Genomic DNA, 72089 nt, shown 5'->3' with positions numbered 1-72089 from the left:
TCTGGGCCTCCGTTTCTCTTCTGTAAAACCAGAGGCTTGGTCTAGAATCAGTAGAATTCTGTGCATGTACTCAAGGGCTTTGGGATTGGAGATAGCTGAGAAGAGAGGTGCTACCCACCTCCTCTCCACCAGAGCTGATCCCTTCATGTGTTATAAGTAGGGCTCTGAACACTCAGTTGAATAAAAAAGTTTGAAAACCATCAGACTAGATGATCTCTAAGGCACCTTTCATTTTAGACATATTGTGAATCTGTGACCACCGGTAGCTTACCTTGGGTGAACTATCCCTTAGGTCAAGCAATTGTTGAGGGTTGGGGAAACTGTTTAACCCATTAATATCTATCAATGAATTTACAGAAATTATTTCATCCTATTTAGTAAAAAGCTGGGTCACGAAGAAACAGGATATAGGGTGGGAAAGTCTTGATTGGAAACCTAGGGAGAAAGTAGGGAAAAGATCAGAGGAGACTGAGTGCATGCTAAGGCCTTGCCCGAGGACAGCAGGCCTCAGTGGGGCAGCACACAGATGGTGACTGACATACAAGGGCCTCCAGAGAGAGCACTGGGCACAAACAGAGCCACAGGTGGCCCTCACACCTGCCATCTGACTCAGTCTTCAGAAGTGATAATATTCCAGCTGTAGAAACCAAGGTTTAGAGGCACTGAATGATGGTCCAATATCATTCAGATAATCAATTCCAGAGTCAGGATACCAGAACAAGGGGAGGAGAGATGCGCCAAATGGGTAAAGGAAGAGAAGACCAAGTTTCCTGACCCTCTTTCCCATTTTGTTCCAATTACCTGCTAAGCTCTGCAATCAGGCAGACACCTAATATTTGTCACCCTTCTACAGAAGGCTGGTGTTGGGAGAAAGGCAAAGAGGAAAGAGTCACTGTCTTTATCTTTAAGAAGTTTATGGCTGGTAAGACAGGCATGTAAATGTGGTAGCATTAGTGCTTTTCACCCAACATTTCTGTTCTCCGGCCAAATACATAGCAGGACTGTACTCTTCTGCTTCCTTGCAGTTGAGTGTGTCCATGCTTCTACCAATGACATTTGAGCTGAAGTGATGTGTGTCACTTCCAGATGGAAGCTTTGAAAGCCTGGGCTCAGTCCACTACTTTGTTTCTCAGGGCCACGACAACTGGCAACATGTCCCATGGAGACTTCTCCACTGGCCTAGGTCAGTGGTCAGCAAACCGCGGCTCTCGAGCCACATGCGGCTATTTGGCCCCTTGAGTGTGGCTCTTCCACAAAATACCATGTGCGGGCGCGCATGTACAGTGTGATTGAAACTTCGTGGCCTATGCGCAGAAGTCGGTTTTCGGCCTGGGTGAGTCTATTTTGAAGAAGTGGCGTTAGCCGAAACCGGTTTGGCTCAGTGGATGGAGCGTCGGTCTGCGGACTGCAGGGTCCCGGGTTCGATACCAGTCGAGGGTATGTACCTTGGTTGTGGGCACATCCCCAATAGGGGGCGTGCAGGAGGCAGCTGATCGATGTTTCTCTCTCATTGATGTTTCTAGCTCTCTATCCCTCTCCCTTCCTCTCTGTGAAAAACCAATAAAATGAAGAAGAAAGAAGAAAGAAGAAAGAAGAAAGAAGAAAGAAGAAAGAAGAAGAAGAAAGAAAGAAGAAGAAGAAGAAGAAGAAGAAGAAGAAGAAGAAGAAGAAGAAGAAGGAGAAGAAGAGGCATTAGAACACTCAAGGGGCCAGGAAGGCCAATTTGGAGCAGAGTCCCAGACAAACTGATAAGGACATGTCTCATAGGGAAGAAATAAATCTTGTTGTTTAAGCTACTGAGAATTTTGGAGTTGTTAGTTATCTCTGCATTACCTGGTCTATCCTGACTAGTATAGTAACTACCCACCATGACAGAAGGATTATGAAGGCAGAGGTTTATGTCAGTCATCACCCACATTGCCTAGAGTAGAAATTCTTTTAAAGAGAGTTGGTAATTTTTTTTCCTCATTTTGAAACCTAGCAAAATACATTTAACTTGCCTTTTATACTGTGGCCAGCAGGCTTCTATTATTTAGTTGAATAGTGTAAATGCTAATAAATCCCATCAATGTAATTTATCGTTAATTAAAACTTCTTTCAAAGTTCCTACAGTCTAGGCTTAGAAACAGAAATTTCTGGTATTTTTATTTTTATACCAATTTCTTAAACACCTATAATAAACTCCGAGGGAGTAGTGGGCATGTGGGGGAAAGGGAGGACCTCATGAAGCAGGAAAATGTAGAAGGCACTTCCCATTTTTCCTTTGCAGAGCCACTGCCAGTTTCTGACTTACCCCACCAATGGTCATACAATATGTTTAACCAGTTCTCAATTTCAGCCTTATCTTTCCATGACATTCAAAATACTACTGCATTACTCATTACAAATTGCAACTCTCTGCTTTGATTTTTGTCCCTCCCATGGAGAAATTCTCTACATCCTAACTCCCCTCTAAATGAAGCGTCATTGGAAGGTCACAGTCAGCTACCATTTGTGGGGGGCCAGGCTCTTTGCTTTGTGTGAATTTCTTCTCTGAACCTCATTACAACCCTGTGACATAGATATCCTTGATACAGATTTTACAAGTGAAAAAACCAACGATATTTTTAGGGGCAAGTAACTTATCCAAGTCCCACAGCTGATAATTGGTGGAACCAGGCAATCTGCCATCGAAACCACACACTTCACCCCCACAGTTCCCCAGTCTCCTGGTTATCTATCTCACTACTGAGGAATACTCCCTACAAAGTGGCTCAGGTATGTTAGCCTCAGTTCCCCATTCACGCCGCCGCAGGGTTTAGGAGCAATGAAGTGACCAGCAGCGCAGGGCCCTATGGGGCACAGACAGATGGCCAGACAGACCACAGAAGCCAGACGCCCCTGAGAACAGACTGTGCGGCTGGAGGCAGCCAGCCAGAGCTCATTGTCCCAGGGCCCTTCTGAAAGGAGGTCTTAAAATAGCATTTGATGATGTGGAGACACACAGGTATCTCATGTGACTGATCTCTGGAACTCCATGAACACCACACAAAATGCAGCGAGTCGGGAGGTTCAGATCTGGGCCTGGCTCTGTCGTTAACTTGCTTTGTGACTTTATTTTATAATAATAACAAATAGCACCCAGCAAGGAGCATTGACATTGGTGCCAAGTGCTATGCTCAGCATTTCATGTGCAAGCTCTCGTTTGATTTACTTTCCCCAAAAACTACAAAAAGTAGGCATTGTTATTATCCCACATTTCAGAGATGACAAATGACAAGTAAGTGATGTGTCCAAGAACACACAGCAAAGCTAGGATATATTCCAGCCATGTCCTTTCTCTAGGCCTCAGTTTATCTATCTGTACAAGAAGAAGGTTGGCTCTGATGAACTCAAAATCCATCTCAGCTCTAATATCCAGGATTTTCCACTCTGGTGCAAAGTTCTGTTTATACAGGCACAAATACCCACAGAAAGTAATATATTCAATCAACACCACCTTAAATCTGCAGGACACCATTTGTACCACTCTCCCCTTTGTCCAACTTTGTTAGAATTGGCCAGAATGGACCAAAGTCTGATCAACACAGATCCTCTTTTTCTGCAATCTCTAAATATTATTAGAGAGTGCTTAGCAAATCCACTGTGAGATCAGTCCCAACGACCGAGGTAATAACGAGAAAAAGATTGATGTTTCAATATATCCCAGTTTGTTGTAATAAAATAATGCAGCCCTTTCCTCGTCCTCATAGGCGGGTTTATAATGTGGAGAAGCAGTTTGGAATTAAGATCAACTTCATCCCCTTTCCATAGTCCTAAAATTACCACTGCCCTGGGGTCAGCCCACTGGTCCAAGTTCTAAATGTATTCATGATTTTAAATCAACATACCAAGAAACAACAGTCCCCAAATAATGAACTTTCTCTAGGACTTTAGGGTTGCCTTGGTTCTAAGCATCTAAAGCCAGATGTCCTCAAACTTCAGGGTGCAGCAGAATTACCTGGGGAACTTGCTAAATATGCCAAGTCCAGGGCCCAACCTCTGAGAATAACTTTGAGGTCCAGGGTGAAAACCCAGAATCTGTATTCTTAATCCCCTCTCTTGCCCAAAGCAAAGCTAATGCCCATAGTTTGTGGATCACACTTTGAGAAATGTATCCTGATCCTTGTACTAGATTCACTTACCCTCATTTCCTCAAGGGAGATATATACTTTTCTTGCCATTTGGCCAGACAGAAATTAATTAGGTCAATTTAAATGACCAATTCAATTGTGATTACTTTTTAACAAATCAGATTTTTTTAACATTTATTTTTCAATTAAAGTTGACACACAATATATTAGTTTCAGGTGTACAACATAGTGATTAACATTTACATACCTTGCAAAGTGACCACTCCAATAAGTCTAGTATCCATCTAGCACCATACATAGTTATTATAAACTAGAAGCCTGGCGCATGAAAATTCATGCACTGAAGGCGGGGATGGGGGGTATCCCTCAGCCCAGCCTGCCCCCTCTCACAGTCTAGGAGCCCTCAGGGGCAGGAGGCGACCTGGCAATCAGGGGAAGGTGACGCCCCCATCACACCTCTGCTGCTGCCACTACCGGCAGTGCAAGCCTCAGCCGGCCCTGGTTACCTGAGCCTAAGATGGCCCTGGGCAGCTGGGCAGCTGCCATCTGAGGCTTGCCTGCACCTTGGGCTGTCCCTGGGCGGCTGGGGAGCTGAAGGGACTGGGGAACTCCAGAGGCAGGCGGGCCCGGCCATGCCAGGCGCCTGCTGCCCCAGCGGGGCTAAGGAGACTGGGCACCACCATCTTGTGGCTGTGGGTGCCACCATCTTTGAGGACGTGGCAGTCAATTAGCATATTCCCTCTTTATTGGCTGTGGGTGCTGCCATCTTTGTGAGGGTGTGATGGTCAATTAGCATATTCCCTCTTTATTGAATAGGATTATTGGTTATATTCCCTACACTGCACTTTATATCCCTGTGATTATTTTTATAACTGGCAATTTTTACTTCTTAATCCTTTTCACCTTTTCAATTCAGATTTTTAATTGTGATACACCATTTATGCCCAATAAATGTTCACTTATGTTAAACAAAATCACTATTTGATTTCTTGCTGTACAGTGAATGGACAAGTTATTCACTGAATTGACACACTCTCCTGCCTGTTTTGGACCATTAGTCACTGTCTTCATGCCATTTCACATGGTTACTCAATAGTGCTTCACCCCATTCCCTTGAAAAAGTTCAATTTGAAAGTATCACCCTAGGGCGACCATGTAATTTATCATCTAAAATGGGACACTTGTGAGACTAAAAGGAGATGCCATTAATAATTTCGCTGGGACAACAGACATAAACCAAGCTGCCTGGGGGAACTGGGAGATATGGTCCTCCCTACTTTCACCAGTTAGAAAGGAGATCACCAGGAGGCCACCTACTTGCCCAAGACTCCCAGGTGACGGCTCTCCTCTGTGAAGATCCACAGTACCGGATCAGACACTGTGTTGCTTTTATCTCTCCATGGGACTTACAGCTGCCTTGACACCAAAATGCTTCTCACTGCTGCAAAGGCAAGGGCTGTGTCTCTCTTTTCATCTCTCTCACAGCTCCTGGCGCAGGGGCTCAGCAAGTGTGTCATCTGATGTACAGGTGATCTAGGTAGCAGAATTCACTGTTCATGTGCTTCCGTGGGGGTTCTCACCCAGCCTAGGGAGGCCTCATGTGGTAGGAAAACCCTTTGAACTACAGAGACAGAAAAATCAGGGTTTTTTCCCTAGCTGTGTGACCTAAGGGAAGTCACTTAACTTCTCTGAGCCTTAGATTTCTGTGCAATAGGGTTGGTAATATTAATCTCATAATGTTGTTAGGAAGATCAAATGAGATAATATATGTAAATCACCTAACAGGATCTTCTAAACAATGATAATTCCCTCCGACCCTCCTCTGCAACTCTAATCCTGCTGAGCAGAGAGAGATGGACTAGTAAAGGCCATCATTGCACTGCTGTAGGGGTACCGCAGCATAACACATCACCAAACCTAGCTGCATAAAATAACCATGTTGTTATACTCAGAGGCTGTGTGCCAGGAATTTGGAAAGGACACAATGGGGGCTATTTTTCTCTGCTCTGTGACACCTGGGTCTTCAGCAAGAAGGACCTGAGGGCATAGGTGATTCAACTTCTGGGGCCAAGAATCATATGGAGGCATTTTTCAATCACATTTCTGGTGGTTGATGCTGGCTGCCAACCAGAGGGCCTGTAAGTGGCCTGGGGTTCCTCACAGTGTGGAGACTCCCGACTTCCTAAATAGGGGTGTAGGGCTCCAAAGGCCAATGTCCCAAGAGAACTAGGAGGAAGCTGCATGGCTTTTAATGACAGAGCCTCGGAGGTTATATAATGCCATTTCCACCATAACCACAGGCCAGCCTGAGGAGGACATAGAGCCCATCTCTTGACAGGGGGAAAGTCAAGATCCCTAGGTCAGTGGTAGGCAAACTCATTAGTCAACAGAGCCAAATATCAACAGTACAACGATTGACATTTCTTTTGAGAGCCAAATTTTTTAAACTTAAACTTCTTCTAATGCCACTTCTTCAAAATAGACTCCCCCAGGCCGTGGTATTTTGTGGAAGAGCCACACTCAAGGGGCCAAAGAGCCGCATGTGGCTCACGAGCCACAGTTTGCCGACGATGGCCCTAGGTAATAAGATTTCGATGAATGGGAAAGCTTGATTTTGCCATTTATGGAAAATACAGTCTGCCACATTTACCGTGTAAGTGACCACATGATAAAGACAAATTAATTTTTTAAAAGAAAGAAGACGCCACCACACACACTTCAGAATCCCAAAATGCTCTGTGATTTCCTGAACTTCATAGACAACCTATGCTTTGGTTAAGCTGGCCAAGCCCTTGCCTTCAAGATACTAAGGGATGGCTTAGCAATGTGCAATTGTGCCCCTACTTTTAGAAAGTGTTTGTTGTGAAAAATCAATCCTTATCAAGCATAAGTTTTAGGAGATGAACATTCATATTTAGTGAGTTGTGTCAGGAGTTTATTTCTATAGCAAATAAAATATTAACCTGGAATTTATGGCCTCTCGTAAGCTGGTCTCTATTTACTGTGCCTATTTTATCTCCAGCTACACTGAATTACATGCCATTCCTGGAACCTGTATTTTTCCCCATGACACCTTTGCTTGGGCTATCTTTCACCTCCTGGAATGTTCTTCCATCTATGTCTATCAAAATCCTACCCATCCTTTCAATGTTATCTCCTCTCTGAAGACTTTCCTGGTTGCCCATGAAGGTAATCTCCCCTTCAGAACTTCTGGAGAACTTTATATCCCTCCTTTATTTATACCACATTCACCTTACATAAACTTTGTCATTTCCCAAGACCAACACTGAAACTTCACCTCATTCTTTCCCTCTGTCCTGACCCTCACCCTTAACTATAGCTAAGAAGTAAGCAAGATTAAAGTGTTTCACCAATTTGAGAAGTAACTGAGTTCTCAGTTGGGCAGAAAGTATTGGCATCAAGAAGTGGAAAGGAGTGTGAGAAGTGGTGAGGAGTCAAGGTACTAATGAGGAAGCAGAGATGAGTCAGGTGATTGCCCCTAGCCAATGATCTCTGTCCTCTGTCTCTCATGATTTCTTCCACTCTTACTACCCTGTGCTCTGTGACCCATGCATATACACACACAACTCAGCCACTTAAAAGCATTAGCAATCTTTATGAGGAGTGCTACATTTTTTCACTTTTAAATTATTATTTATCTCAGAAATGTAGAGGTCCATATTTATGTTTTTTACTATTTTCTTAATCCTCACCTGAGGATATGCTTATTGATTTTGAGAGAGGTGTGTGTGTGTGGGGGGGTGGGGGGGGAGAGAAACATCTATTGGTTGCCTCCCATATACACCCCGATCGGGGATTGAACCCACAACCTGAGCATGGGTCCTGACCAGGAATTGAACCTGAAACCTTTTGGTGTATGGGATGACACTCTAATGAACCACCTGGCCAGGGCGAGATTCTTTGTTTGATGAGAAAATTTGCCTACTTATTGATGCTTTCTTATTTGACAAAAAATTCTTCAATTCTTGGATTCTTATTCCTTCTTTGAACTGCAGCTATCTAACTTGCCATGGGCATTCCAGTGCCCAAATAATTATATTTTAAATCACTCTGATTTATACTTCAAGTTACCTTGTGTTTCTTTGGTCGGCAAACTGCGGCTCGCGAGCCATATGCGGCTCACGTGCCGCAGTTTGCCGCTCTGTTGACTAATGAGCTTGCCGAACACTGCTAGGGAAAAACACTTAAAAAACATTTTAATAATGTACTAATGTATTTAACCTGAAGTCAAAACTTCTGGGTAAGGGTAATGCCTTAGCAGTGGTCGGCAAACTCATTAGTCAACAGAGTGGCAAACCGCAGCTGGCGAGCCACAGGTTTGCCGACCACTGTACTAGACCAAAGGGTAGGTAAATTCGAGCAACTGATCTCCTACTCAATATAGCCATCTAAGGGGAGAAAAGCCTCCTCTTTATAATTTTAATATAATCTGAGGAAGAAAACTCTCATCAATTCAAGCACAAAAACTCTTACAATATTTGGCCTGACCTTCATTCAAAAGGTATTACTCTCCTTCATATCTCATTACTTGTTTCCTCTAATCTTCACTGTATTCATGACTTTTCAAATTCCACATCATAAATTTCAGCTAGTACTTACTAAAGCTCCTAAATCAGTTTAATTAATTACTGTTAAATGTCCATGATTTAAGCCACACATTCACTCTGTGAAACAGCACCCTCCAGAGTGGGAAATCACTGGGAGTCTGTCCTATCCCTATTTCCCCATCAGCTAAATGGTCTCCGCTTTTATGTTTGTTCCATTCTAAAATTCCAGCAACCGATTAATAGTTGACAATAATTACTACTGTACCAAAGATAACAGCACTACTTCAATATACTAAACTAGAGGCCCGTTGCACAAAGAGATTCGTGCAATAGGCCTTCCTTCCCTTGGCTTCCAGCACCCGTTTTCCTCCGGCACCCGGGACCCAGGCCTTCACTCCGGCCAGAGTCTGCCTTCTTCGTCTTTGCTGCAGACTCAGGCCGGAGTCTGCCATCTTCGCTGCAGACTGCCATCTTCATCTTCGCTGCAGACTCCAGAGTCTGCAGTCTTGTCTTCGCTCCGGTATTCCACTCCTGTAGATCCCTTCACCCCCTACCCTCCCTCCCTCTCATAGCAGGCGTCCTGCCCCGCCTGGCCACTCCACCATCTTTGGCCTTCTAATTTGCATACTCACTCTGATTGGCTGTGGGCGTAGCAGAGGTATGGTCAATTTACCTGTTTGTCTATTATTAGATAAGATACCATCAAGTGTCACCACTTAAGTAGACAGATTGTCTACTCTGCTGAATAGTCAAGAGTGGCTCAATCTACTAATTACCATGCATATGGGGACCTCGGCCTGTCTCAACATTAATCTTTCAAGAGATATCAAAGTGAGGCAAGCATGTAGTTCAGCCCTTAGTTTTATGTAATACAATTCATGTCTCATTTAACTATTCATTCAATATAACTATAAATATTTTTTGAGTACTTACTCTACCCAATCAAGGACACTATCTATATATATAAAAAGCTAACAAGGGAGCACCCATACGATTGTCAGCTGATTTCTCAACAGAAAAAAAGAAGGAAAAAAAAAGCTAATATGCAAAGTGTCCCCTTGGGACACTTTGACATGTGCTGACCACCAGGGGGCGGCACTGTACATGGTGGGCAACCAGCGGCAGGGCGCTGAGAGAGCAAGGGAAGGAGAAGCGGGAACCATGTGGTGGTGGCAGCGCACAGGTGGCAAGGGAAGGAGGAGGTGATAGGTGGGGAGGCGGGGAACCTGATGGCCCTGATCGCCAGCCAGGCCTAGAGACCCTACCTATGCACGAATTTAATGCACTGGGGCTCTAGTATCTATATATAAAAGGCTAAGTGACCATCTGACCATCCAACCATCTGGTACCTATGGCACCGGGGGGCAGATGCTCAATGCAGGAGCTGCAGTGACTTGGCAGTGGCAGTTCTTGGGTGATGCACCCCAGAACTAGAGAGGAGGGATCCTGAGTCCTTGCAGGGCCATGCAATTACACCTTCAGCCGTGGGTTATGTTGTTCTTGGGGCACTATAGGCAGCCCCAAATCTGGTTTATTGCACACTTGCGTTTGTGTTCCACACCCTGTAAGACAGCAACTTTGCAGAGTGCCTTCTCGTACTCTGGGACCCCTCGGGAGATGTCGGAGAGCCGGTTTCGGCTCGATCCTCACAGGCCAGACCGAGGGACCCCACCTTCCGGAGAGACTCTGCTCACTCCACAGATGCCCTTCGAGCCACAGCGCCACCCCAGGAATTCTAATTAATTTCCTTTCAATGTGCACGAATCCATACACCGGGCCACTAGTAATCCAATAATTTCCAATATTTAGATTTTACAGACTTGTAAATTTCCAAAAATATCTGATGGACTAACAAATGGTGCCATCTTTTCTTTTGCTGAGGAAGATCAAGACAGGAAGATCAGTGGATCTCCCAGTGAGAGAATGGAACAGAACTGGCTGATGGTGCAGGAGTGGCAGGTTAAAGGCAAATGCAAATAAATGGACAAATCTACAAGATGAGAAAAGTGCAAAAAGTAAGGAACATTCTCTGGTCTCAAAATTAATGTGATAAGAAGATCTGAAATGGCAATTCACGCACACCCTTAGCCAAGTTACTCAAGCTTTGAAGAGGGATACCATCAGAGTTGTAATAACTAAACAGATTCATTGCCCAGCTCCCTCCTTCCCACCAGATTCCCAGAGATGGGCCCACATTGCCCTGCCTAAGGCTTAGCCCCTGCCAGGGTCTGAAACCAACTATCTGTAGACAGGAAAATCTTGCCGAGTAATCCTGAGCCCATTCAAGTCAGCTCTAACTCTAGTTTTGATTACTGGGTCTGCACCGTCTAGCCCTGTGTCAGTTACTCTCTTCTTACATGATTCCTGATGCCTAGCCTTTGCTCCTTTCCCAATAGTCTGGGAGTCTCCAGATGAACATTATCCCCCTAAATCTCAGTCCTCATGCCTAGGCTGACACCTATAGCTAGTCATTCCCAGCACCAGCTCCCACCTCGATGAAACACGATTTGCTGCTTGCTTCCCTTCCTCCAGCTGGGAAACCCCTGCTAGGCTCTCTCTCTGACTTCCTGCCATCCTTTCTGTTTGCACCTAAAAGTATTGCCTATTATCTGGCTGCTGATGACACATCCCACCCACCTAAGAAAGCTGGCTCCAAAGGATCTGGCAACCCAACCCCAGAAATAGTGTGCAACATTTTGCATGCACATGTGCATGTGCATGTGCATGTGCGTGTGTATGTGTCTTGAAAGAGCCCTTAGCATTTCTCAACTTCTAAGAGTTCCTTCTACAGCTCTGAGAAGGCAAAAACCAAAACCAAAACCATTGCTCTAGGGCAGCGATTTTCAACTGGTGTGTCACAAGAATTGTTAAAACATTTAGTACCTATTTAATCAGGGGCACTGACCTCTCTTCCCTTAGACTGTCAAATAAAACAATGACAGCAGTCAACACAATAGTCGTCCAGTGTGAATAAATCGAAATTATAGCTATTTTATGTCAGATGAACAAAAGATTTTTTTTTATTTTTTTTTATTTTTATTTTTTGGTGTACTGCAGAATTTTAGAAATTAGTTTAGGTGTGCCATGAGATGAAAAAGGTTGAAAATCGCTGTTCTAGGGCCATTTTCCTGGCTGAGAAATCTGAATTGCATATTCCAGGCTGGTATTTATTCTTATTTTATTTTTTGTCCTCAGTCTTTAATGAGGACAAAGTATTTACCAAGGATCCTCAGTGTTTGGAGAAACCCAGATCCAAGTCCAGTTTTCCTGTTTCTTTTCCAGCTCACTTCTGGCTTATGGACCATCCTCCATCAAACTACTTTTATATTTCCCTCTGCTGGTCCTGCTACCACTGGCATTTCTGTTCTTAAACAAGACAATACAGTGCTTGGCACATCATAAGCCCTCAATAAAAACGTCAGCTAGTCATCTTATTTCTCAATCAAGTAGGGCCTCTTCGTTTAGGAAAGTGCACATTTCCATGCCTGGTCTCCCCTGAAAACATTATCGTTTTCCCCAGGGAAAGGTAAACTCCTCCAGGTGGGTCCTTAGTTTCCACAAGCCTCAGAGAGGCTCAGAGATGATACTTGTGGTGCTAAGCCACGAATGTGAAGAAGTGAGGGGCCGGAGGCCAATGCCTTAATAAAATGTGAGGTGGTATGTAAAGTTTATGGGGTAGGCACCCCCTTCATCCTAGGAGTCTTCCTTCATCCCTTCCTATTTCTCTCTGTCCTTATCACTTTCTTCACTAATTGCTGAAATATTAGCTGGTGAATGAGGAGCTTGTAACGGTGGAGTATGGGAATGCATTAGTACTCTCAAAGGGAACCTCAAGGTCTATGCTAAGATCAAGCTGACCCAGCATCCTACATGGCTATCTCCACCTCTGGAAACTAACTCCACTCGGTGGGTTTTGTCCCGGTTAGTGCCACCTGGGAAGCTCTAGCTTCCCATACTACCTCAGAAAGAGATAAGGCCTTAGATCTTTATCCTACTGTAAAAACCTTAATAATGTGACTTTTTTTAATCCACCTGAGGACATACAGAGAGAGAGAGAGAGAGAGAGAGAGAGAGAGAGAGAGAGAGAGAGACTTCTCCATACTCCCTAACTGGGGAATCAAAACTGCTACCTAGTTATGTGCAAACTGGTAAACTTTTGGTGCAATGGACAATGCTCAACCAACTGAGCCACTCTGGCCAGGCATGTGTGTATACTGGGTTATAGCTCAATAGAAAGAGTTCCTCTTACACTTTTTTTCCAATTTTTACTCAATTTCTTTTCTTATATATTCTCTCCCCTTCCTACATTGAATTAAGTCGACAGGGTACATATGTGGTCCAGATAGTTATTTTTGTGCACAAAATCTCAACTTGGAAATCTCAAAAAAAATTATTAAGCAAGTTACCATCATGGAAATTCTAATCATGAAGCAATTTCTACTAATTTCTGAAAATTTTTTAACCCCATGATGCAGTAACACATCTAACTTACTAAGTTTTTATATTTGATAACAACTGTGGCATTTAATATTTGCCATTATTCAAAATGGAAACTCCGTAATTCAATACAATCAAGTGAGTCTAATTTAAATAGCAGGGCCTTTTGGAAAACAGAGACTCACCTCTCAATGCAATGAACAAATATTTGCATTACCTATTTATATTAAAATATGCAGAAATTTCCCAAGCATTCAGCCAACTTATAAATTTTTATAACTTCTTTGAATTGTTAACATTTTTTTTAACACACTGCATTATTTCAGCTTTGTGAAGGGCTCAATAACAATCTTTCTGGTCAGGAAAAAGGAAAGGACATTAGAATAAAGAATGCAGAATAAATAAAAACAAAACAGTACAGCCCGTACATCCACTCACACAAAGACAACTTTCATGGTGAGCTATAAGCAATTATAATAACACAATGTCCTTCATGTTGATTTCAGCAGTGAAAAGAATTTCTCTAGTTATTGAAGACTTTCCTGGCCAAGTTTCAGAAAAAAAAATCTGATTCTATCCCAATCTGACTTCTGTGCAATGCGAGTCATGCACATTTTAAACGCTGATATATAATGCTGCCTTTCTTCTACGAACTGTTAACAGCTGTAGAAACTATTATAGCCGGCTTCAAAACATGTCTGTGTAGTCAGTGCTCTCCAGACACTTAGCAATCCCAAAGCTATTCCTGGACGCACTCGGATTGCAATGCGAACACAAAGTTTTGATTTATGTTGGTAATGAAACAACAAACTTCTGATCTTTCCTCTAAATGGCCATTCAGATTACATGAACAGCATGTGCTTCAGGGGAAAGTGGAGGGCAGAATTTGCAGAAACAAAAAGGAAGCAAGAAAATAAATGGAGGGGCCACCCACAGTTACCTTAAGGAAAACCCACAGTCGTCAGCATACAGCACTGTATTGGAGTGACCACAAAAAACACTTGTGCTTGAGGAGAAAGAAATAGCAGCAGAGGCTTTGGATTAAGGAGGTGACCCAGAGAGAGCATGTGCTGTAAGCAAAAACATGTGCAGAGCTGGTGATGGACATCAACGTACCCAAGGTGCCATCCTGGCTATGAGCAAAGATGCACAAAGGCCATGAGATTCTCATTTCAACCAGAAGTTCCACTTCACTGAATCATGACCAAAATCCCCTGAAACTGACAAACTCATGCAAGGGAATTTTTTAGTTGTAGCAATCCAACCGCCCCCAAAATCACAATGTCCATTGGCGATCTTCCTTAAGCTATTAAGTTCCTTTATTCCACATTTGCCATCTATAACTCAAATACATGGGGATGCTTCCCTAAAATGCATTGTCTCAAGCTAACCATTACAGGATGCTGCCCAATCCTGCATCTAAGTTGTTCATAAAGAAAGGAAATATTGCTATGTAACTAAAATTCAAATAATGCCCACTTCTGATGATTAGTGATATAGCACGAAGAAGTCACCATAGGATATATTCCATAATCTCTGTTTTCCAACTTAGAGACCAAGAAGGTGGTAAGTTTGTGCCTTCTTAAGTAATTTGCTTACTTCCTTCGCTGCTGGCTGAAATGAAGAAAAGCCACATTATTCATTCACATCTCATCACTAAATCCTTTCTACACCAAGCACAGAAATAGACACCAGAAGAGTAAGAAGCCCAGTCTCTGTCCTGAAGGAATTTCAAATCTAGTTGGGAACGAAACCATGAGTAGCTTTAGAAAAGCGTTAGAAAATCAAGTAGATCCTGCAGTGCTGAGGGTGTATAAGAATGGAATAATCTGAGTGAGATGGAGTTGAAGGGCTGTATATCGGGCTCTCTGAACCCAGAGGCAAAGTATAACAAAAATGTTGGGGGAAGAGAAGTGATGAGATAGCCATAGTATCTACATGAGATATTGTTCATTGCTTTTGTACCAGTCAATATGTATTAAGTTGCAAGTAATAGAATACCCAACTTGGTCATTTAAGCAATGGGGGCATTAAGTTACCTCACATAACCAGAAATTTGAAAGTAGTCAGTTCCAGGCTTGGTCCTGTGACTCAGGATCTCTTATCTTTCTATTCTACCATTTGCTAACGTGACAACTTTCTCCCCACGATGGCTCTCCCATGTTGTCAAGAGTGCTGCTATAGCAAATGACATCCCATTTACATTAACGGCAGGAAGAAAAGGGAAGGGAGGTCCCAGTAAGCTCTCTGCTAGCACTTGTCCCTTTTATCAAGAAAACAAAAGCTTTCCCAGAAGCCTCACCCCCAGAGGATTTCTACGTGTTGGCCAAGCGGTATCATATGGCTACCACTAACAGCAAGAAATGTGTGTATCTGCTAATGACACTACTTTGATAGGCTTGGATAATCTAGAGTTGGCCCCAGGAGTCAGTAAAATGCTGCCAGAAGAAATCAAGTTTCATTGGCAAGGAAGAAAAGAGTGAAAAGGTGAAAATGGCCGCTGAGTAGTCAGTGAATAGTGTCTTCAGTGTTCCCTTGCTTTTCTTTTCTATCTTGAAAAACTTACTTTCTTTTGACTATTACAGAGTAACAGAAATATGGCTTCTACTTTTCATGCATGAGTACGTCTTTCCTGTTTCCAGTGATGGTAAGGGATAAAACTAATCACTTTTCTCTTCCAGCGCCATGGAATAATTTTATTAAATGAGATAGGAGGTGTGCTATTCAAATATACAGTGCTTGTAATAGACAGTATTAGTTGCCCACCCTACAACCCTTTGCCCCACTTCTTCATTGTTAATTGAATCCTCATCTTGATCACTCTTCATATGACCTATACTCAGTGAAGATGCCCCTTCAAATGTCTAGGGGGTGAATCTTCATCTAATCCAATCATAGTAATTCTATTTCTCAAATCAGTCATTGTTTTAGGAATCAACATGCAACATAATTCTGGCCAATGATTTGTGAGCGGAAGTCTGCTAAGGATCTTCATAAAAAGTTTTCCTCCCTGATAAGAGGCAAATTGAGAAACTTTCTCTCAAAAAAAGTAAGTACTGACTGGGGCATCAGCAGCTATCTTGCAACCATGAGGAGATAAACCGAGGAAAAGGCCAACATGTTGAGAATAACGAAACAGAAACTGGGGTCTTGATATCATTGTGGAACCACTAAATTAAACAACACTGAAACTGCCTTTCTGCTAAGCTTTCATTTTGTGAGATAATAAATCCCTCCTTTTGTAAAAGACTTACAGTTTGTTTTCTATGAGTCCAAAGCACCCTCTCTGACATGATACTATCCTTATTAGCATATGTCCCAGGTTCTAAATTTTCGTTAATAAGCTCATTTCACCTGCAGCAGCATTGAGCTCCTATCAATTCCCAGTTATCTGGGGGACACTGTGTAGCTCTTTGATAGACTCAAGCTTATTTATCATCATGTTCCATGCCGCCACATCAGCCTTAGCAGAACCAGATATTCTGAAGTCCACGTGGTCATAAACGCCAACCTCAGTTGTGGTGAAAAAGGTTTTGAGGCTCTTTGGTTCACCAGTTAAAGAGTCTCTATTTCCCCTTAGCCACCTACAATCTGCCTACAGTGAGGTGTCTCATTGATTGTAAGAGGGGCCACATACACTGCTCCTATAGCCACAGGCAAAGGGGCATCAGGAACTTAAAAAAAAATAGAACTATGAAATCATTTGACAGAAAAGAGATTTGTCCTTAAAAAAATGGCTATGACTTTGGGTTTTTATTCTTATAAACTAAAATACAATATGTCTGTGCACAAATTATATGGAGAGATGAAATCACTGTGGACACACAAAAGTACTATATCCAGATACAGATGTTTTATAAATTGGAAGAAGAGCATTTTATTCTATTAAATGATTTATCATAAATTATCTTTTTATAGAAGATATTTAAAATGTTGTTAAAGGTCTAAAGTGTCAACTAAGACATGCTTGTTATATAATAAAATCTTTCGAAAGAAAATTATGTATCATTCTTTTTTTCTTCTAATATGTTTCCATTGATTAGAGAGAGAAAGGAAGGAGGAGGGAGAGAGAGAAACATTGATCGGTTGCCTCCCCAACTGGGGATTGAACCTGCAACCTGGGAATGTGCCCTGACCGGGAATCGAACTGGTGACTTTTCGGTGCACAGGACAACGCTCAACCAACTGAGCCATGCTGGCCAGGGCGTGTATCATTCTTAATAGCCAGGGCTCTCAGAGATAAAATCTCTCTCCTGATGGTCAATGAGTGTGCCTTCTCTGATACCCATTTCAGGATGCTTTAAAAATGCCCCCTCGCTTACTCCTTGCATGAGGACACTACCCTAAAAGAGCTCTAAATAAAAATACACTGCAGTTTTTGTCCAAGTTTATCATGCCTATGGAGCCTTAATAGGACTTATCACCAGAAGGACTTAGCCTGGACTCCTAACTGAATGGGGCAAAACACTTCATTTCTATCTTTAGAACATAGTTTTCTGTGCACTTCTAAAACTTGTTTCACATATTTACATTTCAAAACTGTTTTTTAATCAAAAAGCTTTTCAGACCAACTATGACTGTTAAAGATACCTAGAATCATGCAGCCAGGAGGGGACATGTTACCAATAGAGCTATTGGATCCAATCTGTTCAGTGCCATCTTTAGATCCATGGCTGAGGTCAGAACTGACAGTGGAAACCAGACCTGTTCCTCGATGTAACAACCCAGTGCTGTTTTCTGGACCAAATAAGAGAACCATCAGTGACAGTAGTTCAAGATGAATGGCGGAATGGAAAGCACCACAGCTGGTTTTTAAACATATAGAACAAAAGTTTTCAACCTAGAAAGGGGGCTAGATAGGTACTTCAGGAAGATATGCGTTTATCCTGAGGATGATGTTATTGGTTAAACATGTGGAGAACTCTTTTGTCATTTCCTTCAGAACCTTCAGCAAGTTCTTTAGAATATCCTCTACCATGGTGAATCTTTGTCAGTTAAATGTTTCTTTTGTTTTGGGGTGGGTGAGAGTTTAAGGGAAATAATGGGGAGGTTGAGGTAGTCGACAATCTTTTGATGGAAATCCAGTGAGTGAGGCTGGTTACTAAATTCTGTTAGTGATGTTTTACATTGCACACCCTATATCAGGAAAAGGACAGATCCATTAGGCAGAAAATCAGTAAGGCCATAATTGAACTCAACAACACACCCATCAACTGGATGTAACAAACATCTACAGACTACTTCATGCAACAACAGCAGAACACACATTCTTCTCAAGCTCACATGGAACATCTTCAAGATCGATCACATTCTGTGCCAATAAAAACAGCCTAAATCTAGGGTGACCTTGCCCAGAGAATGATGTTTCATTCCCGCCCCAGGTTTCATGAAAGAGCTCTCTCTACAGTCAGCTAGTCCAGGAAAGGTTGACTAGAACATGAGGAGAGCGGAAGGCTGTTAGTTCACATGCAGAAGAGAAAACTTAGAAGCTATAGGATGGTGAAGTGTCTTCAAATATTTGGAATGAGTCTTGAGAAAAGCAGAGAAGGTATGTTGCATGTCAAAGGAAGATCCCTGGCTGCAGATTAGAGGAAGGCGGTTTCATGAAGAACTTTTACCAACTGCACTATCCAGTCGAGGGATGGCCGCCTCGCTCATATCTGGCCAACAATGGGCACACCTGCTCTCCGAGGGCTACATGGAAGTCGGTGGCCATCAGTCAGGGAGCCCTGAGAGACAGGCCTGCAGCTGGAGTCAGAGGACAAACCAGATGATTGCCAAGAGCCCCTTCCTTAGTTAGTCCCCAAGTGGTGAGTCCTTGGGGTTTTGAGACTGATTTTCTCTTACAGCTCGTATACCATCCCTTGGGGTTCTTAAAAATAAATGGCCTTTTCTCCTGAAGATTGTTACCCATGAAATTCCCTCTAACATTTGTGAACTAAAATCTTTCCCAATTTCCACACTGCCTCATTCACTAATCCCCAGGCCTCTTTCTAAGATATTAGATAGCAGTTAACTTGGTCAGAGTGCCCACTTCAGGTATTGTTTCCCTATATTTGTCTCCTTCCTGTAATTGTCTCACTGTGGCTCCCTAGATTCTGAATCTCCTTAATGAGCTGCTGGGCTAAAATTGGCCCTTTGCCTGGCATGGGGTTTCCCCAGTCTAGAGGTGAGAAAAGACACATCACAACCTGTGGCACCGGGGAAGTCCCAAGGCCTCTGGAGAGAGCTGAACTATTTTATTTTAAATATTAAACAGAAGAGAAGCTTGACTAGTGGGTGTGAAAGAGAGGGGAATTTTCAGTTGTGAAATATTAACTAGATACTATTTTCACAATAAAAGATCATTTATCTTCATTGACTCACACATACACATCTCTTTGGTCAATCTGTTCTTTTTATCAACTGTCCAATATCCTGGCAGCACCTTCGGAAGAGCCAGGCCCAGGGATACTGGCATGACAGCTAGGTTATCTATTACCATCTGGACCGGGCAGAAAACTTGTGATGGCTTTTCTAAAATACTGAAGAAATCTTAGTTGCAGGCAATGTCTAACTATTTACCACACACCACAGGACTTGGACAAAGTTTTGAATAGCTTTCATACATTAACATTTCACTAACAGATGAAAGTGAACTTGGGAATAAATTTTCTCACTTTCTGTGGATTAAAATTTGACACCCCTCAAATCATCTAGGTATTTTTAATAATTCTTCATAGTAACATCCTCCTTTAAAAGACCGGAGAAGAAAAATCTGGAAGAGAGTCTATGTCTAGTGAAGACTATGTCAACTTACAGTCCAAGTGCACGGTGTAAGGAAACAGAAACAGCTTGCACAGGTCTATCGGCATGCCTTGTTCTATTGCACTTCGCTTTGTTTAACTTCACAGATAATACATTTTTCACAAACTGAAGGTTTGTGACAACCCCGCACTCAGCAAGTTTATTGGCGCCATGCTTTTCAACTGCATTTGCTTATTTTGTATCTCCATGTAACATTTTGGTAATTCTCACAATATTTCAAATTTTTCATCATTATTATATTTGTTATGGTGATTAGTGATCTTTGATACTACTACTATAATTGTTTGAGGATGCTACGAGCTGTGCCCATATTAGAGGGCAAACTAAATTAATAAATGTTGTGTGTTCTGACTGCTCCACCAACCTGCTGTTCCCCGTTTCTCTGCCTCTCCTCAGGAGTTCTTATTACCTGACGCACAACAATATTGAAATTAGGTCAACAAATAACCCTACAGTGGCCTCTAAGTATTCAGTGAAAGGAAGAGTCACATGTCTCTCACTTTAAATCAAAAGCTAGAAATGATTATGCTTAGCAAGAAAGGCATCGCAAAAGCCAAGACAAGCTGAAAGTTAGACCTCTTGCACCATTCAGTTAGCCAAGTTATAATTAAAATTTTAAAAGTTTTTGAAAGCAATTAAAAGTGCTACTCCAGTGAACATATGAATGATAAGAAAGTGAAACAGCCTTATTGCTGATATGGAGAAAGTCTTAGTGGTCTGGATAGAAGATCAAACCAGCCACAACATTCCCTTAATCCAGTGATGGGCAACCTTTTGAGCTTGGTGTGTCAAACTTCACCAAAAAACTGAGCATAACTCGGGTAGTGTGTCACTTTGAGGAAAAAACTAACTCCAAGACTCTAGTCGCAAATGTTTCATCCTCAGGAGCAGCAAATGTTTCATCCTCGGCATGCGGCCGCGTGTCATCAGAAATGGCTACGCGTGTCAGTGCTGACACGCGTGTCATAGGTTCGCTATCGCTGCCTTAACCCAAAGCCTAACCCAGAGCAAGCCCTAACTCTGTAATTCTCTGAAGGCTGAGAGAGGTGAAGAAGCTGCAGAAGACAAGTTGGAAGCTAGCAGAGATCAGTTCATGAGGTTTAGGGAAAAAGCCATCTCCATAACATAAAAGTGAAAGGTGAAGCAGCAAGTGCGGATGTAGAAGCTGCAGCTAATTATCCAGAAGACCTAGCTAATGTAATTAATGAAGATGGCTACACTGAACAATGGATTTTCAATGTAGACCCCAAAAAGACATATTGGAAAATGATGCCATCTAGGACTTTCATAGCTAAAGAGGAGAAGTCAATGCCTGGCTTCAAAGCTTCAAAGGACAGGCTAACTCTCTTGCTAGGGGCTAATGCAGCTGGTGATTTTAAGTTGAAGCCAATGCTCATTTTGAAAGGCATAGGTCCCTTAGAAATTATGCTAAATCTACTCTGGCTGTGCTCTATAAATGGAACAAAACCTGAATGACAGTACATCTATTTACATGGTTTACTGCATAGTTTAAGCCCACTGTTGAGACCTACCACCCACAAAAAAGAGTCAAAATATTTCTGCTCATTCACCATGCACCTGGTCACTCAAGTGTTCTAATGAAGATGTACAATATTGTTTTTATACCCATTCTGCAGCACATGGATCAAGGAGTAATTTTGAGTTTCAAGCCTTATTATGAAGAAATACATTTCAAAGGCAATAGCTGCCATAGATAGAGATTCCTCTGATGGATCTGGACAAAGTAAATTGAAAACCTGTAAAGAATTCACCATCCTAGATGCCATTAAAAACATTAGTGATTCATGTGAAGAGGTCAAAATATAAACATTAACAGGAACTTGGAAGAAGTTGATTCCAACCCTCATGGATGATTTTGAAGGGTTTCGAGACTTCAGTGGAGGAACTGCAGAGGTGGTAGAAATAGCAAGAGAACTAGAATTAGAAGTAGAGCCTAAACATGTAACTAAACTGCTACAATCTCATATAACTTTAATGGATGAGAAATTGCTTCTTATGGATGAGCAAACAAAGTGGTTTCCTGAGATAGAATCTACTCCTGGTAGAGGTGCTGTGAAGGTTGTTGAAACGACAGAAAAGGATTTAGAAGATTACATGAACTAGGTTGATTAAGCAGTGGCAGGGTCTGAGAGGACTGACTCCAATTTTGAAAGAAGTTCTGTGGGTAAAATGCCGTCAAACAGCATCTCATGCTACAGAGAAATCGTTCATGAAAGGAAGAGTCCATTGATGTGGCAAACTTCATTGTTGTCTTATTTTAAGAAATTGCCACAGCCACCCCAGCCTTCAGCAACCACCAGCCTGATCAGTCAGCAGCCGTTAACATCAAGGCAAGACCCTCCACACGCAAAAGATTATGACTCACTGAAGGCTCGGATGATTGCTAGTATTTTTTAGCAATAAAGTATTTTTTAATTAAGGCATGTACATTGATTTCTTAGACATAATGCTACTGCACACTTAATAAACTACAGTATGGAGTAAATATAACTTTTCTATGCACTGGGTAACCAAACAATTCATTTGCTTCACTATAGTGGTCTGGAACTGAACCCGCAGTATCTCCAAGATATGCCTGTACTCAATTGTTAACTAGCTAGGATGAAGAACCGGAAGTCTGTCACTTTTTCTAAAAACTAACAAAGGGAAGTTCTTGGTTAAAGAAACTAGCATGAGGAGATGGAGGAGACAGGAGGTCAAAGATGTTAATTCTAAGCATCTGGGTCCACAGCTAGGGGCTGAACTTTAAAGTCCAGGCAAGAAGAAAGGAGTAGGGTCCACACAGGTTAACACTCTTAAGAGCCTATAGCTTCCTTTGCTGCCCCATCCCCATTTGCAACATATATATAAATTGAGTCTACTGATAGCAATATATTTGTCTATCTTGGACTGCTTTTGTTCTTCCTAGACTATACGAAAGTGATGAAGGTTCTCTGGGAATGACACGCAGAGATGTTCAATAGAAAAAAATAGTAACACCAGGAAAAGACAGAGGGTCTAGACTCTAAAGGATAGGACGTGTGAATTATCAACACAAAATTATCTTGAGTACACATAAAAATGTATACCCAAAAACTAGTTTATTCAAGTCACCAAGCTTATTCCTGCATCTGCCAGGAATGTTTGACCCAGATCTTAACATGGCTGGCTCCTTCTTGACCTTCAGTCTAGTCCAGCTCAAATGCTACATTCACTGAGAGGATTTCTTTCCGTTTCCAGACTACAGTTACCTTCACTCTGTTATCCTTATCCCAGTACTAAGGTGTTTTGAAATGATCTTGTTCTTTGTTGTTGTTTTTTTCTATTATCTATTCCCCCTTCCAGAATGTAAGTTCCATGCAAACAGGAATCTTGCCCGTCTCATCACTATTATATACCTCGCCCATGGAAGAGTATCTAATACATGGAGTGGGTATTTAATACAGTTATTGAATGAATGAGAACCAAATCAATGGTGGAAAGTTCTGAGTTTCTGGCAACTCAGAATAGAATTTCTTGTTTTTTATGGATTTTTCTAACAAATTTTCTTGTGAAGAAAACTCCAGTCCCCAGTTATACCAGGTAAATGAAGCATGTAATTGGGAAAACCTGTTGTCATTGAGATTAAGCAATTTAAAGAATAAAAAATTCTAAGTACATGCTATTATTAAAGAACTAGAGGCCCGGTGCACAAAATTCATGCACGGGGTGTGTGTGTCCCTCAGCCCAGCCTGCACCCTCTCCAATCTGGGACCCCTCGAGGGATGTCCAACTGCCCGTTTAGGATCAGGCCTAAATGGGCAGTCGGACATCCCTCTCACAATCTAGGACTGCTGGCTCCCAACTGCTCGCCTGCCTGCCTTCCTGATTGCCCCTAACCGCTTCTGCCTGCCAGCCTGATCACCCGCTAACCACTCCCCTGCCATCCTGATTGATGCCTAACTGCTCCCCTGCCAGTCTGATTGCCCCTATCTGCCCTCCCCTGCAGGCCTGGTCACCCCCCCCAACTGCTCTCCCCTGCAGGCCTGGGTCCCCCCCCCCCCCCCCCCGCTGCAACTGCCCTTCCCTGCAGGCCCAGTCGCCCCCAACTTCCCTCCTCTGCCGGCCTGGTCACCCCTAACTGCCCTCCCCTGCAGGCTTGATTGCCCCCAACTGCCTTCCCTTGCAGGCCTGGTCCCTCCCAACTGCCCTCCCCTGCTGGCCATCTTGTGGTGGCCATCTTGTGTCCACATGGGGGCAGCCATCTTGTGTGTTGGAGTGAAGGTCAATTTGCATATTTTTCTTTTATTAGATAGGATTAGATAGGATAGAGGCCTGGTGCACGGGTGGGGGCCGGCTGGTTTGCCTGAAGGGTGTCCCGGATCAGGGTGAGGGTTCCCTTGGGGCATGGGGCGGCCTGGGCGAGGGGCCTGTGGTGGTTTGCAGGCCAGCCACGCCCCCAGCGACCCAAGCAGAGGCCCTGGTATCTGAGATTTATTTATCTTCTATAATTGAAACTTTGTAGCCTTGAACGGAGGCCAGGGCCAGCCAGGAAGCTTGGCTTCCTCCATCACCGGGAGCAACCCAAGCCTCCTGGTCTCTCCAGCTCTGTGGCTGCTGCCATTTTTGTTGAGATTTATTTATATTCTATAATTGAAACTTTGTAGCCTTGAGCGGAGGCCAGGGCTGGCCAGAGCAGCTAGGAAGCTTGGCTTCCTCCATTGCCGGGGAAACCCAAGCCTCCTGCTCACTCCGTGGCCGCAGCCATCTTGGTTGGGTTAATTTGCATACTCGCTCCTGGTTGGCTGGTGGGTGTGGCTGGTGGGCGTAGCAGAGGTATGGTCAATTTGCATGTTTCTTTTTTATTAGTGTAGATATGAACTACCAGACTATAAACCACAATCATAAAATAAAATTCTCTATTACTTACTGTTTCGGACTAATACACCATTACTTCATCTTTCTTCTGACCCCTCAGGGAGCTGCTACCCATAAGGACCACTTCTTTACTTCTTTTTATTTTATTTTATTTTATTTTTTCAATTATAGTTTACATTCAACATTATTTTGTATTAGTTTCAAGTATATAGCATAGTGGTTAATCATATTTACTGTTCCCCCCAATATTTCTAGCACCCACCTGGCACCATGCATAATTACTACAATATTATTGACTATATTCCCTATGCTATACTTCACATCCTCGTGACTATATTTTGTAAACAGCAATTTGTACTTGTTAATCTCTTCACCTTTTTCACCCAGCCCCAGCTTCCTCTCCGCTGGCAACCATCAGTCTCTTTATTTCAATAGCAACTTGGGAAGAGTAAAATCAGTAACTTTTAAGTCTACCAGGTGCTTTACGTTGCACTCTGAGCATCTTTTTCACCACCTTCACTGTGTGAAATGATTTCTCTTTTATCTGTCCCCTCCCCACGAAATCTAAGCAGGGTCCCAAAGCTACAACCAGACGCACCAGAAGATTGGTGCTTTATAAATGTATTGCCCCAACAACAGTATTTCTTGCCATACCAATACGATTTTAACATGCTCAGAGTCACCTGCTAAAGTGTGAAAATTCTGCAGTTAATAGAAATTCCAGAAAGACTTTTCTTCACACACAAAATAGACATTGCTGTATGAACTGCACTTTCTAAAATAAATAATCAGAAGCCGGTGCCAAAGGGCCAAAATAAAAATAGTTGCATCCACCAGGCTTCCTAAATTATTTATGAGAGACTAAGTCATACAGTGGGACTACAGCTAAATGGAAAATTCATTTTCATGAATCCTGTTCATTTAGGCAGATAAATCTCTGTTTTAGCTTTAGAGCAGGAAAATTGCACCATTAACTAAAGACCACTTTATACATTTAAAAAAAAACGTGTCTGCTGGGGGCTGGGCTGCCTGTCCCTGGTTTCTAGCGACAGTGCAGAGCTGTAGGCTTCCCCACGCAGGAGAACAGACATCTGTGCCAGAGAGAACACACACGCTGACCGACCTTATCAGGGGGAGAGGCCATAAAAGAGGAGACGCTTGTGAGGAAGTTCAGGCAGCATTACCAGAGGCTGGAGAGAATTCCATTAAGTAAGGCAGACTCTGTGACCCTCTGGGCTACAGAAAACACACTCGGCCAAACAGAAAAGCATGCGACTCCTCAGCAGATGCACGAGTGGGGAGAGAGGGGCTGAGCCTTTGCTCTGTGTTTTTCCACCTGGAATCCTCTGCTCAATCCCTTCCATCAAGTTCTCCCGATTCTTTCGTGGAGACCCGGGCCAAGCTGCACATCCTCAGAAAAGCTTTTTCTAATGCACCTTGTGGAGAGCTGACTTTGATGTATCGTGTGAGCCCCCACTCCTCTTGATGAATGGGTGCTGTACAAATCCCCATACCCTGCTTCTGTCCTCATTCTGGCCCCCTGTGTCCTGTCTTAGCTACATTATAATCTCCCCACTGTCAGGGATGTACGTGCCTACTACCTCCCCACAGAGTTCAGTACAGTGCTTTCACAACATGGTTATTAATGAAAGCAGGCAGAATGACTCAGCCAATTATATTCTCATAGGGAAGCTCAGTGTGGGGAGCTACTGAGGGCATTTATGAAAATATCCTGGAACTGGCTTCGGCATGCTAGCCATCAGATCTTCAGGATTCCCTGTTTTAGAAAGTTCCTTTTAATGGAGCATTATTGTAATCACTAGAAATTTTTTTGTTAATTGAATATAAGCTGGAACATCTACTTATGAGAGATATTAAATTTCAAAAGTAGGGCCATCTCTTAAGGTACCCATTGAGTGGTGCTGAGAGGTCCATCTTGCAGGCCTGAAACTGACGTGTTAGACAGCAATGGAGGAAAAGCAGTCTCCACACTGCTCAGGCCTCCTCTGTCCGCATGGATGTTAGGTTTAGATGTCAGGTAATGTAGGCAATACTTCCCTAAACTTTTAGATTTCATTTACCCGTAACTTTTGAAAAGCAACTTTGGATACCCAGCATTCAGAGTTACAAAGGAAGTACATTAAAAAAAAAAAAACAAAAAACAACAACTACTATACAATCTACTAGAGTCTTTGCTGCTTTAACAACAACAAAAGGGATGTAAATATACAGGGAGTAGTGGAAAAAAACAAACTCTGAAACATGGCAAAAGCAATGCAGGCTGACCCATTAAAAATTCTGGTCTAAAGGATTTTTCTAGTGCTTTCTGTCTCTCTTTTATCATTCCTTTTCCCACACATGGTGCTTGCTTCCCATTCACCAACTCTCAATTCCCGATGTAATTTTTCCTAAGTCCTTCTCCTAAAGGACCTTGTCATAAAAAAAAAGTAGGTATATGTTAATAACATGCTAGTTTTCAGCTGAAAACTGAAAGGGATGCTCCTTTCAGGAATATTTACATTTTAAAAGGAAAATAAACTCTTAGAGTGCAAACTTCCAATGCTACAGAGGGCCATCTGGGAGAGTCAAGTGGAATTGAGAGCAGGCATGTTCTCCCAGTGCCCGCAAACCACTCCAAACTGGAAGCCAGCAAGTCTCTGATTCTTTTATTTCTATTAAGACTTCGCTTACTAGAGTATTTAGACATCAAAATTTAACACACTTCACTTTATGTTCAAATTATTTTAAAGGAAGAAATTGTCATGGTCTTATTCTATATTATTAAAAACCAGGAGTGATTTTTGTGCCCCAACCTGGGGACTTCTGTCAATATCTGGAGATATTTATTGTTGTCACAATGGGGCGGGAAGGACGACAGTTGGTGCTGCTGTCATCTAGTCCATAGAAGCTGGGAATGTTGCTAAGCATCCTACAAGGCACAGGACAGCCCCCACAGTAAATAATTAGCCAATCAAAATGTCAGCAGTGCCGAAGCTGAGAAACCCTGCCTTCTATGAACTGACTGCTATAAAGTCAATAAATATTTGGATGATATAAACACTAATGGCAATGAAATTACTGTGCCCGTAGTAAGAATACAAATCACCGTAACTTGGAAGGACTTACACTATTTGCTTAATATTACTGGAACATCTTTATTCTGGCTCTGAATTCTTTAAATCACTTTTTCAAAACAGTCAATTGAATAAAATAAAGAGGCTGTATATAGTTCACATACGTTATGCTAGAAATGAGAGTTTTAATTAAAATTGGCATTTCTGAAACTCTAATTGCTAGTAATTACTGAGGGGAAAAAAGAAATACAAACATATTTCCAAGATCAGCCAGATGGGAAGTCTCAAGATAAGAAATTATAAGCCAATGTTCATATTCTAATCAGAATAAAATTTTGTTTATACATCTTTAGTTCTGCTTAAATAGTAAGCAGTACATTAGTTAAACGTAAACTGCTATTGACTGGCTAATTAATTTTCTAACAAATCTTATTAGATTAATAAGTACAGCATTTTTATAAGAACACTCTGTATGTTAAGGATTCTATAAAATCTACTGGAATCACTAGTTTCTGATATGGCAAATGATATCTCTTTGTAGATGGATAATCTGCCTGCAGAAACATAAAATATCCATTTTTCAAAACCCATTTCTGACTGATATATAATGAAGTACTTCTGTTTACATGCCCAGAACCAGAGCAACACAAATGTCTTCCTGACATCAACTCATAGGAACATAACCATGAGACTGAAAACTGTCTCCAAACAGGAAAAGACAGCCAAGTAAGGGCTTTGACCTACTGAAATTTATCTCAAGCCCTTCCAGACATAAGAATCTTCACGCCACAAATAAGGCTGTTTTTGAGGGTTTTGCTTTTGGTAGATTGATGGAACTGTTTCCTTTTATTCAAGTCTGCTCCAAGCCACTGAGAAAGAACTTCAAATTGAGGTACATTTCTTGCAAGTTGCCTGGGTTTGACAAATAAAATAATCATCAAAATCAAGGAGTGTGCACTGCTTTTTAAAGCCTGTTTGTTTGACATAATATAGCAGCGGGATGTCTAGGCAATAAATGGCATTACTTAACATAATCACTTAATGTTGTGTAACCAACGTCAGGTCTCATTGCTTTATCACTGGCAAAGAGTTTTATGATAATAAAGTTGATTGTTAGTGTGAACACATAAATTGCTCAGTAGTTAGAGTTGTTAACAAAAGCAAAGGAACACAGAAAAGAAAAAACAGGCTTGAGCAGCCCAAATTCATTGCTAATTGTTTGTGCATTTATTATAGGCTGACCAGGGCTAATTATCTAATTAAACTAAAGCTCTGCTGCTTTAGAGGAATTTCTCTGAGCTGTGATGTTGGTTGTCAATTACCTCAGCAGGTCCTGTTGAAATGTGTAGTTAACTCAAAGCATGTTTTGCTTTTCTCAACAGTAATATATGGCACTCTTGTTGCATGGCAATTTATGCTTAGAATGGGGGAAAAAAGCTTTTCCTTCAAAAACTAATGTGGAAACTTAATAATAATGGTAAACAAGAGCTCTTGCTCATTTTATTCAATGATTTATATTCAGGAAATGTCAATATAATCTGCTTTAGGTAGAAACATCACAGACAAAAGAGAAATGAAGTATCATTATATGCCTGTTACTGATTGTTCTCAAATGTTGTTTTTAAAAATACATTTTAAAAGTGTTGTTTATGATGCTCTGCAGTATTTTACAGTATTAAATTATATTACGTACTTAATTTCATGTAATTACAATTTTTAAACTCACAGATTTTTTAAGCTGGAAGGAAAGTAGTAGACAAGAGAATTGAGGTTCCAAGAAGTGAAATGACTTACCCAAAGTCACACAGCAGGTTGTTGGAACCAAGACTAGAACTGGAAACCTCTCAAGTGGATTGATTCCTGCTGTTCCACTTTCAACCTGTACTGTCATTCATCACACTTTCTCTAAAATGCTATCTATAACACAGCATCGAGCTGGACAAGATGTTGAGTTTGTCTGGAGGTTTTTCCAAAAGAAGGCTTTAATTAGTAGTATTTCACTTCTCCAGGGAACACATGTAATACTGTCCCTATTTATTCCAAGGCAGTCAAATGCCCCAGGATATATTCTGAGGTATAAAGTCAAGAGAGCAGGTTTAAAAAAAAAAAAAAGGTATTATTTGCCTTGTCCATCTAAAAAAGGAAAACTTCATGGGGGGTTTTATTAATCAGAGTGATCAAGCAATTAAATTGCATCCTATGTTTTGTTCCTAGGGAATCTGATCCTCAATTGGTAGACCATTAAACATCAAGCAATATTTTCTAAGCATCCCTTGATGAAGACATTTCCCGAGAAAGCAGAATTTCATTCTGAAGAGTTTTGCCCATCTTCACTCCCTGGGATCCTAGGATACAGTGTCTGTTCTCTGCAAGAACTCAGAACTCTGGGACCTTACCCTGCCCTGCTCCCAGTCATTTTCAGGCAAACACCAGCAATGAACATACAGTTCTTTTCTGACAAGCTAAAGAAGATGATTTTCCCTTTCACTACCTATTAAAGATGAACATCAACTTGTGATTCAAATCCATTAATTAAAATAAACATAAAGTAAAAGCCTCTTTCCGCCAAGAGGAAAAGGACAGATGGGGAAGTGGAGGAGGTGGAGATAGCTGATGTCTTCTGAGAGGAAAAAAAAAAGAAAAACAAGAAGCATGAAATTGGGGGGTAAGTTAATTAAAAGAGGTGAAGGGTGCTTGGATTTAATTTATAGTTCAGAACTATTTTGGATATCTTAATAATTGCGCTACTTAAAGAAAAGGAAAACCTCTAACATCAAGTTGGTAGGGGAGTGTCATCATCTTAAATCACCTCTCAAAACGGTAATGCCTGGCCTTTGGCAGTGCTTCAGACTGAGCATAGCAAAGCCTCTCTTCATTATTGATTTGTGAAAGCTACACCAATTTTTCCCTTTTCAACCTCCCGATATGTTCTCCTAATTTTTAATTTCTTCCTCCCTTGTTTCCCATTGCCTGAAATAAGACACTGGCAAGGAAGAGAAAAAAGGAATCAACATAAGTCCTTTTCATCCCAACCCTACATGCACTGGTCTATGGAGTCACAGTTAAAAAACAATGTCTACAGCTTATATCACACAACACAACCTCTGCCATTTATTGGTGCAATGTGTACATCTAAAGTCTAACCTGAACACTAACAATTCCTGACCTTAGCATATTTACCTGAACAGCTCATACACCACACCAAGTTCAATCAGAGTAGAGGGGAGCAGAGTTACTTTATAACATCTTAGTGGCCCTAGACCCGTGGTCGGCAAACTGCGGCTCGAGAGCCACATGCGGCTCTTTGGCCCCTTGAGTGTGGCTCTTCCACAAAATACCACGGCCTGGGCGAGTCTATTTGGAAGAAGTGGCGTTAGAAGAAGTTTAACTTTAAAAAATTTGGCTCTCAAAAGAAATTTCAATCGTGGTACTATTGATATTTGGCTCTGTTGACTAATGAGTTTGCCGACCACTGACCTAGACAGAAATGAGAGATAAATGATATAAGAGAAAACTCATGTTTGGTTTTGTCTGAATGGTCCTTAGAATTGTCTCCATCATCCGCACTGGGCTAATGAGATGCCTGCGAGGAATCTTCGAGACTGTCTCCCTGAACCATAAAGAAGCCGACATCTAGTGAAGTCAAGTGATTTGCTCAAAAACACACAGCTCGTTAGTGGCAAAGCCAAGCCAGGCTCTTCTGCCTTCACAAGTATTTATTTTATTCTTACAACTTGACCTTCATTCATAAGAATGGATAAGAAATATATGCTAACATTTGGTAAAATTGAAAAGAAAGCCACAATATAAACCCAAAATATTTCAAATTAAGTACAAGTCTAAAAATAGGAATTTTTTAACCAATTTATTTGCCATCTTCTTTACTAACATAAAAGGCAGATACAGGAGTAAGGTGGCAAGAGCTATTAGTAAAAAACCTTCCTACCCACTTAAAAACAAACCAAAGCTCTGCAGGCAAGGAACCCTGAGCATTTGAAAATGTCAGTACTCTTGCACTCTTTTGACTGGGTCCCAGTGTGATCGAAAGGGATGGACAAAATAAATTCTGAAGAAAGATTTGAGAAAAAGTCAGATGGTAAGCTCTCTTGTGAATTAAGGAAAATAGATCCTCATAAAGAGGAGGCCAGGGGAAGGGGGTGAAAGACAAAATACAAGCCTAGTTCCCAAAGAATGAAGAGATCATATAAATGAGCAGGTGGGAGTTAATAAAAAATATATGCTGGGGGCTCTTCCAGTTCTTTTTAATTCCTGGTTAATTAAGCAACTATAAAAAACTCTCAGCTTTACTCATGCTTCTGTGTGCTTCCCCCATTCCTAAATTTAATAGTTAGACGTGGGCAGGAGGTAAGATGTAAGCTGTATCAGTCTTACCTATCACCACATAGCTGTCAACTCGTGAAAAAGAAAATGTGGAGAGAAAATACTTTAAGAAATAGATTGGCAAAGAAATAGCTCATCAGCAAGTCCTGTCAGCTCTACCTACCTACAAAATAGATTCCTAATCTTTACACTAGTTCTCTTGTCTTTCCTCTGCATTACTGCCTCCAATCAGGGTAACTTTGCTGTTACACTCCCCACAATCTCTGAAAAAAAAAAAGTATAACAGATCAAGTCATTCTACTGCCCAAAGCTCTCCAAAAGCTTCTTGCCACACTTATAATAAGATCCAACTCCCTACAATGATGCTAAATTCCCTATTACTCCCTACCCATGACTCCCCACCCCACCCAACTTTATCTCCCTCCCAGAACTCTGAAGGTCACTATGTTCTCTAACAGGCCTTCATTCTGGTCCCCAGTTATACCAAGCTCCTTTGCACCTGGTTAAAATCATGGCATCCAATACTCTAACAACCTTAGGGCGGCTTCCAGGACTTGGAGTGTTCTGACTTCAGATATTTCCATGGCTGACTCCTTAATATTCAGGAGCAGCTCAAATGTCATCACTGACAACCCAATTTAAAGTAACACTACACACACATACCACCATCCTATCATCCTGTTTTGTTTTCATAAATTCACTACTGTCTGAAGTTATGTTCTTCATTTATTTGTACTGTGTAACAACCTCACCCCCCAAATACACAACCTCACCCCCCAAATACACACACACACACACACACACACACATGTACACACACTTGTTCACTATTACTTCTCTTTGGTCTGTTCACTGTTTTGAATTTCTTTTGGTCTTCATTCTGCTTATTGCAACACTGAAGAAAACAAAATAAGAAGCATAAAAAGAAAGATGTTAATGGTAATAGAAACCCACTTAGCCTATGCTACTGGTGGTGGGACAGAAGGCCAAGTAAAGTGGTTCTTAAGGGCAAAGCCCTTAGAATTGATCTCATCCATTAGTGAAGCTCTAAAGGGCAGCATCAAAAGGAATTATGGAGGTAGCCTGTCTGTGTCCTAAAAAAAAAAAAAAAAAAAAGAACCACATGCCCTATGAATACTCAGCAGTTCTTAAAAACTTTAACATGCAAAAGATTCAGAGGCAGTAGGTTTCCACACGATCTGGGAATCTGCACTTTCAACAAACATCCCCAGGTGATTCTGATACAGGAAGTTTTTGGAAACTTTGTACTCTTTGGCTGAACAAGGAATAGCAAAGGCCTGAGGGATGGCATTATCAGGAAGATGGTTTAACCAATAAAAATCTTTTTTCATCTCTACCTTGAAACTGATTCTCAAGACAAGTCAAACTCCATTTTAATTCTTGCTGAACAGTATTTAAATTCATAGGTCTTTACAGCTTTTAACCATTTTTAAACTATAACAATAGCTACTATTATAGGACAAGTACAATGTTCTGCACGCTATTATCAGTGTTTTACACATATATCATATTATCCCATTTTAATAGATGAGTTTCAGTTAAATAAGTACAGACAACTATTAAAATGTGACAGCTTCAGAAATCAAACACATCTGTATGTTACTAAGGGCTGTATTCTATGGAGTCTATACCTCCACTAATTACAGAAGTAAAACCAATAAATAAAAATCCAGATTTGTAAATGAAGGGAGGGGATTTTTCTCTTAAATATTCCTCACTTTTTAGAAAAATATTGCCTGGGATTTCATTACATGGTGAACTTTAACAATACATTTAAATACCTTAAAAATGGCATGGCAACCTCTGAAAATGAATTAATCTCAAAAATCCTTTTCTAAAACAAATAGTCACCCTGTCAATCAAAATCACCAAATATTAAAAACTGATTCACTATTTAAAGATCTAATATTGGGTCTAGACTGATAATCAAGAATCATTCAGGGAACAGCTTAAAAATAAAAATTCTATGTTCGCTCCAGTTCTGAATCAGAATCCCTGTGATGTGATTTCCAAATCTTCACTTTTTTAAAAAATATATTTTTTATTGATTTCACAGAGGAAGGCAGAAGTAAAGAGAGATAGAAACATCAATGATAAGAAAGAATCATTGACAGCTGCCTCCTGAAAGCCCCCCACTGGGGATGGAGCCCACAACCCAGGCATGTGCCCTCACCGGAAATCCAACCGTGATCTCCTGGTTCATAAGTCTACGCTCAACCTCTGAGCTACACTAGCAGGGCCCAAATATTTACTTTTATAAAGCTCCCCATGGGCTTCTGATAAATAACCAGGGCTTAGAACGACTCTTACCCCAACCCCAGCATTCTACAAGTGAATAAAGTAAGATCTAAAAGGGTAGGGTCTGCCTAAAGACATAAAGTAGCACTGTAAGACAGAAAAACAATATCCTCCACATTTGGTGCTTTTAACACCAATTCATGCTACTGGTTTTGGTAAAACTGTATGCTCTGCTGTTTATGCGCTGCAATTTATCCTCCTGCAACTTACTCCTTCATCTGCAAACTGGGAATAATAGTGCTTGCTGTGAGGATTAAACAGTTTAACATCCATAAGGAAATGCACTTAACACAGAGCTAGCATACCCTGAGTGTGCATTATTTAGATTACATAGCTCCCTATAAAAAGCATGCCATTTTTAACTGAAAAGGATTTGCTGAACCACTCCAATTACAAAATGAACAAGAAGCTTATGTTTAACTTTGGAAGTCCAAAAGGATTTTGAACTCAGAGTTAAGAGCTTGCCTGATGGTCACAGGATGCGCCATAACCATCTTCTAGTGCATTAATCTCTGTATGGCGACCAGCAATCTGTATTTTTTAAAGCTTCCTCCCTCACCCCCGCCCCGCCAAAACCAGGTGCTTCTCCGGCAAACAAAGGTTTGATAAACATTAGTGTACAGAACCCGTGACCACAGCAAAGGGCCTCTGGAGATCCGCCCCCCCCCCCCAAAAAAAAAAAAAAAAAAAAAACACGACTGTGCTCTGTAACCAGAAGAGGAGCGTCATCAGACCCTGATGCAAACAACAGCTGGGGACAGCTGTGCAGAGTAGTCACTGTGACCACTAGGGACGGCCTCGACCCTCTCATCTCCTAAGAAACTTAAAAAATTAGGAAAGTGCCCTCCCATAATTTCCGCAGCCCGCAGTGCTGCCTAGGAGGCCACGAGGTGCTAAAGTTAACCCAGCGGCTTCCTTCCCAGGAAGGAGGCCAGAGAAAAGCGACGCTGGATGGCTGACCAAGACTTGAGCGGCGTCAAAAGGTTATCGACCCTCTGGGCCTGTTCCTCGGGATGGCCAAAAAGCCGCCACCAAGCTGCAAGCCACCTGCCGGAAGTGCGTCACCCCAGCTTGAGGGGCTGCCGGGAGTTGTAGTTAACTGGCTACTTCTCTTGCGCCCAATTCGCCTTTTTTTTCAAATACTCAAAACACCTTGGACCTGGAAGGAAAGTCGCGTTATGACCAACAAAACTAATCCTCCTTTTTTCCAGCTGACAGAGGAACTCACTCGGAGCCCATGCGGACTACCGAACTACAAGTCCCAGCATGCTGTGCAAGGCGCTCGAAGCGCCTGTCCACCATCATAGGTACGGGCCGCATCAATGGAGCCTCGGGCTTAAGGCAAAGCCCGCCACGGTCCGCCAGGCCGGTACCTGCTCCTGGATCGCGAGTGCCGGGCAAGGCCCGGGCGCGTGCGCGCTCGGAGGGGGCGTGAGGCAGGAGCGCCCGATCGTTGCAAGCGCGTGGTTGCAGAGGTTAGCGGCCGCGGTGCCCCGCGCGCCCTACGAGCCGGTAGTTGCGGGGCCTCCCGCCCCGGGTGCGCGCAGCCGTGGCGGCCGCAGGTGACCGCAAGGGGCGGAGGAAAGGAGGGGGCCGGCCTCGGCACTCGGAGGAACCGCCGAGCCTGCCCCGAGACAACATGGCCTCCCTGATCCAGCGGATCGCCCGCCAGGCGTGCCTCACCTTCCGAGGCCGCGGGGGCGGCCGCAGCGCTTCCGACCGCGGCGCGGTGCCAGGCCCTGAGGCGCCGATGCCGCAGGGCTTCCCGGAGAACCTGAGCAAGCTGAAGAGCCTGCTCACCCAGGTCCGCGCAGAGGACCTGAATATCGCCCCGCGCAAGGCCACGCTGCAGCCGCTGCCACCCAACCTGCCACCCGTTACCTACATGCACATCTACGAGACGGACGGCTTCAGCCTCGGCGTGTTCCTGCTCAAGAGCGGCACGTCCATCCCGCTGCACGACCACCCGGGCATGCACGGCATGCTCAAGGTGCTCTACGGCACCGTGCGCATCAGCTGCATGGACAAGCTGGAGGCGGGCGGGCAGCGACAGCGGGCCCCGCCGCCAGAGCAGCAGTTCGAGCCGCCGCTGCAGCCCCGCGAGCGGGACGCCGCCCGGCCTGGCGTGCTCCGCTCGCGGGCCGAGTACACCGAGGCCAGCGGCCCCTGCATCCTCACGCCACACCGGGACAACCTGCACCAGATCGATGCTGTGGACGGGCCCGCTGCCTTCCTGGACATCCTGGCCCCGCCCTACGACCCCGACGACGGCCGGGACTGCCACTATTACCGGGTGCTGGAACCCGTCAGGGCCCAGGAGGCCCCCGGATCGACCTGTGACCTGCCCCGAGAGGTGTGGCTCCTTGAGACCCCGCAGGCCGATGACTTCTGGTGCGAGGGGGAGCCCTATCCAGGTCCCAAGGTTGTCCCTTGAAGCCGCAGGCGCCCCGGAGCGGGGAGCTGAAGACATGCCTACTCAGATCTGGGCCTGGCTGCCAGCAAACCCACCACAAGGGCTCTCTCCCTACCCCCAGGCCACCTGGGCATTGGATCTGCTGGAGTGGGCTGGAGTGCTTGCTTCCTCGGGAGCCTTGGGAAGCGCGGGCGACTGGACTGCAGCCACCGGGCACGGTTATGGGGGCGGGGGAGGCGAGGTTGTTTCCTGGCTTTGTCACTGCCACCAGGGTTTTGATTTGGGGGGGGGAGGGGAGCAGGGGGCTATCTGAAGCGCTTCCATCCTAAAGCCATAATGAAAAATAGTCTTCTTTTGTTCCCATTCCTTACAAAATACACGGAAAGGTTTTCTCCCCCCATCGCCTTGGCCTTGGGTAAATAGGGCTTGTTTTCCACTTATGTCCTTATGCCCTTTGCTCCTTGTTACAGTTTTATTGACTGCATGACCCAGTGCTTTGAATGGTTTTTAGTTCAAGTCATTGGTCAAAAACGAGGTTTAGAGAGATGAGCTACTTTTTAAGTGAGCTGCCCTGCCTGATTAATTCGTTGTGAAAATGAAATCATTTTTCCAGAGTTGGGGGGAATCATCCCCAGAACATAACTATGCATGTAGAGGACAAGATTGTCTTTCCTCCCCTTGCCCAGTAGCCACATCTGGTTTACTCCGGCAGCATCTGCTAAGAAATGCACACCTGCATTTCTCAGTGACAAATTGCCACATAGAGTTTATCTTCCCTGTGAGTCCCCAGATCTGTGAGTTGAGCAGATTTATTGTTGCAGATTCACCTTTAATGCAAAAACTATATTACCCTCAAGGGACTTTCTTTGTCATAGTATAAGGTGGAAGGGTAATTCTGTATTTTCTAACCAGAAGATTCAGAGGTACTGAATCAGTATGCTTCCAAACAACTGAATGTAAAACACCCCTGTCCCTATTTACTTCCAGTATTTTCCTGCAAAAGTAGAGGAAAATGTTGACGAGTGTTTCAGATTCCCTCACACCTAATGTTCCTGAGAGCTGGTGGTTACAGCTGTGCTGTTGGTGGCCCTGTTCTCAGAACCCTCTCCCTCCAGCAGGAGAGAGCCCAGAGCTTGCTTCATCTAGTGTGGTTTTCTGTAGGGAGAGAGACAAGGCACTGGTGACCCAGGCTCCCCAATTGAGAATTAATTATTCTGCTGGCCATTTTGGGGCACTAGAAATCCCCACTCCCAGCCTCTTGAACAGTTGTGCTATCTGTAACTAGTTTTATTTTTGTCCTTTTAATAGTCTGAGCAACTTGACCTTGTTTACAAACACATTGACACCATTTGCTTCCGGCCATGAAGCACTATTGTTTCCCCCTTTTTACTATTTATAGGATTCCTTTTTTCACAAACTTAATAACAAATTGTAGAAATAAACACATTAAAATTTGCCCAGTTGTTGTCTAAGCCCTCTTGATTGACTTGCCCAAGTGGCCGTCCACTTCTAATATCTGTAATAAAGGGAGATTTGCTATTGGTGGAAAGTGTGGACCCTGTAGGAAAACAGTATGTGCCTTTGCCTTTTTATGCATACTGGGTTACAGAGGCCCAGAGTGAAGGGATATTTGTTCCCAATTTTTTAAATAGAATGAAAAAGCAAATTCTCAATGAATTATTATTATTTACCAAAAAAAGATGCTTATTCAAAGCGACATGCCACTATGTTATAAATCCTGACACAGGCATAACACCAAGAATATTCTCCAGAGTTACTAACATTGTTTTATGGTAGCTTCACATTCTGGTGTAGTTTAATAATAACTTGTAGTTTAATGTAACTGCAGTTTGAAGCAGTTCTTCATGCATTCAGTTTGAAAATAACTTCTAGATATGCAAACAATTTTCTTAGAAAACTTCACCAAATGGGTGTTTTTCATAGCACAGTATGAATGTGTTTGGTTAACGATCACATACCTACCTGTTTTGAATTATATTGTAGCAAAAAGTTAAGATTAACTTATTAAGATTGTGTATAGTAATGTGTATGTTATCATACAACCTGGAGTACATTAAATTAACCATTCTGGCAATAGCACAATAATAAAGGAGAAAAGTTTTTCCAAACTTCTTTATGAGAAGTCTTAAAGTTCTCAAGTATAAGCAAGTTGAATGAAAAAAAACTAAGGTGCTTTTCAAAAGAATAACTGAAATTGTTGCAGGCCAGAACAGCAATATGATATCTCTAATTTAGTTCAAGAGGAACAGTGAAACTTTTGGTTCACTAATAAATTATGAATAAATTAATGGTGAACACAAAATGTAACCTGTTTCAATGAGCCACTAAGAAAAGACTATTATTACAAAGACAAATGTGCAGAAAAACCTTGCACTTTTCTGCATAAACGGTTAGTCATGAGTGACTTCATATGCTGCTATTGTGTTTCCATGTATTCCTGCAATATAGACTGTTTTAGTAACAACTGTGGGAAAAAGTTGTCTTCCCTACAAAGATTAATGAGCACAATGATACTAGTCACTTAACTTTTCTGTTGCATAACATTCAATAATTGCCTCTCATGAGTAAGAAGTTGTCTAATACTTCTAAAGCTTTTTAATTTTCTGGTTATATCAATGGCCACTTATATCAATGGAGAGTATTATCTACCTACTACTTTATGAGAATTGATTTTTTTATTAAGCCTGATTTGCATGGATTGTTTATACCAATTGCTGTTTATTAATGAAAATGGTGAGCCTGATTTTAAAGTAACATGTGTTTGTCAACAGGAGTGGGTTTCTGACCTCTTAACATTAATATCCTTTAACTTCTCCCAAAGTTTTCACCTTGTATTCCTCCTTTTACATTGTCCACTTATAGGTACCTCAGTCTTGGCATCCCAGGAGGACTCTGTCATCACTCATCTTTTCCAAATGACTTTGAATCTCGTGCTATGGCTCTATAGCTTGATGAAGAAGCAATATATCTCTAATCCAGGGCTCTGCCCATTGCTATTGAACTCTAACATGAGGATAGTAACACTCATGTAACTCTCCTGGTCTGAATTCGGGACCTCTGATCCCTTTAGTGCAATGAGGCCTCTACTATCAAAGAGGGAAATCCTTTGTTAAGCCCCATATAAATACTGAATCTTCAGATCCAGAGATGTTTACATTTCTGGATTAAAATCAGTGTACTTAACGGAAAATAAAGGCATGTTTGAAATTGTTTGTAGGTAAGTCTTACTTGATTATTGCAAAATAGAGAAGGAAAGTATTACTTGCTACAAATGACATTTTTACTAACTGTTAAAGGTTCATGGTCTATACTGTAAGATGATGTACCATCAACTGGTGGCCTGCAGAGTCTAAAGTTTAAAATTTCCTTGAGAGTGAGCTTTGAAACAGTTGATTGAAAACATAATCTGAAACTATTTAATGTTTAATCATACTATTTTGCTGCAACAGAAAATGTTTTCTTTTTAACCTAAGGAAAAATAAAATTGTGCAAGGAAACAAAAGTATTTTTACCCACAAAGGAAAGAATCTTTGGATTTAAGTATTTTCTTGTCTTTCCTTTTACTGTAAAATTTGTTTAATTGTTTAGAGTGGAGGCACTTTAGGCACTTACGATGATGCTGACCATTCTTTCTCACACACACACACACACACACACACACACACACATTGTATTGAACTGTTAAAATAGCACTACAGTCATTTTTAATATATACGTAACAGTTTGGTTAATTTAATTAGCATTTAGGATATTGAAGTTAAATAGCCTTGTTTATGAATAATTGAAAACCTTATTTAGGTTTAATAGATCTATTTTTAATGTTTACTGAACCATCTCTGGTGCATTATGATCTTTAAGGAATTACTCTCCAGAAGTTTATTTTTAATAAGAATTCCCAGTAGCAGCTGAAGCATCAATAATATTATTCAATAAAGCAATAAGAAGGAACCAACTTAGCTTTATATGCTTTATTTCTTGAGCAAAATAAAAAATGAGATACCAGTGAGAACTACTGACTGTGTCAAGCCAAAAGTAAAATCCAATTAAAGATTGACCTAACATGTTGAAATCAAGGAGTAAAAGTCATAAGGTGGACTCAAAAAACACCTTACAGTATATTACTCCACTTTACCAAGCCCATGTCAGTGTAAAAGTGATTATGTAACCGGTTTGACTATCATAAAATTTTATTTCATCTTACTTTTTTTAGAAAAGCTTTTTTAGTCTTGCAAACTTTATATTCTCTTGACTGAAGTTGCTCTAAAATTAAAATTTGGCAAGACAATCAGATCTTATAAAACTTAGGTGTGCTATATATTAACATAATGAAATTTTGGTAGGAAGGAAATCTTCATTAAACACAATTATCAAAATGTGGCATAGTTTTGTACATGTTAAACAAAATTGGCCACGCAAGGATTGGCCAACCTAGGAAATAGAAACCTAAGAATAACGCCAGTCACTAGAAAATCGGACACTGAAGTTTAGAAACTTCTGTTTAGTAGTTATAGAAAGAGGTATTGTACATCTTTGAAATTTGGACAGGGAAGAAATAAGAAAAGGGTTAATTACTTCCACATATTAGAACTCAAATTCTAGTGCTAGTAAGGACGCAAAGTAGCTTCCGGGAGTAGCTATTGCTCTCTGCTAAAGTACAGGCCATCAATTATCAGCCAGGACAAACAGGTCAGGGTTTTCAGGCAGTGTAGCTGAATAGTGGTCACTCCAATGTGTTGTGTTACACTTGTATAAGGATCCAGAAGCAGTGGGTGAAGTTAAGTATTTAGGCCCAATTTTAGAGAAAAGTAAGTTCATAAAAGAATTTTTTTTTTTTTGGTGGCTTTATATTTTATAATCACTGCAAAAGGCTTGCAGTAAAATGAACCCCATAATGTTCTCTTGCAAACCATCATCCAGTACCATGGAGAACAATATTTGCCTATTTAATTCAAATTCTCTTTGAAATTTTAGGGTTGGTGTACACCTACCTTATCTAATGAGCCTGGGTATTTTGGTAATCTCTAGACCCACCAAACCTATGGCAGATGAATGATCCTTCCCAATAGGGATAATCAGGGAGAAATGTGTCCTGGGGTAATTCCTTTGGCGACCCATTAACACTCTCATCAGCAGTGTCTGAATGCATTTTTGATCTGAAGAGGTGATAGCGCTTTTCAAAAAGCTTTCTGTGGTCACGAGACTAATCCAGGAACCTGAAAGTCATTCCCAGCTTGACCACGCCACCACACTTTCCACAAAGCCACCTTTCGCCTGAGAGCCTGCCCCTGGTCAGGGTTCTGAAAGCAGTTGCAAGTGTGCAGTCTCTGAGTGGGCACTTGTTTGTAAGTATTTATTTTCCGGAGCCCACTCAGGAGTGGTGAGAAGCTATAGGCTGTTATAGAGGACGGAACAATGAGTCAAAAGAACGCCTCCCCACTTTTACACTAATGTAATGGGGAAATCCCCTGAACACTCGCGTTTGATTATGAATGAAGATTGCTTTGGGGTGAGAGGGCTGGTATTGAAAGGCTAGTAAAGAAAACTTGGATATCCTGGCTTGGTCAGAGCACTAAAAATCACTAGATGACTATTGAATTCCCATCCAGCAAATCCTTCAGAAATGATTTCTAGAGCAAAAATATTGTTGAAAAGTATTTATTTACACTATAGTTATAAACCATCCATTATCTGAACTTCAGTTAGTGGTTTTGTGTTAGAATAAATCATTTATGTTTCCACGACTATTAAAAGCTAATAACCAAACAAGTCAGTTCAGCAACATTATTTACATTCTTAACTGCAATTTGACTACAAAGGTAACACTTTTAAGTCACAAAACAGAGCATACAAAAATATACTTTCTAAAAAAAAAATTCCAAATATTAATAGGCAGATATATACAGCCATACTAAACCCAGGGAGTGATTTTTTTTTTCATAGTAAGGCAACCCATTTACATGCAGACCCTGTAACATTGTCTACATCACACAAGGCACCAAGAACACTTCCAACACAATTGCATGCATCCTAGTTCCAGAGAATATATGTACATTCCTTTTAAATAAGTTAACCTCTGACTCATTTCAAGAGGTCATAAATGCTTTACTTTTTTCTTCCCAAAGGTTCAGAACTTGGAGAACAGTGCACATCAAAAATACACAAAATCTGAGTGGATATACACTGCAAAAATAATCTTTACGTTTCTCAAACAATTCAAAAAGGAGCAGGTATTGCTATGTCCCTCCCATCACATTGCACTTCTGTTCTCTGAGTTTATAATACATATTGCTTAAAGGGTTGAGAGGACTAGACACACTTTGATTCACTGTTCTAGGGCCACACAATGCAGCATAAAGACCATGCTTTGCTCGTTGTACAGCGTCCCCCAAATCAATCCCAAGCCATAAAGTGCATGTCAGTTTTGCTTCTGTCTTTGCTGTCCCCACCTGAAGGAATCAGCATCTCCCAACCTACTGTAGAAAACAAACGTCTCAGATCAACTCTGACATTCAGAGTCAAAAACCTGTAATTGGTCAACGTAAGAGAGGGGGAGCAAAACCTAGCCAAAAAACCCTTTAAAGCAGGGTCAGGCCTCAGCCCTCCAGGCCAGGGGCTCCCACCAAACCGCCTTCCGAACCTCTCCATGACCTTAGGGTGACAGTCAACGCACCAGAGAAAGACTAAGGTGGGCTAACGTTTAGGAAGGACCTGCTTCTAAATGGAAAGGGGGCAGTGCTGGCCTCCACCAAGGCCCTTTGCCCAAAGAAGGGAGAGGGGGGCAGGGGAGGGTGGTAGTGTTTGGTGTGCAGCTCCAGTGGACCAAGGGCCTCTGGGACATCAAGAAGCTGTCAGCCTGAGTCTGGTCTCAAGGTGTCCTGGTCCTAGAGGAGCACGTGGCCAGGGACCCTCCTCCCATAGTGCTGCTGTTGCTGCTGCACAGGGGCACTCCGGCCTGCGTGCCCCCAGTGCACGAGGCCGTGGAAGCAGCTGGCACCGACGAGGAGGGAGCACTGCTTTTGCGCTCCTTCTGTCTCAGGTGGATCTTGGTGTGGCGCTTCCTCTCATCGCTCCTGGCAAACTTGCGGCCACAGTAGTCACAGGCAAAGGGCTTCTCGCCAGTGTGCGTGCGGATGTGGGTGGTGAGGTGGTCACTGCGGCTGAAGTTGCGCATGCAAATCCGACACTGGAAGGGCTTGTGCCCCGTATGGATGCGGATGTGCCGCGTCAGCTCGTCGGATCGGGAAAAGCGCCGGTCACAGCCTTCTGCTGGGCACGGGTAGGGCCTCTCGTGCACTGGCGTCTTGCTAGGCCTGTTGGGGTACTTGCGAGGCCTCAGAATGGGCCGCAGGGGCAGATGGTGAGGGTTATACGCGGCAGCAGCGACTGCGGCCGAGCTGCTGCCAGGCAGCCGGGGTCCCTCGCTGCCTCCACTGGCCCCTGGCCCTGTGGCGCCAACACTGGGGCCCCCCAGAGTAAAGTTGCGGATAGTGGAGAGTGGAGTGAGCGGAGGGGGGACTCGCAGGGAGTCCAGGGGACAGGGAAAGGGCTTGCGGTCTGGGCCAGCTGTACCGTGTAGGTCTCTCTGGCACTGCGATGGGAAAAATCCAGGGTAGTCTGGGATCATGGGGAAGAGACCTGGGTCCGTGGTTGGCTTGGGGGATGGGTAGGAAGGAGGCGGTGGGTAGCCCAGAGAGGAGGAGGTGGAGGTGGTGCTTGGGGACAGGAACGCTGAGGGGTCCTGGTAGAGTTCCCCGGCACAGCCAGAATAAGGAGGAGGTGGCGGCGGTGGAGAGTAGAGGTGGTCCAGGTCAGGCTGGGTCTGGGACATGGTGCACACACCCAGCGGTCCGGTGGCCAGTGGGTTGGGGGAGGCAGAGGTGACACTGGAGGAGGCTGTAGTCGAAGCTGGGGAGGTGACCCCTTGAAGGATGCCGGCACTCACAATATTGATGATGCCTTCTGGGTAGCAACTGGCACCAGCGTACTGGGGGTCAATGGAGAACTTGCCCATGTAAGTGAAGGTCTGGTTTCGGGGTGCCGAGACGGGAGCAAAGCTGCTGTGATATGGGAGATCCAAGGACCTCTTCTCTCCAGTCATGTCAATGTTGATCATGCCATCTGGGGAGAAGGAAGAATGGAGGTGGAGCAGTGAGCATGCAGCCAAGAATCCCTTCTCACCCCCTCTCACCCGGGTCCATATGATCTTAGCACTTTAGAGTTGGGTAGGGAAATTGCTACCCAGAGACCCACCGTGGCAGTCAGTACAGTCCGGGACTCAAACTACCTCCAGGAAAGCAGGATGGGCTACTCTCAATCTCCCCCCCCCCACACACACACACACACACAGCCATCTGTGGCTCTAGTCCACAATAAAAACACCCAATAACAGCAACAACAACATTAAAAAGTCCTCATCTGCCTGAAACGCCTCTCCCTCTCCTTTGCCCGGGGATCCCACGGCTGCGGCGCCGGGCAGACACCACCCAGACAACAGATCCCAGCCAGTGCCGCAAAGTTGCAAGCCCTAGAGGGGAGCCCAAGAAAGGGGTCCGTGGTTTCCCGGCTGCTCCCCATCTCTGGTGCCTCCCCTCCCTCCCTTTCTTGCTGCGCTTCTGCAGAAGGCTGCCGGAGGGAACCCGGCGCCGCGGTGGAAGGAGTTCATAGGTTTCCTTTCCCTTCCAACCTTGCCCCACACCCGCACGTCCCCGGCCCAGCCCAGGGCCCGTGGCGGGGTTTCGAGAAAGGCGCGGGGGCCCGCGGGACACCACTTTTCTCCGCATCGCCGCGAAAACCGGCGGCACGGGTGTCTCCGCAGGGCCTCGCTGGAAGCCACTTCCCGCCGTGTCCCGCCCTCCTCCTCCTCCGCCCCCTCCTCCCAGCCTCGCCAGCCCCCTCAACTTCGCGGGCGGCGCACAGGTGGGGGCGCTCCTTGAGGCCGCACCGGTAGCGCGTTCCGAGACTTCCCCCGGGTCTGCTCTGCCTGGGAGCGAGCGGCGGACGCTTTCCTCTGGACCTTCGCCGCCGCTCGGCTCTCCAGACGCGCAGCTCTCCTCCGGAGCCCCGAACTTTCTCGTCATTTTGCCCCTACCCGGGGAGAGGGGAGGCCGGGATGCCGCCGGCCGACTGGCCAGCACGAGTCCCAAAGTCTGGCGGGGCACCTCTTCCACGCTCACTCCTGAGCCCCCTGGGAGCTGGGCGCGCGCGGCGCACGCAAGCCGGCTCGCTTAGCGACCCGGTCCATCTGCCCGCGCGCCCAGCTCCAGCATCCGGATCCCCACTCCCCTGGGTTTCTCCTGCACCCAGTTCCAGTCTTCAGAGACAGTTCTGTCAACACCGACCCCCTCCCGCCCCAGCCCCTCTCCTCCAAGTCCTGCACACGCACCGCACCCCACCCACAACCCCCCGAGTTGCGTGGGTCCCGGTCCGCGAAGGGAACACGCGGCTTACCTCCGGCCACTCCGTTCATCTGGTCAAAGGGGCCTCCCAGTTCGGCATTGGGGAAGATCGTCACCGACGTGGCGAGGTCCTCCACCGGGTAGATGTTGTCAGACAGCTGGTGCACAAAACCACTGAGAGTTACTGGGATTTTGTCTAAGGCCTTGGCGGTCATCATTTGCTCCTCGCGCAACCTGGAGACCCAACTCCCTCGCTACCTGGTGTGTCAGAGAAGCCGTTTTGGAGAGGGGTTGGACTGGAGCCTAGGTTGGTATCTCCTTTGGCCCTCCACACTTAAAAGCAACCACCAAAAAAAAAAAAAAAGGAAGAAGAAGGAAAAAAATCCAGTAGAAATAAAACTAGCAAACAAGTTGCTGTATTTTTACGAAAGAAGAAAAATGGCTATTTGCCACTGACTCTCTCCTGCGTTCCGGCTGGGAAGCCAGGAGTTGCGGGTGTAGTGTTATTATAACAGTGTGTCCCCTCGCCGAGCTATTAATCAATTGCTGCTCTCTCGGTTAGACGGAAAGTGTTGCTCTAAGTATTTATGGGCAGGTCCTCAATGCCCGTGACGTCGCTGCCCATATATGGACTGAGGAAAAGGGCCGGGCCAGGCGGCTTTTGTCGTCACATGGCTCATTTGCATACGGGCTCGGCGGCGCGGGCTCCGCCGGGCTCGCGACTCCTGACTCGAAGCCCGCGGGCATCCGTGGGGGTCTGGGGCGCGCGGCCGGAGCCGCGGCTCGGGTGCGAGACGGAGGGCCTGGCGGGGAGGGGGCGCACGGTGGGTCCAACTCAGGCCACTAGGGGAGAGCGAGCGGGTTCGGGCAGCGGCGCGGCCTCCCCGGGCGGGGAGGAATTCCGGTTCTCCGGGACTTTCCAAAAAAGGCGAAGATCCGGTGCCGGCGACTCCGCCTCCCCAGCCCTTGTTTGGGAGCCATTCCGGAAAATTAAACTTCGGAAAGAAACCGAGCGAAGCCGAGACACTACAGTCAAACCCCTACTCACTTTCTTGGCAGCTCAAAACCGCAAGCACAAGGAGGCAGCGAAGAAGAAGAAGAAGAAGAAAGAAAAAAAAGCTTCATGCATTCACGGAAGCTGACTGCTTTTTTCTGAATTACTTGGTGGAAAGAAGTAGCTGATGATAAGAGTGAATGCGGTATTGCTTTTTTGGAAAGTCTGTTCTATTTATACTGGAGCGAAAACGGAACAGGTTTTGGGTTGTTTGTTTGTTTAAGTATTCTGGGCACCTTGGGGCCGGGGGGGGGGGGGGAGGAGGGAGGGAGGGTAAACCCTAGGAGGAGCAGAATAACTTGGAGCTTGGAGAGAGATCCTCTGCCGGAGACCACCCCCCTTCCTCTGCCCGCGCTCTCCCCGCCCCCCTTCAGCTGCTGCGCGGAGCGGGCGCCCTTCCCGGCGCGTCTGGGCGGTCGGCTGTGTGGGGGCGTCCAGATGGAGGCCTGGACATTCACCCTGCCCCGCCGCACAGACACACACACATTCACTCTCACTCTCGCACACGCTCCACTTCCGATGCACACACTCCCGCCCCCGCTGCCTTCTTCACACACCCACTTGCACACCTGACGCTACACACCTCCCTGCTGACAGCGAGCCGGTGCGCCTGCCCGGCCAATGGAGTGCCCAGCCGGCGGAGCGGGGGCCCGGGCTTGCTTGCTGGGCAGAGCGCTCTTGGAAGACACCCATCCTCACCTTGCTGCCTCACCCCCTGCCACGGCAGCCCCCGACCCCGACACTCCGGGGGTGCGCCCTGTGGGCACATCCCCTACTCCAGAATACACATATTAGAAGGCATAGTATTCCCTTTCCTCGTCCTGGATGATGAGCTCAGAGACGTCCTGAACGCAAACAGCATCCCCAATGCCATGAGCCACTATCACCCACACGCGTTTCTCTTTGAGATAAAAATAAAAGAAACACCTGACCCCAATGTAAACCTTTCTGTTTAGTTCTCACAGCAATTTTTTTTTTTTTTTGAAACTTTTCAGAGATACAGATAGCGGCGGGTTTATGGCTCGCTGCACGCACGGCTCCTACCTGCCGGAGCACCCCGGCCCGCCCCGTGAGCGCTCCGGGCCCCACGCCCCGCGGGACGCTTGTCCCAAGTGCCCAAGCCTGGCGCATCGCCGCCTGCCTGGCCCCTTCCCGCCCCAAAGCGGCCAACGTCTGGGATAAAGCGCGGGGGCAGCCTCCAGGGCCCGTCCCTTTCCTGCCCGCGGTCCGGGACCGCACCACCCTCGTGGGGCTCGGGCGGGCGAGAGCCAGGGCGCCACGCCGTGGAAGAAGAAGGGCGCTGCAGGCGGCTCTCCCGCCGCTCACCTGCCGCGACCGCGCCGCAGCCGCGGGAAGCCGGCTCCCGCCCGGCCCCGCGTAGGTCAGAGCCTCCGGGAGGCCGGGAGCGGCCTGGGCTCCTCCACCGGAGCGCCGTCTCTCCCCCTGCCCGCAGCGAAATCTGTTCTCCGGTGGCCGGCATGTTCCTTACTTCAAACGCCCAGAGAGAAAAGTTTCTCGCTTGTTCTGCGCGCTCTTTTCCAATTGGAGATTTTTTAAAAATAAAATGGAAGGAAATCGCATCCTCGTAGGTACCCCGCCCTTGGCAAAAACGTGCAAAGCCCCGTTTCTAAATAAAGAAAGAAGTAAAGAAAACTGCGCTCTTACCACGTGCGCCAGCCCGTTCCGCCTTCGATCTGGCCGGTCCCGCGGCCCCCGCGCTGACCACCGGCAAGACGACGCCTCGGAGGGGAGCCCGACTCGCATCTCCAGCCCTGAGTTCGAAAAAAGGGGGGGGGGGGGTTCGACCGAGTTATGCAAATGTGGGTCGTGGCAGCGGGGTTCGGGTTACGGCCCCCGCCAGCCTCCGAGGTGAGGCACCCACCGGTGGCTAGCGCGGGCGCGGCGACAGCTAGCGCTTCGCTCCTCTGCATGCACGTGGGCGGGCGGGCGGGCTAGTCGCCGGGGCCGCCCCGCTACGGGCGCTGCCGCCAACCCCGCCGGTGGCCACCAAGCGCCGCCCCGAGGGGGAGCTCCTGGACGCCCCGAAAGCCGGGTGAGCTAGGCGCACAGGGCAGGACGCAGGCGGGGGGCGGCTCTGGCCAGGGGGAGCCGCGCGGTTTGGGGCGGCTACCCATCCGGAAGCAGGAGGCCGAGTGGGGGGTCAAACGGGGGAGGGGAGGGAGTCCCACGGAGGAGAGGCGGGCTTGCCTGGTTCGTAGGAAAAGCAAGTTATAGTAAATGGGAGTGACTGACCCTCTGGAATTATTCGGAGCTTTCCAACAACTCCCTAAGAGCCGCACCGCGCCAAGCCCGCGGTATGCCGGGAGTTGGCTGGGAGCAGAGGCAAGCAACAGCAGCAGAGAGGCTATGCGGGCTCCTGGGAGGGCGCCTGGGGCCAGTCCTGGGAGGCCTTCCCTGAATCTCCACTGGAAACGGGTCAGTAGATACCTCCTGCTACCTTCTTCTTTCTTTTTTTTTTAATTTTTTTTTTTTTTTTTTTTTTTTTTTAGAGTGTAATGGAACAAAACGTAGGCATACTCATTTCAAGCCAGCCACTCTATGGATAGGTAATAAATTCAGAAAGCTAAAGTGACTTGCCTAAAGTCACGCAGCTAGTAAGTGGTGGTGTCCAAATTTGCAACCAAGTCTTCTGACTCCAAGTACACTGCTCTGGTCGCTATGTCCTTCCCTCAGGAAAACCCAGTTCTGGAAATGCAACCGTTCCTTGAGGATTGGAAGCCTGGGTCAGCCTACTAGGGAAGAAACAGGCCTCCTTCTCCAACTTCGTCTCTTTTCTCTGGCATTTCTGAGGAGAGGAAAGCTGAGGTCAGGGCTTTCAAGAGGCAAGGGACAAGGGACTGACATGGACACACACACACACACACACACACACAGGGAGAATTCGAATTCTTGGGCTCTTCACGTATGTATGGACAGAGTGACCAGGTTGGCACAAAGCCAGCCTACTAATAGGCCCAACCCCCAACAGTATCCTTCCTGGAGGGAAGAAAAAGTGAGAAAAGAAATCGGTGAGACAGATTTAAAAAAAAAAAAAAAGTGAGACAGATAAGAACTCCAAAGGTGTTTACAGAGCAAGATACTGTGCTGGAAAGGGGTGGGGGAAGGAAAGAGGAATGTGGCAGTTGAATACCGAGATGTAATGTACCATGGTCTCTACATTTAGGAACTTGAACTTATTTTGATCAAAAACTGAACAAATAAATGCCATTCTTTAAAATAGAGTTGTCAAAATGACCGAGTAAATGGGGTGCTCCAAGATGTATCAGGGTTATTAAAAGAGGAGCAAATTGATGCCAGGTTCTGGTTTGCTTTGTCCTGATTCCAGACGCAGAAAGTAAAAGAGGAAGGAAGCATAGGAGCCCTTTAGAAGATTTCCCCCTGAGAGTGGGGGGTTAGATGGGGGCGAGGAGCAGGGGAAACAGCCTGAGGGTCCTGGCTGGCCCTCAGAGTCCCCTCTGTGAGTGGTTTTCAGCGTTCTCTCCACTTCCACCCCCCACAGACACTGAGAATCACAATCAGCCATGAGGCATGCTACAAATCATTTGTATAACACTTGCATTTTGATTTATTAAGAAACATTTTGAACATCATTATAGACTATTTCTTTTATGTCATTTTCACTCACTTTCATTTTAATACTGCTACTCGAGTGGGAAACAGAGGAGTGTCAGAATTGCCCTTAAATGTGGACACACACACAGGGTGTGGATCTGAACACGAATGGTGTAGAACATAAACATCCCAAATCTTCCATCCCACTAAATCCTTCTTAAAGGTGCCCGTGTGCTGAGAAAACTGATCAATGGTTCTCTACATTTAGCACCTCACTATGAGTCTGGTAACCCCAGTAAAGCCTGAGAGAAGCATTGCATCACACCTGTCAAGTGTACAACCAAAGTCTTGTTTCATTGCACAAATAATCTGGTCAAGAGGAAATAAGACCCTGTGATCTTATTTTGTAGCAGCAGCAGCAACACTAGCCTAAGCAGAGAGTGCTCAGGTTCCCTTTGGGGTGAACTATCACGAAGTCAGCAGATATCTCTTCAGCATATACTGTGTCAAGCACTATGCCCAACCCTGGGAATACAATGGTGCCTAATACCAGGCCTGGTTCCTGACCCCATGGAGCTTGTAGTCAATCACACAAATACACAATTGCAAGTAATGGCAATGTATGACCACAAGGAAGGAAAAGGACAAAACCCAATCGAATCTAAAAAGTTGAGGAACACTTCTCTAAGTAGACAGAGATCTGAAGGATGTGCAAGGATTGAGGGGATGTTGGTGGATAGGGCATTCCAGGGATAAAGAGCTGGCATGGAAAGGTGCTGAGGTGGGAGGAAGCAAAGTGCATTCATGGAATAAAGGAAGTGCAGTGTGGATGGAAACCTCCAGGCCGCCTTCCACGCCTAGTGCACTGGGGCTGAGGGTAGCCAGTACAGACAGCCTCTTTGGAAGCACCCATCTCCCAAAATATTTTCACCTCTATGACGCTCCCTTTTTTCTGCCATTATCTTTTCTGGCTAATGACAATGGCATTATAATTTTTCCATTTGAGTTTTTTTTTTTCTTTTTACCATTTACCTTCTGCAAGTGAATGAGAACATGTTGACAAGACTTCGGCAAGAAGAGAGAACATGTACAGAAATGCTTGTTGACACCAGCATTGTGTTTCAGTGACCGTCTTAATGAAATAACATTCCTTAGTTGTCTATTTCTCCATAAGGAAATGACAATGTGAATTGTGTCCCATTTAAAATGAACAGCGTTAGAGAAATGCAGTTTTCTCATAGGACCATATCATGTCAAACCTGCAAATCACTTTACCATTGCTGACCAAAAAAATCAAAGGCAAATCAATGTGTCATTTATCACGATTTAAGACAAGGAAAATATCAACCTCGTGTTGCGGTTAATAAGCGATAATCTGTCAATCTGATCATAAAGGCTTGAAGCAAAATCACCATTCCCAATCACACCGTTTTATGCCTTTAAATTTTAAATCTTCCAGCTTACACATTTAATTTATGAAAAAATGACGTTCCCTGTATCTAGGGAATCCCTGGATATTTTTAATGTACGTATCACTAGCCTGCTTACATTACCAGGTTACAGGAAGTGACTTTTCTTTTACCAGATAATGTCAGACTTCCCAGAGAAGCTTGGTTTTCATGTGTAGAAGAGGATGGGGAAAGTAAGTGCATCCAGTTGTCAGAGCAGTTTTTCTGCAGCATTTAAACCATAAAGATGAAAACAAACACAAACACTTCATATTTCAACTGAATAATCTTGATAAGAATAGTCACCCTTGACTGTGTTTAAGATTACGAGCTCTAGAGGCCCATATGGCCTGGGTTCAAATCCTAGGTCCTGGGTTCAAATCCCGACTCATTCATTACCTGACCCTGTGGTTTTAAACAAGTTAGGTAACTACTCTATGCCTCAGTTTCCTCATATAAAGTGGACAAAATGATTATACTTATCTCATGGGTGTGTTGAGGATTAAATGAGGTGGTATGTATAAAGCACACAGCACACGATTTGGTACATATTCACTAGTTGCCAGCCAGCTATTAAATTGTTACTTCTATTGAATGCCCGCTTTGAAAACGGACACTGTGCTATGTTTCCCTGGGTTCATTGCTTTCCTCCTCACGAGGACCTTCAAAAATAGGGTTCTTTATTCCTGCTTTAAAGATAAGGGAACTGAGGCTCAGAGAAGAATGCAGAGCTTTCCCAAACTCACACAGGAAGTTGCAGGGCCAGAATATGAGCCAGCTTGCCTCTCAATTGCCAAAGCCACATCATTCAAGTACATCATGGGATGCCGAGCAACCTACAGCAGCTACCAGCAAGCGTAGCTATACTTCAAATATTGATATATAAAATACCTGTGATATTTATTCCTAAATTCTGAGTTTCAGCTTCCAAATATAATGATGATAGTATGACTGAGCAGCGACTTCGTGCTTAGGTTGTAAGGAGGAAAGACAATCCAGAAAGCAGTGGTTATTTGCATGTAATTTATAACGAGCTATACCCTTATGGAAAATGTCATTTAGACTTCCAAAGGCAGATTCCATAATAATCATCATCCAATTGATGTAACACCTATTTTTTTCCCAGGAGGATCAAAATGCATAACAATAATACTGTTGTTTTCCAAGGAGGCTTGAAAATGTGGAATAGGAATTTAAGATTTAGGAAGAGTGGATTAGTGAATGGCCTGCAAAATCTGGAGACAGTGCACTATACGAGACCTTCTTAGCCTAAGTGTAACCCATTGAGAGGACTTGGTAGTCTCTATGCTGTTGCTTTTTCAACTCCATTATAAATTCCCTCAAGGCAGGAACCTCGAAGTATGCTTCCTGTCTGTACCCCAACAGGCAGAGATCTGGATAGGAACCCAATATATGTCTTCCCAGCAGTGAGAGGGAAGGAGGCCTGACCCATCTGAGATTTTGATATGCTATCTCAGCAATTTTCAATAGGTGTGCCACAAGAATTTTTTAAAACATGCAATACCTGACTATATAGTCAGGGGCACTGACCTCTTTTCCCTTAGATTTTCAAATAAAAAAATGACAATAGCCATCCGGTATGAATGAATCAAAATTATACCTATTTTTTGTCAGATCGGCGAAAAATATATATATATATTTTTTTGGTGTGCCACAGGATTTTAGTAATTAGTTTAGGGGTGCCATGAGATGGAAAAGGCTAAAAATCGCTGTGCAATCTTGTCAAAGAACTGCAAAGTAACTAATTTTACTCAGCACACAACATAGTACTTCTAATGATTTCTCCAGGACATGCAAGGGCAAGGACCCCAGAAAACATCTTCTAAAGGATTTGTCCTCAGATAAGCCCTTTTCTGGAGGTTGAAATCATGAAACTCTGAGCTGCCACCCTCTGTTCTCAGTGTAGTGCGTGCCACTGAGGGGTGGCAGCCAGCAGTGAGGACCACTGTGGCGACATCTACACAGAAGCCCCGTTCAGATCGTCCCTCCCTCCTTCTAACGTACTACTGGTCACAGGTGCAAGATAATGCAAGCACCTGGGGAATGGAAAGGCCTCAGGGCAAGGAGCCCCAGACCCCCTTTCCAGTTCTGCCTCTGCCTCTCGGGTTGGTGGTTGACGCTGGAAGGAACCAGCCGTGCTTCCTGTACTCACATCACCCCAGTCTTTGGCGGCAGCCATCGGAGAGGGGCTATTCTTTCCCCGGAGCTGATGGTACCTCTGCCACCAAGTTGTAGAGACATCACATCCTTTCACACCTGCCCAGAATGTTAAATGGCAGCCCAAAAGGCCACAAGGTTTAGAGAGTTTTAAGTTTTCACTGTTTTAAGTGAGAAAGGCGGTCAGGGCAGCAGGAAAGGATTGGTTGAAGGGAACCCAGACCTGGTTCTGGGTGCAGTACTGGGTAGTGGGAAGAATACTAGATTAAAAATCAGGCTCTCCCTGGCTGGGTAACTCAGTTGGTTAGAGTGTTGTCCTGTATGCCAAAGTTGCAGGTTCAATCTCTGTTCGGGGAACATACAAGAAGTAACCAATGGCCCAGCCGGGGTGGCTCAGTGTTTGAGCATTGACCTATGAACCAGGAGGCCACAGTTAGGGCACTTGCCCAGGTTGCAGGCTCGATCCCCAGTAGGGGGGTGTGCAGGAGGTAGCTGATCAATGATTCTCTCTCATCATTGGTGTTTCTCTCTCTCTCTCTCCCTCTCCCTTCCTCTCTGAAATCAATACAAATATATTTTTTAAAAAAGAAGCAATCAATGAATGCATAAATAAGTGAAACAAGCCCTAGCGGGTTTTGCTCAGTGGATAGAGCACTGGCCTGTGGACTGAAGGGTCCAGGGTTCGATTCCAGTCAAGGGCACATACCTCGGTTGCAGGCTCCTCCCTGGCCCGGGCCCTGGTCATGGCGGGTGCAGGAGGCAACCAAGCAATGTGTTTCTTTCACATCGGTGTTTCTATCTGCCTTTCCCTCCCTCTTCCACTCTCTCTGAAAATCAATGGAAAATATATCCTAGGATGAGGATTAACAACAACAACAACAATAATAATAATAATTAAGTGAAACAAAAAATCAATGTTTCTCTTCTCAAAAAAAAAATCAGGCTCCATGGTGTCTCTTCATAATGACGATGTTTCTAATAACAATGGCTAATATTTATTGAGCATTTAAGAGTACTAAGCACTCTGCTAACTATATTGCCTTATCTCTTAGTCTACCAACCACCCCATGAAGCAGATATATTTACACTTTACAGATGAGGAAACTGAGTCACCAAAACCCAAGCCACAGAGCTAATTAAGTGGAATTGCCAAGATGTGAACCCAAAGCAGTCTGACTTCATTGCTTGTGCTCCCAGTACCTACCCTAGCCTGTGTAACTAGACAAGCCACTTAACCTCTCTGGGCTTCAGTTTCTTCATCTTTACAATGGGGCTGGGCATGCCTAACCCAACTGCCCTTGGCCACTGTATTGTGGTGAATCAAAGGAAGAGGAATGAGAACATGTGCTGAAAAGCAGGGCCTGCACTGCAAATCTAATGGTTTCCCAGAACATTGGTTTGGGCTTCTGGACCATCAGGAACAGCAGTGAATGTACATTGGGGTAGCATAGGAGGTGACATTTTTTATTCCAGGACAGGGACAAGGCACCAACAATTAAACGGAACTTCTAACCTGTTTGCTTAATGATCAGTCCTAAAGCCCTTCAAAGTGGCCTCCCCCCACCCCCACCCCCTGCCCACACACACACACACTGGAGAGTGTCCAGATCTGTGTACTAGTGGAGGGAGGGTTGGGGAAGGTGACCCCAGAGGCTTTGGAACAAGTGCTTGGCAGGTCTACTTCTCCTGATGCTAATAACAGGCCTAGACACATGATAACATTCCTTCTTGAATCCCAATAATTAACTAGAATGCATGTTTCTGCTCAAGGGCTGCTGTGCCTGAGAGAATATTGTGGTTACAATGCAATCACCACTGGTCACAGAACAATTTCAATCAATGCCCTTGTAAGCACATAATCAGAGCCTCACCAGAGGCCTGGCAACTTTCAACCTTTAGATTTAGAACGTTTGCTTTTTAAAAATATTATTTAGGCAACAGCCTGTGGAAATTTCAAAAAGAGGGAAATATGAACAATTTAGACCGTTTCTTCTCTCTGATTGGATTTTATGAAATAAGAGATACCAAACATATGACCAAACCAAACATTTTAGTCCCTTCAGCTGTTACTCAGACATCTGAGGGATAGAAGTGCCTTAACAGGACACTTTCTTCTTTCCTTTTCCTGTATTTGGAGCTTTTCATCACAAAGCTCTCTCATATAATGCCAACTTGAATGGAGTGTTACCCCCAAAATAAAAAACGGTATCCAGAACGCATGCGCGCGTGCACACACACACACACACACACACACACTCCCTCCCTCGATTCCATGCAAATTCCCTGGGGTCTGGAAGCCACTACTGTGACTTATGGAGCAAATCTACAACATGCTGGGACTGGGGCTGCTTAGGTAGGTAAACCAGAGAGCAAGTGAATACATAGGGATGAGCCTGTCTCGCTTCCAAATGCTGGGACAAGCTCATAGTGTTCTGTTAATTTATTCTGTGAATATTGATTAAGAACTTCCTAAACAGCAGGTACTGTGATAGGTGCTTGGGATGCATCAGTGAGCAAAACTCCCTGTCTTCATGTAGCTTACAGCCTGAAAATTCTTGTGAACTTAATTCCAAGAACCAAAAAAAAAAAGGGGGGTGTGGGGCGGGGATCAATTTACAGTATCTTCCCTTGTCCTCAGCCCAAATCACTTCTAAGCCACCCACACTCAGGTACAAATCTCTCCTAAGGAAATGGAGAGAATACCTAACTTGCTTTAGTAACACAGTCTGGTGTTCACTGCTCTTGCAAGACGTTCTTTAGAGACAGAAAACAACCCCTTTTTTATTATGCATTTTATTTGCATTTTTTCCCTCAGGAGACATGAAAGAAGTTAGTCATAATGTTCTGAGTAAGAACCAGTCACAGGCTGGAATATAGCCCTCCACCTTTTCTGTTTAATGTGGACAAATCTCAGTTTCTATAGCCTTAGAATTTTTGCCTTTTGATCCTTTTACCATCCACGCCAGCTCTTTGATGAACTTCCGAATTCCCCACACTTCTCAGTGCTGGTAAAGCCTAATAAGACAGTTTATGTAGCACTCTACCTTCCCAAGCCCCCTTTTTCACACATTACTTCTTTCACGACTTGGAATATTACTCTATGATGTTGGCAAGGCTTCATTCATCTTTCCCACTGCCCACAGAAGCCAAATGAGACACAGAGAGGCCAAGTGACTTACCTAGGGTCACACAGCTAGTAAGGAGGCAAAGCTGGCATTCCTAGCCATGTCTCCCAGTGCTGATGTTGAGAGCTCTGTCTGTCTAACATGAGCCTCAGCCACTGTTGAGATGGCCCAGGCATGTGACTGCTTGTGAAATCCCTCAGACACTTTCATGGCTGGTGGCCAGTTAACATTTAGGTCATGTATTTTCTTCCCCAGGTGTGTGCTGACCCTGTTCTGTACCCCATGGTCTTACCCCAGTGGGTAAAAGACTGGTAGCATAAAGTTAAACAACAACCAACCAGCCCGATCCTAGCCCTCTAGGTCACTGAAATAAATTTAGGGCCACCAGTCCCAGGGCCATTCCCTGAAGTCCTCATTTGTCCCATTTCTGTGAGGTTGGCACTGACTCACTGATTACCACTTTCCGGGTTATCAGCGTCTGGTGCAATTAGAAGAGATTCTTATCTGTGTGAGGTGGCTTAGTGTGGTTGAGTCTACCTTACTGGGGTGACCAGCCTGACCAGGGGGGAGGAGAAAAATTCATCAGCTTCATGAACAAAGGCCTTGATGGTTTTGTTTTTTTCAAACTTAACTAACCTTATGCCACAGTCTGCTAAAAGATTATCACAATAGTATTCTCAGGTGAAATCTTTTGTGTTTGTGGCTAAAATTTGGCCAGTTTTAACTTATATGTCTGATGGGTGATACTGCCCTGATTCATTCTTGCCCAGAGAATTGCAGGAGGATCATTAATACAATGGAAGGAGCTGACTCGCAGACTCAGGAACTGGCCAGTAACTGCTGGTCCATCTTCAGATCTCACTCATCAGAACTCTAGTTTTAATAATCTATATTAAAACAACAACAGCAAAGGAAATGCTCTTTTAAACAGTGAAATTTCATGATAAGCTGACTGCCTAGTACAATTTTAAAAAAATTCAAACTCCTTTACCACAACCTATAAGTCTTGGCCTGCTCTTGTCCTCCTCCTCTAACTACAGCTCTTTCCTCTTTCCCCATGTTTACCATGCTCAGCCACCTCTTAAACATCTCAAGCTCCTTTCCATCTCAGAACTCCTTTGTCTAGAATGGTTCCTGCCCCACCCTTTTGGTCATCTTATGTGTAGTCCTGCTACAGACCAACTGTGACCCTCCCCCAATTTTATATGTTGAAATCAAACGCCTAATGTGACGGTATTAGGAGAGGGGCCCTTTGGGAGGTGATTCGGTCATGAGGGTGGAGCCCTACTGAATGGGATTAGTGCCTTTATAAAAAAGACCCTGGGGGTCTCCCTTGCCCTTTCTGCCATGTGAGGACATAGGGAAAAGACAACCTTCTGTAAACCAGGAAGCAGTTTCTCACCGGATACTGAATCTGATGGTGCTTTGATCATGGTTATCAGCCCCTGGTGCAATTAGAAAATATTCTCTTCTCCAGAACTGTGGGAAATAAATTTTTGTTGTTCATGAAGTACCCAGTTTATGGCATTCTGTTATAGCAGCCCAAACAAACATTCAGTTCCAAGCACAGGCCTTCCCTTCCCAGTCTTCCCTGGTCACCCTGTCTATCACTATGCTTGATTCGCTCATATTAATATGTTTAGTGAGTAGATGCTCCATGAAGGTAAGGACCATCACTGTATGCCCAACACCAAGACTGGTGTTGGCATAAAGTATGCAGTAAGCATCTGTTGAATGAATGGAGTGAATGAGCAATGATCATCCAAGTTTGGGATCCACTCTTTTCCTCCCTGGGTCTCAGTTGCCTCATTTATAACATAAATGTAGCATCTAAGGCCCCATACAGCTTTGAAAGTCTACTATTAACTGGCCCTAAAGACCCATGGGAAGCCCAAGGCTGCAGCCTCACCATCACCCCAAACTAGACTGTGATTTTCTAGGCAAGGCAGCATCTCAAGTCATGATAAAGCAAAGCAGATTAGGCCTATAGGAGGGGCTCTTTCCTCTACCAAGGAAAAAAACAACAAAAAACAGACTGCTTTTTCAGATAATTCTGATAGGAATTGTTCTCTATGAAATCTTTTTTACCAAATCCTGTTTGCCTTGCTCATGCCAAAGCATTTGCAGATGGATAGAACAAATCAATTTTAATATACAAAGGTGGACAAAGTCGGTTAATAATAATAGTTAATAATACAAGAATTAATAAATAAAATACAAGAATAAACTCTGTTTTGCATACTCACGACTATAACCTTACTTTTGCCAACTCCATATATACATGACTTATGATTAGATAGTACACTGCTTAAAATGGTATGGAATATGATGGAAAGGAGAGAGTTTGTAAAAGAAGTGGTTTTTCTACTTAATTAGAGTACAGAAACTTAAAGCAATTTATATTCTTTGGTCTAGGGCAGTTAAGGCTGCATGTTGTTTTTGAATGAATACTGTTCAATTTCAGTAAGTAAATACCATTATTATCCACATTTGACTTTGAATACACTAATGGCACTTCAGCAGGCTTAATTTAATTTCAATGATGTATTTTATTTTCAGCTATAGAAGTGAAACTAAAATTTAAATAACTTTTAGAAAATCAAGAACAAGTTGATCAAGAATAGGTTAGATTAATTGGGGCCTGATTATTTAAAAACACACACAGAAATCAATAAATGATGTAAAGAGAAAACAGATGTGCAATAAAGAAGTATAATTTTTGTTGTTATGTTTCAATAGAATAAAAAACTGTCAAGTTAAATTATAACTGACAGTTATATAAATGTTACCTGTTAGAATTAAGTGGTTGGGGGGGTGGCGGGGGAAATGTTGAAAAAATAATCCACTAACTATTTTTGAGAACTAGTAGGTGTTAAGCCCCGTGCCAGAGGTTACAGGGAATAAAAGATCAATTATACAGAGTCCCTGCCTCTTGGAAATAGTAATCCAAGAAGGTGGTAAAGCAAGTACACAAATAAATAGAATGTATGGAGGACATGGGATTGTCAGACACATTAAAAAAATGTTGCTATGGGGTCCCAAGAAGGAAATAACAAGTGTGATAGTGGGGATCAAATAAAGCAAAGCACATGAGGGTTACCCATTTTCCAGATGTTGGTGAAGCCATGTCCTTCGTAGCTCAGTACATCTCTGTATCCTATACCTAGTACAGTGGCATGGCTATGGAAGATGACCAATAAACATTGGTAAGATAAATAGATTGATACTCAATAAAAGACAAAGTAAACATACCCCAAACATATGCTATACCAAGCATTTGGTAAAATTAATGCATACTGGGGACTTGAAGATTGATAAAAAGTGTGGCTACCATAGTTACAGACCCATAAACATAAGTTCTATACCTACTTATCATCTTTAGTTTTCTAGACAAAGATTATTGAACCCAATCAAGAAAGGAAAAATATAATTTGTGCAGTCTACTAAAAAAATGAAGGAGGTTGCATTTAGCAGCAGCTCAACTTTCTTTTTCCATCAGAATGCTCTGAGAATTGCAAGTGGTTATGTGGCTTTGTGAGAGGAGAATGTGGCCCCTGAATTGTGCTTGCTTTCATGAGTAGTTAGATAGAAATAAATCAGCCTTGTGCACAGGGCCCTTAAGGCCCTGGTCCCTGGACTCTCCACCATTGTTCCCCACATCACCTGATTAGTTTGGTCTGCACACACTGTGCAGACAGCTCCCCTGGGACCCACAGCCCCTGCTAGAAATGAACTGTGATGACATTCAACCTTCACATTTTAGTTTGTCTCCTCTGCTTGCACCTCCACAGGGCTCCAGAATGGAATAAGAGCTGAGAACTCACTTGAGCTGCAGCCAATGAATTTAGAGAGCCAGGGGTAAGCCCAAATCGTGGCAGGTAGCCCTTTGCATTAGGACCAGAAATCAGGAACTTAGGGGACACAGGGACTTAGCCCCAACCCTACTATTGCCTTCCATGCAGACTCTGCCTCAATGAGAATCAGGAGAAGTTTAGCAATGAGAGTCTCATGATTAGGCAGGAGTGGACAGGCAGAGAGAAACCTGTCTCTGGCCCTGGCTTTCAAAATTTCCATTTCAGAATGGAAAATTGACTATTTAAACTTCAATGAATTTTTTTTTTAAGAATGGACTTTTGTTGGTTCTGTCTCAGTGATTTTAATTAACTTTCCAAAATCTACAGCAATAACTGTTACCTGTGATGCTATTATAGATAAAATGTGATGGGCATAGATAAAGTTAAATGTTAATTGGCATAATTACCAAGTTAATATTTTAAGATTTATTATCTACATTTTTCTGTTTTTGCCTTAATGTACATTGCGGCTCAACACAAAGATTTCCAAAAAGAACTTTGTCTTTATGCCCACGGAGTTATTTTTCACTTTGAGGTTGCTAGTTATTAGTCAGAGATGATAATAATAATTTTTCTTAAAGTGCAGGCTGTAGCTGAGAATTTCCAAATTTCAGTGAGTCACCTCTGAAGTAGTCAAGTAATTTATCCCCAAACCTCAGACTTAGACGTAGTACCAGGAAAGGGATCCAGAATTCCCCATCCTAACACCAAGCACCAGAACCGTGACCCCTTCGTCATGTGGGATGGCTGTCCTTGGCTAGTCAGTGTGAGCTGTTGTGGTCCCTCCAAGGAGGCCTCTGAGAAGATCTCTAATTTTCATGTCCCTCAAAGCAGTAGCTTCTATGTTCACTGCCTTAGCATTATTGGACACGTGATGGCCCAAATCTATGTCCTCCTCCCAAACAGTGACAGACCATCATTAGCTGAACAGAAAAATCTGTACAGGTTACTCTTCAAGAAAGGCCAGAATAAGGGCCTGATCCACTAGGAGATCCAGCTTCCAGACCCTGTTCAGTCAATAATGTTTGAATCAAGGAATCTCTATGTGTCTCAGTGCTGGGTCTCTCAAACTTCAGTCATTTTAATTTTATTCTGTACTATTATTTACTCTATACTTTTCTTTAAATGGTTTATTTTAATAAACAAATACTTTATTTATTAGAGTATATTTACTCTATACTTTTCTTTAAATGGTTATATTTAATTAACAAATATATCTTTAAAAGAAAACTTTATATTAATACTTCAAAACAGAAACTTGTAACACTTGGCATAAATAAAAATAAATCATAAAAATAGGTAAACTGAGGTTTCCAGCCAACACAGTGAAGTGGCTGTTGAAGTTCAGCTTCTGGGAGTAAGAAGGATTAAACAGAGGCAACAGGAACTGGCTCACTGCTTAAGACCAAAGGCTGAGGCAAGCTCTTCACGCCCATTTTATATAGTATAAATTAAAAATATTTTTTTGGATGAAAGAAATGTATAAAGATAAACATAGCCTTAACACTAGGATCTTAGCCAAGCCACCAGCTGACTAGTGGATCTAATTTGTGAATGAAATAACCATAAGAAGAGAGGGGAAAATACTGATTAGAAATCTTGGAAATGAAAAATATGCTATTGGAAGGAATAAAACAACTTAATAAAATAAAAATCAGGGCTAGAGATAGTCAGAAAGAGTAGTAGTAAATGGAAACATATTACTGAGGAATTCATCAGAACACAGCACAGACAAAAAAGAGGAAGATGAGGTAAAAAAAAAAAAAAAGAGGAAACAAAATGAAAGTAAAAGTAAGCTCACAGGAAGGATATATTTAGAATCTTCAATGAACTTTTTCTAAGTTCTAGTAGAAACTAATGGAAAAAATGATGATGAATCATTATATGAAGAGATAATACTTCAAATTTTAGCAAGACAACCTAAGATCAAAAGTGTATTAAGAAAATATATATACAGTATATTGCAGAGAACTCCTACCTCCCAGATCTTGATTTCTAATGCCATTCTTTAATAAAAGGTACTAGGACTCCTTAGAGAAATGGCTGATTTCTAGAACTAGAGCAGGAAATATACAAGATGAGTCTGGAGTCATGTGTAGTTCCAGAAAGTAAGAAAAAAACCAAAGAATATATTGATGGGGGTATATCAAAGGGATACAGGAGCCACCTGGAAGAGCTTCCAAGGGTCCAAAGGTAGAATAGCTTAAACAACAAAATAAATAAGGTATTGGGTTTAACCCAAAGTATAAAAATACCCGAGTCCATATTGATGTAAATTATTGAATAAAATACAGATGAGGAGAATAGACAAATCTGTCAGGTAGAAAATTCCAAGTAATTTATGTTGGCCCTTGAGACAGTGGAGCTTAACTCCTCATTGTTTAAGTGTGGGTTGCACATACTGATTCCTTCCAAAGAGAACAGTATGGAAAGGTAGGGGGAAAAAATACTAACTTTACAGCAGATAAACCTGATAAGCATAAACTTAAGTTAGGTGGTCAAGGTTAATATCAATAGTGATAAGTCATACTGATAGTATGTACCCTTGATATATGATGAAAATGGCAAATTACCTTTTGATCTTACAAATAACATTTTACTCCAGGCTAATTATGAGGAAAACATCAAACAAATCCCTTTTAAGGTACTAGTACATTCTGCAAAATACCTAACCAGTAATCTTCAAAACTGCCAAGGTCATAATAAGAGGAATGTCAACCAAAAGGAAACTAAGGAGACATATGACTAAATATAATGTGGTATCCTAAAACAGAGGAAAAAGGGACAGTGGGAAAAATATAAATAAAGTATGGACTTTAGTTAATAATACTGTATCAATGTTGGTTCATTAATTGGAAATAAATTAACCATAATAATGTAAGATATTCATAATAGGTATAGAGTATATGGGAACTCTCTGTACTATCTTCTCAATAACTCTGTAAATAGAAAACTTTTCTAAAATTAAAAGTTTTGGTCTTTTTTATTCAAGTGACCAAGTGCAAGAATAAATAAAGACCCACTGGAATGAAACAATAGAACATCAAAGATAATGAGGCCATCCCGAAAATAACCAGAGTAAAAATTACTACAGTTAAGCTAACTAAAGTTACAGTAAAATTTACCTTAATCAAACCCTGGAGCCATAGGAAACTGAATCCTGACCCTATTTTCCCACATGTAAAATGAGGACTAAGTCAATCTTTCTGGCCGTTATAAGAATAAGAAGAAAGGCTTTCGCGTTATGCCTGGAACACATCAATCCATAGAGCCTCCAATTCATGGCAAATGCTAATCAGCTTGCTCTTTTCACTATGTTTTATTGTAAAGCTCAGGGTTGGAAGATGCTTCTTAATGAATGGTTATCCCCATACCCCACCTCAAGTCTCTCAGCCAAGGACAGACACATAGGGCTTAAAGACTCAAGGAACAACTGAGTTACCTCAAGCACATCATTTTACATTAGTTCATCCTTTGTGCAATAAGAACAATTTCCTCCTTTTCTACCTTATGGAGTTAATATGAAATTCTCATAGCAAGTAGATATGAAAGGCTCTAGAAAGTTAAAATTGTCTTCTTTTTTTGTTAATCCTCACCCAAGAACATTATTCCATTGATTTTTAGAGAGAGAGGAAGGAAAGGGGAGAGACAGAGAAAGAAACCTCAATGTGAAAGAGGGACATCAATTCATTGCCTCCTGCACATGCCCCAACCAGAGCTGGGGAACAAACCTGCAACCAAGTGTTCTTGACCAGAATTGAACCCAGGACCCTTCAGTCTGTGGGCCGATGCTCTACCCACTGAGCAAACTGGCCAGGGCAAAAATTGCCTTCTTAACACAAGAAGTGTTAGTCCTATAATGAAAACCATCAAGGTACTGTTAAATAAATGGCAACATTATTATCCTCTCTGTGTATAAGAAACAGATACGGCTGTTTATTGATAAGTCTTATTATTATTTTTTTTTTTTTGCTTACTTCTAAAATATACAATGCTGTTCCAGACAAGTAGGGCTGCCTTCCTTAAGCACCACCTCCTGAGTGAATGAGGAGCCTTCCCGTGTACCCCTATCGTGGGGGTTCTGCGTCGACCATACTTGTCTACTTTTCTTATTTCTCCCACTAGACCATGAACTTCTTAATGACAAAGGCCTGTGCCAGGTATGTAGTAGTGTTCCCAGCACTTAAACCCAGTAACCCACAGCCAGCCTTCCAAAATGGAGCCAGAATCCTGGCTCTGACACTTAGTAAATTGTTCTGCAGGCCTGTTTCCTCACTTGTAAAATGAAGTTAATTATGGTGTTTATTTCTTAGGATTGTAAGTAATAAAGATTAAATAGGGTAACTCACACCCTGGCTGGGTGGCTCAGTTGGTTGGAGCATCATCCCAAACACCAGAAGGTTCAGGGTTCGATTCCCGCTCAGGACACATACCAGAGGCAACTTATCGATGTTTCTCTCTCAGATTGGTGTTTCTCTCTCCCGTTCTCTCTCTCTAAAATCAATGGAAAACATCTCCTCGGGTGAGGATTAAAAAATAAATAAAAATAAATGGGGTAACTCATGCCACATGAGGTAACTTAACATAGTGCTTGGCCCTTAGCAGTATGTAGGTGTCAGCTGCTATTATTACTGCTGTTACTGTTGCTGTCATATTTAACCCTGAGGGAAAGAAAAGAACTAACGTTTATCGAATTATCACTTGCTGCTCCCTGTGCACTTAATCTCCGTAACAACTCCATGAGTTGGGACTTACTTCCACTTTGCAGATGAAAAAAAGCAAAGCTCGGATAAGTCATTGGCTTATGGATTGTCACACAGGTAGAAAATGGCCGAGTCAAAATATGAACCCGGGTCTGTCTCTACCATATTTATGGTTAGAGTGTTGGTGCATATGAAGGGGGAGAGTGAGAGAGAGGAATTCACTCACCTTGGGCTGAAGGGGCATCCATCTAAGAGAGCTAAAGTAAAGGCAGATCTCTGAGTCTCCTGCCCACCTGGACACCATGTAATCCCAGGTGAACATTAGATTTAATGACTGCAGAAAAAGCAAGAGGAGGAGGAGGAAAGTCTGCTTAATTCTATTGAATGCAACATGTCCCATAGTTGTTCAACCATGGGACCCTTTACTCAAAGCTCACTTAATACCGTGTCTCTGAACTAGCATCATACGGAACAAACATTGGGAAAGGCTCAGTCTGCAAAGGCCTGAAATTCAACCTGATATTTCCATGGGAGGCCTTGTTTGCTAAGGGCTGGTCATGGTAGCTGAGGGCTCTATGCAACCCCCAGATGTGTATGGCTTATCTTGCACATTGTTGGAATGCTTTTTTTTTTAATAGTTGTTAATATTGAAAACATTCATATAACAATCCAGATCTCTAGCTTCTCCTAAAGGATCACCAGATCCATCAACAAAAGGCCCACACAGCAAGAGGAGACTAGAGTTCAGAAACAGTTGCCTCTTAAACAAGATATGTTTCCATGCTTTGTTTTGCCATAGGCCTCACCATGTCCTTGGTGTCCTTTTGTCTACTTCGTCTGCTTCATTCATTTGTGTTACCTTACTGGTCACTCTGGACCTTTGCATTTATGACCCTGCTTTGAATGACCTTATGAAAAAACATTTAGGAGGACTTCAGGCTGAAGTAATCATATCTGAACCCTCCTAGGAGTAAAAGTCTTACCAACTTTAGTGTGAGATGAAAAATATATAGCAAACATTTTCTGAGATCCTGAAATGAGTCAGGTACCTTATCAGGCTCTGGGGTGAGAAACAAAAGCAAAGAGAATATAACAAAGAGAAGATATAGTACAGATCCCAGGCTAATGGTGAAGACAGACAAAAACTGGCAACATAATCTAGGAGCTGCTATGAAAATGGCATAGGTAAAGTGTAGTAAAGTGGTATAGGGACAGCTTTCCCTGAGGGAAGCCCAAGGAGGATTCCAGAAGCAATGACACTGAACTTGTAACTTGAAGCTCATCAGGTAAAGGAGAAAAGGGAGCACAATTTAGAACATTGGTACATCATGTGTGAGATCTATAGTGTGCGCCTTGCCAGCATGACTGAGAAATTACAGGTTGTTTGGTGTGGCTGGTGAGCTGAGCGTGAAGGGCAGAGAGCTTGGAGATGCAAGTAAAAGGTGAGTTGAGGCAAGACTGGCCAGGTCTTTCACTCTAGCCTAAAGAATTTGAGCTTTAACCTACAGACCAGTGTTCTTCAATCTTTTTTTAAAAATCCTCACCCCAGGATATATTTATTGATTTTAGAGAGAGGATGAGAAAGAGAGAGAAACATCGATGTGAGAGAGAAATATCCATCAATTGCCTCCCAGACCGAGGATCAAACCCACAACCTAGGTATGTGTCCTGACTGGAAATCGAACTCACAACCCTCTGGTGTATGGTGTGACACTCCAACCAACTGAGCTCTTCAATCTTTTTATTTTTAATTAAGTGCTCCCATTACTTAAATATTTGTAAGCCCATACCACCAAATAAATGTTGTTTATTTATAAATCATATAAATATACTAGCATCATTACTAATATCCAAATATAGATTTAGGATGCTATTCTTATTAAATTAAACATAAATTTATATACCAAGCACTCTTTAGGAACATGACAAAGTAATTGTTGTGTAAGATATAAGATTGTAAATAGTAATGGATGATCATATTTAGGAATTAATATTTAGCTACTCTTCTCAAATTATAAACCATCAAAGATGCAAAAGTATTTTCAAGAAATTAAGTTGAATGCAGTTAACTACTCAAGGGGTACAATTAACACAAGTTCTTATAATTAATGATGTCCAGGTTTTTCCAACACCAAACCATATTTTATGGTAGGAGTTCCTATCTAGACTATAGTAAATGGTCATCCTGCTGAACAAAAATAAAAAGACTTGTTTTCCCTCACAAATTCAACAAAGTGTTTAGTTGCCTAAAGAACTAACAAATAAAATTAAAAATGAGCAAGAATGTCAGCAGACATTTATTACGCACTTAAATTTTGCCAGACGTTGTTGTAAGCAGCCTACATACATTAGTTCGTTTAATTCTCCCAACTGTCCTATGAATTGCTATTATTCTCCCTACCTTACCAGTAAGAAACTGGGGCCCAGAGATATTAAGTGTCCAAGATCACACAGCTTGTAAGATGGGGTCCAGTATATGAACCCAGGAAGTCTGGTACCAGAGCCTATGCTCCTAACTCCTCAATTACAAGAATGCTCATCTAAGAATTATTTAAAATATAGATAATCTAAATATAAATGTCAATAAGTTATGGTAAATTTTCAATATGGAATAGTACATACCCACAAAAATATGTTTTTTTTCAGAAAAATTTAATGATATAGGAAATGTTCATGAAACTATCAAACAAAAAGTTAAAAATAGCCCTGACCGGTTTGGCTCAGTGGATAGAGCGTCAGGCCGTGGACTGAAAGGTCCCAGGTGGGATTCCAGTCGAGGGCAAGTACCTTGTTTGTAGGCTCAATCCCCAGTTGGGGGCGTGCAGGAGGCAGCTGATTGATGTTTCTAACTCTCTATCCCTCTCCCTTCCTCTCTGTAAAAAGTCAATAAAAATATATTTTTTAAAAAGTCAAAAATTAGTGCTATTTATGGAGTCATTACGATGTTCCAGGCTCATTTGAAATTACTTATAATGGCTTATCTTAATTAATTATGGCACTAATTTTATGAGATAGATAATATATTCATCCCCACTTTATAGATTAGGAAAAACTTCCAGAAGTTAAATAGTTTGCTCAACTTGATACCACCTTGAATTCAAATGCGAATAGTCTGAATCCAGAAACAATGCTCTTAAATAATACTCTAGCAACTTCGCCTTTATTCTCTTATAAAATTGAATATAATTTTGAGTGTCCATTAATTCATTCATTTAATCAGTATTTATTGAGCACCTCATATGATCCAGACACTTCTGAGCAATAGACTAGAACAGTGAGCAGACAGACAAACCACTCATTACAATAAAGTTTAATGAGCACTAAGACAAGGAAAGTTCCAAGGTGCCCTGGGAACCAGCTGTCTAATTAATTCCTGGCATGACAAATCCTTTCTAAATCCCATTATGTTTATATATTAGACTGGGCAGGACACAGATGATCAATGGACACTCCAAACATCCAGCTCATGAGAGAAGCAGTCTAGTTGTTCCTTATTCAATGGTTGACATAACCAGCTACCTTGGCCACAGATTGGATTAGGGCCTGCCAATAATAGCTATATTATGAATAGCTGTCATGCCCCTGGTACAATGAGTGAGAGAAAGAAAGAGGGAATAGGGGCTGAGGGCTCACATAGGGAGACTCTTGGGGAAAAGACTTAAAGGAAATCCACCAAAATTCTACTTCCAGCTAGCTTGATTAGTTACCACCTATAGAGGGAGTTGGATGATGTCATTTGCTTTTTGTACTTTTGTATTTTTGGTATTTTATACAGTGGATAATGTGTTGCATTCATATTTCTTGAATTTTCTGTAGTTGATAATATTTTATATATGTAGGTCAAAACTCCAGACAACTTGTACAGTGACCAATGAAAGAGATTTAGTTTTTTTCTACTACAGGAACCAAAATTTCATATCCTACTGTGTTATTTTTAATTGTGTTAAAAGTACACATAAAATTTACCACCTTAACCCTTTTTAAGTGTACAGTTTAGTGGTATTAAGTATATTCACGTTGTTGTTCAACCATCACTGTCACCCATCTCAGACTCTTTTCTTCTTGCAAAGCTGAAACTGTACCTATTAAACAATAACTCTCTGCTTCCCTCCCCCCAGCCCCTGACAATGACCATTCTGCTTTCTGTCTCCATGAATTTCACTACTTTGGGTTCCTCATGTAAATGGTGCTTCATAGTGTATTTGTTCTTTTGTGATTGCCTTATTCACCTAGCCTAATGTCCTCATAAGGTTCATCCATATTGCAGCATGTGTCAGCATTTCCTTCCCTTTAAAGGCTGAATGATATTCTATTGTACACACACACACACACACACACACACACACACACACACACACGTATATATCACATTTTGTTTAACCATTTACACTCTTCCACCTCTTGGCTATTGTGAATAATGCTGCTAGAAACATTGATTTACAAATATATCTTTTCTCTTTGAGTCCCTGCTTTCATTTCTTTTGGGTATAAACCAAAAGTGAAATTGCTGGATCACATGGTAATTTTATGTTTAATTTTTTAAGGAACTACTGTACAGGTTTTCATCGTTATTGTACCAGTTTACATTCCCATAAGCAGTACACAAGCGTTCCAATTTCTCCACATACTTGCCAACACTTTTTATTTTATTTTTTTTTTAACAGAGAGGAAGGGAGAGGGATAGAGAGTTAGAAACATCGATGAAAGAGAAACATCGATCAGCTGCCTCCTGCACAACCCCCACCGGGGATGTGCCTGCAACCAAGGTGCATGTCCTTGACCGGAATCAAACCTGGGATCCTTCAGTCCGTAGGCCGATGCTCTATCCACTGAGCCAAACCGGTTAGGGCAACACTTTTTATTTTCATTTTACTTTTTATTATAGCCATTGTAATGGGTATGAGTTTCTCCTTGTGGTTTTGATTTGCATTTTCCTGATGATTAGTGATGGTGTCCATCTTTTCAGTCATTTATTGGTCATTTGTATATTTTTTTGAGAATGTCTATTCAAGTCCTTTACCCATTTGTTTTTGTTTTGGTGGTGTGTGTGTGTGTGTGTGTGTGTGTGTGTGTGTGTGTGTGTGTGTGTGTATTGAATCATGGGAGTTCTTTATGTATTCTGAATATTAACCCCTTATCAGATATATTACTTGCAAATATTTTTCCTATTTCATGGGTTGTCATTTCACTCTGTTGACTGTGTTACATCCTACTGTCAATTAGACATTTTCATGAGGTATGGGGACTTGAAGGAAACTGATTTTCCCCCTCAGGCCAGCTATTTATGGTGGGCCCACTAAAACAGAAATGTGTGATCAATCATTCAGAGGGCTAGAGCTGATGCTTATGGTTATTGGTATGAAGGATTATAGCAGAAGTAAGGAAATCTCAGATAGTCTTTGACACATCTCTCTTTAGACCTCACATCCAAACCACATGGAAAGTCCTTTCCATTCTTCCTCCTCCAGTATAGTTGCATCCATCCTTCCTGTCCATTGTTCATCTGCCACCCCGTTCAGACTTTCAGGATTCTGTTGTACGGTAGATGATTTCCAAAGAGTTTGCTGTTGTTCAGAATGCCATTGTGAAAAATACAGGCTGCAAACTAAATGTTCTAGGTTTAAATAAATTTGAGAAGTACTGGGTTAATAAAAATGAAATAAATTTTATTGCAGGACTTCTCAGAGCCTATCTTATGCTACGAGTATTACAAATCTCCAAGAAGAGATTTAATGTGCAGGTTTTCCAAGATTATTTAGCTGCTGAACATATTTAGGGACATGGGTCAGGGAAGCACTATTAACTTTGAA

The 72089-nt window shown here is 43.1% G+C and overlaps 2 protein-coding genes across 3 annotated transcripts; one reads left to right on the top strand and one right to left on the bottom strand.

Annotated features, from left to right (window-relative positions):
- The first annotated feature begins 35806 nt into the window (after positions 1 to 35806).
- On the top strand, positions 35807 to 40444 carry ADO (2-aminoethanethiol dioxygenase). 2 transcript variants are annotated; one of them, XM_054729019.1, is made up of 2 exons: positions 35807 to 36868; positions 39812 to 40444. In XM_054729019.1, exons 1-2 carry the CDS (start codon positions 36155 to 36157, stop codon positions 39866 to 39868), a joined length of 771 nt encoding a protein of 256 aa, XP_054584994.1. In that variant the 5' UTR covers positions 35807 to 36154; the 3' UTR covers positions 39869 to 40444. The 2 variants fall into 2 exon arrangements, with proteins under 2 accessions (XP_054584994.1, XP_054584993.1); XM_054729018.1 differs by having other exon boundaries at positions 35807 to 36906.
- A 2144-nt stretch (positions 40445 to 42588) lies between these two features.
- Positions 42589 to 46670, bottom strand: EGR2 (early growth response 2). Its single transcript, XM_028151487.2, has 2 exons — positions 46397 to 46670; positions 42589 to 45067 (listed from the first exon to the last, which is right to left on the bottom strand). The coding sequence occupies exons 1-2, from the start codon at positions 46560 to 46562 to the stop codon at positions 43815 to 43817; spliced, it is 1419 nt and encodes a 472-aa protein (XP_028007288.2). The 5' UTR covers positions 46563 to 46670; the 3' UTR covers positions 42589 to 43814.
- Positions 46671 to 72089: the final 25419 nt, after the last annotated feature.

The sequence above is a fragment of the Eptesicus fuscus genome, chromosome 17 (assembly GCF_027574615.1).
Source record: "Eptesicus fuscus isolate TK198812 chromosome 17, DD_ASM_mEF_20220401, whole genome shotgun sequence".
Taxonomy (NCBI): domain Eukaryota; kingdom Metazoa; phylum Chordata; class Mammalia; order Chiroptera; family Vespertilionidae; genus Eptesicus; species Eptesicus fuscus.
This window is presented reverse-complemented; position numbering and strand designations above follow the sequence as displayed.

Coding starts and splice junctions, on each gene's coding strand:
- ADO (XM_054729018.1), top strand. CDS start 36,155: ATGGCCTCCCTGATCCAGCGGATCGCCCGCCAGGCGTGCCTCACCTTC. Junction 36,907..39,811: donor CCGCAGGCCGATGACTTCTG/GTGCGAGGGGGA, acceptor GTCCACTTATAG/GTACCTCAGTCTTGGCATCC.
- EGR2 (XM_028151487.2), bottom strand. CDS start 46,562: ATGATGACCGCCAAGGCCTTAGACAAAATCCCAGTAACTCTCAGTGGT. Junction 45,068..46,396: donor GATGAACGGAGTGGCCGGAG/GTAAGCCGCGTG, acceptor CCTTCTCCCCAG/ATGGCATGATCAACATTGAC.